The following is a 72,089-nucleotide window of genomic DNA, read 5'->3' on the forward strand; positions in this document are numbered from 1 at the left end:
CAATGTGATGCCTCTTGTCACTTTCACAATCAATGGAAACTCTTATCCTCTTACTCCGGATGCTTATACTCTCATAGTAAGTGCTATCCTTCATTTCCTTCTGTGCAGCATGGCAAAACATATGTCATTCTTAGGAAGCATGGAGTATTATCTGTAATTTTGCTTTGGATAATGGGACATGGGGAAAGAACACTGATGTATTAGTAAGAGTTTTTCCATTCAGATGCTCAATTGTGTTTTTTTTTGCTGAGATTCAGAAAAGACAAGCTAAAAAAGGCCAAAGCAGACTTTTTAATTATGTACTATATAGTAAGGTTGCTTAATGAGAATTAGCCAGCTATTAATATCTTTTAATCATCATTACAATAAACAGAAAATAAAAACAACAATAAAAATGAAACAGTTTGGAGTAGTGGTTAAGGTACCACGCTAGAAACTGGGAGACAATAAGTTCTAGTCTTGCCTTAGGCATGAAAACTGGCTGGGTTACTTTGGACCACTGATTCTCTTTCTCAGCCCAATTCACTTATAAGGTTGTCATTGTGGAGAAAATAGGCTATATTTGCCCCCTTGAGATGTTTATAAAAATCATAAAACTGGGATATAAATAAAAATAGTAAAACTAAAGAATGAGGAAATGACAGATTTCCTTCATTCCCTTCATTTACTGGGAAGGAAGGGAGGGAGGGAGCAAGAAAGGAAGGAAGGAGAAGGGAGGGAGGCAGGCAGGCAGGCAGGCATATGTGTTTGACAAGCTCTGTTGCTGTTGAAAAAAATACTGTGAGGAAAAGAATATTTACCACAATGATGGTCTTGTTTGTCCATAAAGGTGGGGGGACACTAGCATTCATACTAGACCAAAATCTTTATTAATTTTGTGTCTAACTTAAAAGCTAAAGTGTAATAAAAAGTAGGGGGAAGCTTACTTGATCTTTATAAGTCAATTTATGGAGCAAGGAAACATTTAAGAAGGAGTTACCCAAGCTTCCACCTCCCTACAAGTCTCATTAGAATAAACAACAATGATATAAAAAGGTGCCCAGTCTCTGAATTCTCCAGTTATCTCAATAAATTGAGGCTAATCAGAAAGATTAGGTCAAGTGATTCAGCTGTGAAGTCTAACATTTTCATTTAAACAATTATTTCTAAATTTTCATTTATACATTTAGCATTCACAAATTTGGGGCCTTTTTTCTTTTCTTTTTTGCAACCTATTTTCTCCTTGGGAGAGGAGATGATGCTTTCCACCACAATAAAGCATGCTACAACCTCTTGCGTGGATCTTAGAAGACATATATACAAAGATAAAGAATATACACATACACAAATGCAATATAACACTGACTTGGAGGCATCTATATAAATCTTACATCAGGGGTCTTCAAACTTGGCCTTTTTATGACTTGTGGACTTCAACTCCCAGAATTCCTCAGCCAGGCTGAGGAATTCTGGGAGTTGAAGTCCACAAGTCATAAAAGGGCCAAGTCTGAAGACCCCTGTCTTACATGTACCTTTCAGGTTTTACTTCTTTTTTAGAGTAGGGAATTATTTTAAATTATAATGCTATTTTTGTTCTACTAAATATATTTTAGTGAAAGTAATGTCATAAACTAAGGCTCAGTGTCGTCATTGCCTTCTTCCTTCTATCTCAGTCCTTAGTTGAGCCATGAAGGTTCTTCAACAATCTTTTTTTTTTAATCCCATTTATATCCCGCCCTTCTCCGAACACTCAGGGCGGCTTACAATCTAAGCACAAATCAAATGTGCTTAGCAATAGCCTTCATTCTATGTATATGCCTGCCTATTAGGGCTTTCGCTGCCCCCCAAGCGGCATTATTACAAAGTCAGCTTATTGCCCCCAACAATCTGGGTCCTCATTTTACCTACCTCGGAAGGATGGAAGGCTGAGTCAACCTTGAGCCTGGTGGGACTCGAACCTGCACTAATTGCAGGCAGCTGGTGTTACTTAAGGAGGCATTAGCCCACTGCTCAACCAAGACTCTCTCTCTCTTTCCCAACAAGGTCATCCTTCAGATATAAGGATGTTAACTTCTAGCATTTAAAGTTTCTGTGGTTAAAACTGCTTTTGTGTGTGGGTAAATGCTGGCAAAGAAATCTGAACATGATTGTCATAATTCAATATTAATTGATTTCATGCCTACATATCCTCTTTCCCATATAGGCCATTAGTGATGGGATGAGCATGTGCACCAGTGGCTTCCAAGGTTTAGATATAGACACAACACCTGGTCCACTCTGGATTTTGGGAGATGTTTTTATTGGCCAATACTACTCTGTCTTTGATCGGGGGAATAACCAAGTGGGATTGGCTCCAGCTGCCCTTTAAGAAGCTTACAGAGTAAAGGAATCTAAGCCTATTCCCTTTCTTATCTTCTTTTGAGCAGCAAAATCAAGTTTTCTGTCTCTTTTTTTGTTTCCCATGTGAAATGCAATCAAGATTATGAGTTTTATCTATAAACACAAATTCCTTGAGGTCCCCTGGAGAAGAGCTGTTTAAATGTGTCAGTTCTCAGCATCAAGAGCTATGTTGATTTTGTCTTTTCTCATCAAGTAAATTAGATGAAATAAATCCTGAGTACTTCAAACTCAAAATGCTGTGTCATAGGTCACAGGTTGGGGCTATGTTTAAACAATGGGTTCAGCATGATTTATTGAATAAAGTGCACTGAGCTGGGTTGATCCATCATGTTGACTTATATATCGAAATTTACAAACTACACTGGTTGGTTTACATAACATCTTATCCACATTAATCAAAATACATTTTAACTGAATATCTTTTGCGAATCTAGTCTGACGTGAGGTTTTTTCTTTGCAAAAGAAAACAGGACTGCATCTTGCAAATGTATATGAAATTAATGTCTTAAGTAAATTCATGAATAAGAATCTTTTTAAATCAGCAGAAACCTTTAATAAAAATGTTTTTGTATTCCTAAAGTAATACATTGTGTGATAAATAATACTTGTGTAATTTTCTGAAATGAAAGAATCATGAAGGACTGAATAATGCATCAACATTCTGAATACATCAAATTTCTCATAAAACAGATGTGGGCACATTAATATCCAGTGCCAGATGTTTCTCTCAATCTTTTTTGAAAATCAGGGCTTCCCAGGGCCACAACTGGGAAAACTGAGTGACATTTCCTGCCATCTTTAGCAAAAAATATCCTGCTCTTGATTATGTACCCCTAACTCTTTATACCAATTCATACTGCAACTATCTACTACAGCTCTTCTCCTAGAGAATATTAAGTGCAGTCCCCAAAAATGTATCTCAGTCTATCCTAAAGGATAATATTGTACCCCCCCTTCCCTCTGTGTGTATATGTGTGCAGTGGAATTTGCCTTTAAGGAAGCAGTAACGATTAATATATTATCTATGGACCTTTTGATATGCATTCAGATTCTATGCTGATCTTGATAAGCTTATTAAATCACATGCTGGCTGGGAATTCTCAGATATAATTGCAACACTAGAGAGAACGATAAGATTGGGGAAGACTGTCCTCATCCATGAAAGGGGAAAAACAGAGCTATCATTGTACTCAGATCAATATACTGTATAAATATGGTAGCAAAGTGCAGAATTTAAGAAGGCCAGACATAATGTTCCTTGATGTGAAGGACACTATAAAATACAACTGGGCCAGCAGCTGTATTTTACTCTAGCAATAATAGGAGAGCATGTTCCACCATACCAAACGGGTTACTGGATGGGGCAGGGCAGGGTGGGGCGGGAGAGAAAAAAGGAGGGTGGGAGGAGAAAAAAATGGGTCAAATAATGTAGTTTTTACACCAACCCCCAGCATTTACTTCCTGATAGTTTCTGATATGGTGATCCTTTACAGCAGACATGTCAAACACAAGGCCCACATGTGGTTCCAGCCGGCCCGGGGACCTGCTTGAAAAGAGCGAAGGACTGGCCTGCTGCACCTCAGCCTGGCCCAGGCTGACCAAGTGCTGATCTACAACCTGATTGCATCCATCAAAGCCAGAACGCGCTCAGCGTTAAATCCACGGGGCAGCGGCACCCCGCCCCCTGCGTGCATGCGCAAGCAGAGTCCAGTGTCCCTGCTGTCTTGTCACGCATGCTGACTTCATCCAGGATGCTGGCGCTGGCCATCTGCTGTGCGCACACTCGGGTGGGGCAGAGGTGGCAAGGCAGCTCCTTGCTGATTCCAGTGGATCTTAGGCGGAGTGCGTTCTGGCTTTGATGGATGCAACCAGGTTGTAGATCAGTGCCAAACCCCAGCCCCACCAGCACTTCCAGCCTTGCAGCCATGAGGCTTTCCTTTCACTGGGACAGACCCCCCCCCATGCAGGATAACAAGCCCGGCAGCAACATGGCAGCGCTGGCAATCTCTCCCCTTCCCATCACCTCTTCCTGAGCATGGAGGAAGGAAAGAGATGAAAAGGAGAGAAGGAAGGAAGTGTAGCAGAGAGGGGAATTGGGGGGGGATTGGCGCTGGCTGGGAGGCTTTTCCAGAGCTGATGTTTCGCAGTTGGGAGCTCCAGAGGCCTCTGTGGGGGTGGGGCGGGGCTCTTGGGGAGGGATTTTTAAAGGGGAAGAGGAGATTGACTGGGGGAAGAATATTTTAGTTTCTCTTTTCCGGAGAGACCAGCCAGAAGGAGGGAGAACGAGGTAGGAAGGCAAAACAGTTTTTTATTCTCTCTCCAGAGAATAAACTTCCTACCTCACTCTCCCTCCTGGCTTGTCTCTCCAAAAAAGAGAAACTAAAATCTTCTTCCCCCAGTCAATTTCCTCTTCCCCTTTAAAAATCCCTCCCCAAGAGCCCCACCCCACCACCAGCCTCTGCGGAGCCCTCTGGAGCTCCTGACCACTCTGCCGAAACATCAGAGCTCTGGCAAAGCCTCCCAGGCAGCGCTGATTCCCCCCCCCCCCAATTCCCCTCTCTGCTACACTTTCTTCCTTCCTTCTCTCCTTCTCATCTTTCCTTCCTTCCAGGAAAGGGTGATGGGAGGGGGAGAGATTGCCAGCGCTGCCATGTTGCTTCCGGTCTTGTTATCCCGCATGGGGGGGTCTGTCCCAGTGAAAGTGATGCCTTGTGACTGTGAGGGTGGAGGTGCTGGTGGAGGGGGGGGGTGTTGGCGCTGATCTACAACTTGATTGCATCCATCAAAGCCAGAACACACTCAGCCTTAAATCCACGGGGCAGCCCCACCCCACCCCCTGGGTATGCACACAAGTAGAGTCTGGCATCCCTGCTGGCTGTCTTGCCCTGCAGGCCGTCTCCTGTGCGCACACCCGGGGGCCAGGACAGAGGTGGCGGGGCAGCCTCTTGCTGGTTCCAGTTGATCTTAGGCTGAGTGTGTTCTGGCTTTGATGGACACAACCAGGTTGTAGATCAGCACCCCCCCCAGCATCTCCAGCCTTGCAGCCACGAGGCATCCCTTTCAAAGGGACCGCCCCCACCCACCCACATAGTATAGGAATGGCCAGCAGCAGCATATTAGTGCTGGCAATCGCTCCCCCTCCCATCACCCCTTCCTGAGTGTGGGGGAAGGAAAGAGATGAGAAGGTGAAGGGAGGGAGCGAGGGAAAAAGGGAGGGAGGAAGGAAGTAACAGGTAGGAAGGAATGGCGAGTGGGAGGGAAGAAGGAAGGAACAAAGGAAGGAAGGGAAGAAGGAAGGAACAGAGGGAGGAAGGAATAGAGGGTGGGAGGGAGGAAGGAAAGAACAGAGGATGGAAGAGAGGGAGGGTGGGAGGGACCATGTCCTGGCACTCGCCCCGGTCCCACCCTCCTCTGCCAGAGACTCTCAGATCTGCCCCAGTCCTATCCAGGAACCCCTGAAGCAAGTAATGTCGAGCTGGCCATGTCCACCCAGTAGGCCATGCCCATCCTAGCCACACCCACCCAGTAGGCCACACCCATCCTAGCCACACCCACCTGCCCCCCCCCGAGGGCAACCACAATGTTGATGTGGCCCTCAATGAAATTGAGTTTGACACCCCTGCTTTACAGAATCTTTTTAGATGGGCAAAAGTGAATAAAGACATCACAGGTGATTATAAATAGCATTTGTTCAAACTTCTAAACAATTCTTTTTCTATAAAGGAGTCACTTTGAAAGGCAGGCATTCTATCTCAGCAAAACTCATTCAGAAGTGATTAAAAAACAAGAATTGTAGATTTACCAACTTTTTCTCTCTCATGTTGGTCTTCATTGTAAAAAGATACTGCTAGTACCTTTCCTTGAACTTAAAGGAGGGCTCCAATTTGTTATATGTAGCACTTCCTTTAATTCAGAGTTTTAATATAATTCTAGTAAATTGAGCTTGGGGCTATATTGAAAAGAAAACAAAGCAACATAGATCTGTAAAGTCAAAAACAGAAGTGCCTTAATGATCAATTTGATGATATACAGTAGGTGATAGTATGCCAGTAGGATTTTAAAAAATGTATGCTACAGTCTTACAATGCACATATGAATATTATTTGGATAACCTAGGATTTGTCTATGGATCTCATGATACGTGGACTGGTGGACTGCCTGGAAACATTGTCTCTCTTATCTATCCCCAATTTGATCAGCTTCCATGTAATGGTCACTCTGACTAACATGACTGAAAAGATCATTCTAGGCCTGGTGGCTTGGAAAGATACCAGTCTTTTTTCTCCATCCAATACAAGTTCATAAACAAAAGTGCCAGCCAAGAAGAACCACGGCTTATTTTGCTCTAGTATCTTTCCATTTTCCTCGAGTAACTATGTATTTTGTATGCTGACTTGATACATAGTCATTGTTTTTTGTTGCCTATTTTAGCTTTGTCAGTTATGAAACCATATATTTTAATTTTATTAATGTAAACATGAGAAGTCTGCTGAGCAATGCAGTATTGGAAGAAGACAATTTAAAGGTGAAGAAAGGTAACAGAATTAAATTTTTAAACAAATTTTCCCCTAATGGTACGTTGCTTTTAGAAGTGGATCACTCGCATGAACAATGAAATATTTAGGAGAGGTACGTAGATGCAGAGTCCTTGACTACATCTCAGAGGATTTTTTAGTGTACTTTTTCCATGTGCTGTGTCAACATTTGAAAAGATAAAATGTTTTGGTTCATCAGGTTTTTATTAGGAGTTGGAGCTGCATTCCACTATGTTGAGCTGTTTCATAAAGCCTTTAAGCAGGGGTCTTCAAACTTGGCCCTTTTATGACTCATGGACCTCAACTCCCAGAATTCCTCAGCCAGTGTGCCTGGCTAAGGAATTCTGGGAGTTGAAGTCCATGAGTCATAAAAGGAACAAGTTTGAAGACCCCTGCCTTTAAGTATTTGTATTTCATTACATACCATGTAGTATGAAGAATCATCAGTGCCTTTTATCTTAAGCAATCTTTTCTCAAGTTTGTGCCTTCAAAGAGTTTGGTTGGGGATTCTAGAAATTGTACTCTGCCACATATAGAGACCACCAGACTGGGGAAGAATGGCCTGGATGGGAATCACAGAATCTTTTCATGAAAAGATATGACAACAATGCCACCAAACATTGGATGCTTGGCAAATGAAAAGAAAATTTAGTACATTTCATTTGCATTTCTATCCTATCTATAGTGTAGGTTGATATTATAAACATGTTCTAAAACAATCTGCTATGCATTCTTTCATATTTCGTTGAGAGTTTTGAGCATTTTCAAAATGGAAGCGAATGTATTTCTTCAGGAAGAACGCAATTGTGCCACAGAATGAAATATTTCTCCAACTATCCTCTCCAAGTAGCCATTCATAAATCAATACAATTTATTCAAATTAACGTATTAGATAAATGATCTGAAGGGGAAAATAAAAGAAACACAACTTCTATTTTTATGGCTGTTCAATAACCAGCATAAACTCTGTTGCTGCAGTGAGTTATTCGTAACAGCTGACCTTAGGTAACAGCTGCAGATCAGCAAATTACAGTGAAACATGTGATATCACAGTCTCAAAACTGATTCATATTGTTTTAAAAGTCTGACATGAAATTCTTGAGGTTTTTAAAAATAACTATTTTAAGGATTTTTTGCATGTTTAAATTTCATGTAATGTCAAAAAGTCTGTTAGTTTCTGCACATAACAGTCTCCTTCCTCAGGCTCAATTGGCCTCTTGTTCCAACAGGTTCACAAGTAGGATTAGTAAACTAATTGCATTTAATTCCTCATTTTGTCTTACTACGTTGACACAGGCCAGTCATTTTATACACTGCCCTGAGTTGTACAAATAATGAATCTAATAAATCTAAACAAATCTAATAACCAAATAATTAAATAATATCACATTGTTATGTATTGGGCTCAATTCTAACACCACGTGGTAAGCTGGAGCAGCTAATGGCTCTCCAGCAACCCAGACTCCAGGTCTCCAGTGCTGCTATTGGCTGCCCCTAGGTGGCAATGGTGCTGCTATTGGCTGCCGCTTAGGGGCGAGGCTATAAATTCCTGCAAGCTGCAGCCCAATTCTCAGTTCAGATCCTGCAAGCAATAAACCATGAGCTTTGCTGAACTCACTTGCCTCTTCTCCTGTGCGAAGAACTCATTACACAACACACATTACTTTAAGATTCTGGACAAAGTCATGAAGTCATCAGAAATGAAACTCAGTTCAAAGAATAATAATTCTGCAGTCCACATTAAGATCCCAGATGCAACAATCCAAATTAAGCTTCCAAAATTATAAGTAAAGGGTCAGATAAAAATATTTTTTTCATAAATCTTGAAAATATTACATCAGTTTTATGGTTTTTGAAAGGCTGACTGCTTTACTCACTGAACTGCTGTAATTTTCATCACAGGATTCATATGTAAAAATAGTGCTTACTTTCTTAGTTCCCTTTTTTTATTGCCTAATACATTAATTTAACCTCTGTTGTGGAACTAGGAGATTGTGAGCTAGTAATCAGCAATGATTTGAGGGAAATGATGTTATTAGATTTTTATCCCACCTTTCTTTATAAGTAGCTCAACATGGTGAACATACATAACACTCTTTCCTCCCCTTTTCCCACAACAACCCTATTATATTAATCATACTTCCCAAACAATGAATTCTATGAGGTGGGCTGGGATGGTAGAAATTGACTAGTCCAAGGTCACTCAGCCATCTTTCATGTTTTTCTATGTAATAAACAAGGAATACTACTTTTGTATGTCTCCAGGAAATGTCAATATTGTACCTGGAAATCTGAAAAATTTTGCTGGCAAAAGGCCATAATACAAATAATTGAAAATAATTTTGAAGTCCAGTTGTACAAGCCAGATGGATTCATATTTCATGTTTAGCATCAGGTGTATAAAAAGCAACTATTGCTATCATACTAGATTCAGCATGCTCCCCAAGAAAAGTAATTAAAGGTGTGCTCTATGTTACTTGTCCCAGCTTCTGCCAACGTAGCAGTTTGAAAGCACGTAAAAATGCAAGTAGAAAAATAGAGACCACTACGGTGGGAAGGTAACAGCGTTCCGTGCGCCTTTGGCATCTAGTCATGTTGGCCACATGACCACGGAGACGTCCTCAGACAAGCGCTGGCTCTTCGGCTTTGAAACGGAGATGAGCACCGGCCCCTAGAGTCGGAAACGACTAGCACGCATGTGCGGGGGAACCTTTACCTTTACTATGTGTGTGGGGTGGAGGGAAGGAGGGAGAGAAAATGTTGAGAAAGGTTTTAATTTTTATTTATTTTATTTTATTAGATTTATATACCGCCCCTCTCCAAGGACTCGGGGCGGTGTACAGGGCAATTAAAATGCTAACAACACGCAAGGTATAAAAATTAAATTTTGATAAGAAGGCTATCATATCTTAACTGCAAATGTCTTGACAACTACTTGATGGCATCAAAAAGAGGGGTTTCTTAATTGCTTTTCTATTATCTAGTTATCCCAGTTAATGCAACTCAGATGTTGTAGGATTGGCACAGGCGCCCCAACTTTTAAAATTATGAATGAAACCAAAGAATTAGCACACTGTACCAGGCTCATATTTGCATCCTTTTTCCTTCTTCAATCTCTTGCCATTACAATGGCTATGTGAGATGAGAACATCACCATCCTTCTCTACTAGGATATTTCCGTATTGGAAATATTGTATCAACTGGATTCCTTCCAATCACTAAGTAATTCAGAGCCTACAATGCCATGGCAAGTAGTTAGTTTTTTTCTGCAGAGAACTCTGGGTTTTCATAAGCTATTTTCATACAATACACAATGTAGCTTGTATGTAGCCTACCATGTTATATCACCACAACCAGAACCATCTGTATAACAAGATTTAGAGATAAGCATGTCCGAGAAAAATAAGACAACTCAACTCATTCATTTGTTTGTTAGAAGTATATTTCATCTTTCCTTAGGGCAGGGGTGTCAAACTTAATTTCATTGAGGGCCACATCAGCATTGTGGTTGCCCTCAGGGGGCTGGGTGGGTTTGGCCAGGGTGGGCATGGCCTACTGGGTGGGCGTGGCTAGAGTGCATATGGCCTACTGGGTGGGTGTGGCCAACTCTACATCGTTCGCATCAAGGGTGCCTATGGGGGCCTGGGCAGGAGTGGGACAGATCTGAGGGTCTTTGGCAGAAGATATATTTTCTATATATTTTAGTATGTGGGCATTTATTTAATCTATTTTTAACTTTTGTAGTTTGTATTTTTATTCTTGCCCTGTTCACCGCCCTGAGTCCTTCGGGAGAAGGGCGGTATAGAAATATTATTAAATAAATAAATAAATAAATAAGGAGGGTCTCTGGGCCAGGGCCAAGGCAGTGGGGGCCGTTCCCTCACTGTTTCCAGGATGGCTTCGTGGGCCACATGAAACCACTTCACGGGCCGGATTTGGCCCCCGGGCCTTGTGTTTGACATGTCTGCTTTAGGGGTTGTAACACTTCTTTCTCCAGATACCTTGATTAGCCTCCTTCACCAGGAATAGATGTAGCACTGCTTTCCTGGAGACAGATTTTTGACAAAGAAAGCTGTGGAAGCAAAGAAAGGATATCAGTGAGGTTGCACTTTTATCATTCTAATGTGATCATGCATAAAGTCATCCCCTTCCTTCCTTATTAAACAGTAACCCAAAAGCCTGACAGCACCTCTATTATCTTTTCTTCAAATACAGTATTCAGTTTATGATCCCAGCAGCAATGCAATGCTAAATGCACAGCCAAGTGGCTAGATTCACACAACACAACTAATTTTGTTTTAATCAATTAAGCAAATATGAGACCATATAATGTGCAAGTAAATAAGATCAGGCATATACAGCATAATACTTGATGTGTTAGGGCTGATTGCAGTCCTGCTCAGTGTTATCTCAACAAACTGGTGCACACATTTAATCACATCAGTTGGCAAGTGTATCACACTAAGCTTTAAAATATCTCTTTAGCACAGCAAGAAAAAAATTGCTATCTTCATTTTTAAAAATTAGAAATACAAACAATCCTGCAAATAAACACTATTAAACTACCAAAACAGGAAAAGAAAATGTGTGGCCTTCCAGATAGTGCTGAATTATAACTCTGTGTTTATATATAATAGGTTTAACAAGTATTTATTTAATAAATCACAATTAGCTGGTTTTTGCAACGTTAAAACTATTAAGCACAGTTTTACAAATCACAATGGCCGAGTTCATACAACAAAAATCTTAGTCTCCTGCAATACTGCTGTGCTGGCTGGAAATGTAGGGAAGTCAGTTCAGCTGAAACACACCAGGTTTGGGAAAGATGATTATTCTAATAATTTGTCTAAAACAATATTTTTATTGCTGTTTATGAAATTAGGGAAGTCAAAACTGCAACTAATAGGTAAAACTGTATGCTAGGTAAGGATTTCCTCATTACATTTTGGTAGCTCCAAACGAAACTAAAGAACAGTGGAGTAAAATTCTGCCTTCAATCTGCTCTATGGAATACATATACCGTATTTTCCGTTGTATAAGATGAATTTTTAACCCATGAAAATCATCTCAAAATTTGGGGGGTCGTCTTATACGCCCAGTCGTCTTATACGCCGGAAAATACGGTAATTCTCTTCCTCTCTTGCCCCTTCAGTTAAAACAGCCAAACACCTGGGACTTTAGAAACTCAACCAAACTGATCAACCATCAAGGTTTGTAGATGACTGGGCATCTGAACTAGAGTCCTTCTTTCATTGCAGCACATGACCTCTCTATGCTTGGGTTTGTATGACACAAGCAGAAAGCAGGAACTATATTGCATTCAAAGTATTCATTAAATTAACTCTGGAAAGCCAGCCACGAGTAAGCAAGTCCTACAAGCACATTAGAGCTCCTAAAAATAGAAAAACAGAAGGCTAAGGGTAAGGTTGCCTTCTGGAGGGGGTCGACTCCCAGCATTTGTTTGGAAATTAAATCGGGCACCTCCAGCAGCAAATGGTGAGCAAAGGCACGGGGACTTCTTCAAGAATTTGGACCAGACTGCCAACTCTTTTCCGCTCGTCTCCGCGGGTTTAAGGAAAACCTCAAATGCAGCTGGCGAAAGCGTGACCGTCTGCGGCTGAAAGTCCCAAAGCGCCCAGCAGCAAAGTCGCAGAGATCGGGCTTGGCTTTGGGTTCCGTGCCTGCGAGTTGTAGCCAAAACTCCACTTCCTCTTCGCTCTGCCAGCTACGTAAAAAACAAAAATAATAATCTGCAGGCTCAGCTCTCTCCCTTCAGTCTCGCTTGCGCAACGTCATGGGGGGGCGGTCTTTTGAGTCACCCTCCCACGCTACTCTTGAGGCTGGGAGCGGAGCGGGGGGGGGGGGAAGAGAAGAGATCCCAACAAAGACAGCGCGTGTTTGGAGGAGGCTGCTGGGAGTTGGGATCCTGCCCCAAACTTTCGACTGATCTTCGTTCCTTGTTGAGATTCGGGGTTTCCCCGATCGTTTTCGGGAGCGGAGGACTCAAGAGGCTCTGTTCCGAACTTTCTCGGAGAGTCAGCACAACCTGGCAACAAAACTTCAAATCCGGCAGAAGCAACAACGCCAGTAAGAAATTTGGGGCTGGCTCTCTCCTCGAGCCAGGTGTAGCCTGCGAGGGTGGGTTAGGTGTGATGGAAAACGTCGCTGCACAGGAGGTGGCAGCCGAGGCAGATCGGCGTTGAGCTTTAGCATCCAAACCAGACCTGGACATCTGGCGAATCGCGAGGTGTCCCGACCTGGCAAGAGTCGTAGCAAAAAATAATAATAATAATAATTAGTTTTTCAATTCTTCGAGCGCTACTGCCGAGGCGTGTATTTAGTAGCCTTTCCCATCTGGGGAGGCCTTTCAGCTACAATATCTTGGGCCCAATTGGCGTGTTATTCCGGAACATTTGAAGGACGGCGAAGCTGGGGAAGGCTGGAATAGGGTTGTGTCCAAGAAATGTAAAGATGAGGGTGGAAAAGAGTAGTTTGTTTTTATTCCTTCAGCTTCTTCACCGGATTTGGGCAGAAAAATAACAAGATGCAGTGTTAGGCCGTGAGAAAAAAAAAGGAGTTTCTGAATCCATAGGCATAATATAAACATTCATTTTGAAACCAAGCATCTAAAAGAAAGGGAAATCTGTTACGATTCACTCAGTTATGACTTGAATTAGGCGTGGTTGGGGTGTTCCTCTTTGGAGCCAAGTCTTAACATGGACAGCTAGGGAGAAATACACTAGAAAAAAAAAGAAATTTGAATGATCTCATCTGATTCCTTGCATAAAGAGTAGGCTGGCTTCTTTGTATTTTACCAGTGGCTCAGTAGGCTTAGAATAGATACGGTATTCCACTTAGTAAATAGAGACAAACAGTGGGAAGAAGTTTAATTTGTTTATAAGAAATTTGTTATAACACAATTTTGTGTTATGCAATTTTATTTGTTTATAACACAATTCTGAACAGCTTTTAGAAAAGGAAAGTCCTGTTTGAGTTTTTAAAAAAAATCCTTACATTTTATTGAACCTGCTTCCAGATAAGCAGATTCACTTGATTTCAGGGACTTTCTGAGCACGTAGACATGCATACACTTGTACTATAAGCAGGTTAAACTTTTGAAGTGGCTTACTCCCAGATACAGTCATCATGATATGGCTGCAGCTTCAGTTTGGGATGGATGTGAAAAATTTGGAAGCAGGATTGGCAAAACCAAAACTGGTCACCATGCCAGCCTGACTCCTTATGAAACTGAAGAATAAATATTCTGCCCTGGATAGCAGGTAAGAAACTAGACATGAGTTGCATAGGATACCAAACCTGTTTAGAGAAATGCAAGCAATACAGCAAGGTTGAACATGAATAAAAATATAGGGGATGAAAAATTTGTATTGTAAAGCAGGGTGTGTTTCAGCTGTAACAAAAGAATTGCCCAAGTATAACTTGAGGTTTCCTGCTGCAGTGTGTGGGGGGGTTTCATTTGACTTGTATTTTATTTTTCAGTGTGGCCTTCTTGAGCCAGTGCACAACCTGAAATATAGTTTATGCACTTGCCAGCCATATCAACATTTTTCTGAATTTTAAATGCACACAATTTGCACAAATTAGGGGAAAATGAACAAAAAATTAAAATGCAATAGGGAAACCTATATATACATTGGTATAAAATGTATATATTTGAGCTCAACTAGAAGGAGTTTGGGCAATTCTTCATAGACATGATTATTTGGATCACACTGCACTTAGTGTCTCTTTGGGCACTATTGCTGTGCTGCACCATTTAATAATAACCGTCTGAAGTAGTTTTGTTTTTACCTCCTGAAGAAGTACATGTAAGATGGCCATTGTATAAGGATACATTTGCCCCACTTGAAAGTCTTCATGTGGCATAGCAAGTATTCATTAACCAGAAGGCCGGGAGACTAAAAAATATGAAGAACTGCTGCAGACTTGGGTTTGGCTAGTCTAAAGAAAAGAAGAAATAGGAGAGACATAATAGCAGTGTTCCAGTACTTGAGGGGCTGCCACAGAGAAGAGGGGGTTGCGTTATTTACCAAAGCATCAGAGGGAAAGACGAGAAACAGTGGTTGGAAATTGATCAAAGAGAGAAGCCACCTGGAATTAAGGAGAAACTTCCTGACAGTGAGGATAATTAACCAGTGAAACAGCCTGCCTCCAGAAATCGTGGACGCTCCATCACTGGAGATTTTTAAGAAGCCACTTGTCTAAGATGGTTTAGGTTCTCCTGCTTGAGCAGGGGGCTGGACTAGAGTAGAGTATGAAGGGACTACAAGGTCCCTTCATACTCTACTCTACTTTACTCTAGTCTAGTCTACCCTATCCTACCCTATCCTACCCTATCCTATCCTACCCTATCCTATCCTATCCTATCCTATCCTATCCTATCCTATCCTATCCTATCCTATCCTATCCTATCCTATCCTATCCTATTCTAAATCACAAAGTATAAAAGTTATTTGTATCTCTTTTGTGCCATGGGTAATCAACTGTTGTATATGGTATCATTTGAGTATACAATAAAGATTCTAATCTTGCTAAGCTATGTCTTTGATCCATGTCTGTGAATTTTTTTGTCAAGTAAGTCAGGGAAAAACCATGAAGTATTAGATTTATGATTTAATCACTGAGTCTAATCCAGGGAAGCCAGTTATTAGGAGCTCTTAGGTAGCTTAGAAATTGTTTATCTTGCTCCTTTGCACAGATCATCACGGGGGTGGGGGGAGTTGGGAGTAAAACCCTACTAGCATTCATGGATCTCATGGCAAGATCTTGTTGCAGCATTCAGGGAATTTGTTTTTATGGAGGTTTCGAGCTATTTCTCTGGGTGCTATCAGACCACCTTGGAAAATTCCCTTGGGGATCCTACGAGGCCTCTCATATTATTTAATATAACAATATTATATGTCATCAACATGGCAATACTTAGCTATATTCCTTTCATGTGCTTTCATGGTTTGATGTTTCCAGAATCTCAATGTGTCCAGGCTGTAAAGGACTGGGAAAATAGTTAGCCAAAGCTGAATTCTAACAGGATCAATAATAATTAAACATTCTGATGAGGTTGCATTTCCTTTTATGGGGCATACAATATTCACAGTCTGGTGCCCCCAAAATGACACTGAGCAATCACTTAACATTAGTGGCAAAGATACACATGTAACATCAGTGCTGGATAACTACAAATCTGTGACAAGATTGAGCTGAAAAAATCAAGACGTGTCCTTTCACGAAAGAGATGGACTAAATTTGGTGGTTCATAAAATGGTAACCTGAGGGTTGTACAGTAATACCTGATATGTGAGGTAACCCTTGAAAATGCCTAAAATTGGAACTGGCTCAAGAAATTAGAAGCAGAGTCCTCCTATTTCTGGCCAGATTGCTGTGTTTCTGTTAGTTAACTAACAAAACACAAAACAAAAACACTGTTCATATAGTTAAAATATGAAAACATTACCCATGTTTTATTTCTTCCTTCTTCTTTTTTACTTCATTTTTTACCACTTTGGGTGTCGAGGAAGATACAAATTCTGGTTCTTGCATTTCTAATGGCCTCCACCATTATTATTTGATATTGTAGCATGTCTTTGATATTGTCTCTCCAAATTCTTTTGACTCTGCCTCATGTTCTTTGGCATTCTCCTCTTTTTGTTTATGACACATATAGAATCCCAAGAATCCCAAGTCATTCACTCCAGGGAAGCAAACCGTGTAGTTTAAGGTTGGTTCTATTCCTGTGTTTCTTTATTGGTTATTATTATTTGAAATAATTTACTAGATGGTATTTGAGATTCATTCATAATATTTGGCTTTGATCAATACAATACTGTATTTATTATTTAGTTTTATATGTTAGGTCTATGCTAAGCTTTATAAGTTATTCAGTTTGAAGAAAATGAAGTCAAATTACTGTATTGGACCAGATCGATAAACTTATGTTTTTACTTACCAAAATAGTTTTTGCATAAATTCTCTTCAGCTGCTTCTCTACTACTTTAGACAGATGTTGTATATATATAAGACAGGCACAGAAGAAATTTGCCTTGATGCAAAGCAAGCCAGGGAGAATTAAATCCATCTTGATGTTTATAAAGTAGATTATCTTTCTTCTACACTTCACTGTACATCCTGGGATGGATTAGATCATTTTATACATGTATATTAGGTGTAGTTTGTTCTGCAAATTGCCTTGAGATGATTTATGACATTAAGGATGGATTGAAATTGCTGCTGTTGATCAAGTGTCACTATCAGATCAGGATCTGTGTATGGTTCCCATATAACAAGTGTGGTCTTCTTTGTGGTTCCATCTCTGATAATTAGATTCTTAAAGCTAGAGGTAGCACAGAGTTGAGTAGCCCCATCTCTAGGTCCCCCCAGATTTTGGAGATCGTTTATTATTTGCTCATTTCTTTGATATTTCTGCACAAGGCCCTTTAATAACAACACACTGCTTTTTTAGCTTGGTTAAAAAAATTAATGAGGCTGAGTTTGAAATATGACTACACTTAAAAGAACTGCATAGACCATGATGAATGTACTGTATCCACTGTCTTCTAAGAGCTCTGTAGAGCTCTATGCTAGTCCTTAATACTGAAGGTGGAGTGGCTAGTGGGGAAAAAAACCAATGCTCTTATGGTTGGATGGTCAGCTGCCAGCGAGAGCTGCTTTGAGTTTTCTCTTTATTATTGTTGTTATTGGTATCATTATTTAAGTAGTATTAAACTATTTTCATATAAAATAGTGTGGCGGTGTTGATGAACAATTTGAAACTTCATGAAGGGACTGATGAACTGAAGCGTTTGGAGATTGTTGCTTAAAGTATACACTGTGGAAATCTTGCAAATCTCCAAGCAGGTTAATGAAATACCTAGCTGGTCATTGCTTCAGTTTTAAGCCTGACTTATACAGTCATATTCAAGGAGATAATAAAATGAATAAACATAAACACATGCAACCAATTTAATTATATCTGCTGCATAACTAATTCATTTTCTCATTGTGCTGCATATTTAAAAGCCCTGACTCTTTAATTTTATTTTGCTTACACCATTTGAACCATTGGGAATATTAATCTAAGCTAAATATGTTTTCCATTGTTTGCAGTGCTATTTTTTTCTGGACCTGTTTTTTTGGTCTAAAATAAAGCTTCAGGAGCTATGAATGGTATCCTAAAGAAGGAAAGAATGTTGATTCATTTCAGTTGTGTCTAGTTGTTTGTTGCAGCTTAAATTATAGTAGATTATGTGGGAGGAGGGAAAGGAAAATCTTGTGCTTATCACAAGCATAATAACTTGAGAAGCGTAATAACTTTGCTTTAAAAAGAGATGGTAATTTTATGAACCAGGCCCTTCAACAAAGCTGATTGATGCTTTTTGGATTTAAACAGGTAGTGCTATGAAAATCTAAAAGATAAGTTAGTGCTGTATCTTACAAGAACATTGTAGAAACTCCCACCCGCCTAATAAATGACCAGGATATCATTACCAGATGTACTGTATAAGAAAGATGATAGTTGAAATCTGAGTAGCACTGCCAATTACTTACTAGCTGGACTTTCACCTTTGCTGGGCAGCGATGGGAATGGAAAATGTTTATGTAATTAAATAGTAGCAAAACTGTTTTCCTGCATACTCATCATTCACGAGTCTACTTCTTTCAAAATCATACATGAATGAGTCATATGTTTGTTTGGAAGGCAAGTTTCACCATGAGATCTGGAAGTATGGTGCTTTTGGTCTTCTGGGCCTCTGGGATCATTCATTTTACAGTACATGGTGTTTGTTCTAGCATAAAATGATGGATAAGAAAGCTTTATTTAAAATCAGAGTGATACTCACTGTGTATCCTCTGCAGAAATGTTATCCATTAGTGCATTCCTATTTAGTCCCACAGAGTTCTTCTGTGGAAATCTGGCTGTGAGTTTTGGAAGAACCTGGTCCATGGTTATCTCTCTCTGGGTTAAGAGGATGGGGCTCCATCTCTGGTTACAGCTGGTGATGATCTGTGATCAAGCTTTATATATATATATATATATTTGTTAATTTACTTTGTTCCTTGGTACAGTAGATCTATGAGCTGTACAGGTAGCCCTTGACCTACAGCCACAGTTGAGCCCAAAATTTCTATTGCAAAGCAAGGCAATTGTTAAGTGAGTCTCTCTCATGCATTTTACGATCTTTTTGACCACAGATGTTAAGCGAATCACTTCAGTTAAGTGAATCAGGTGGTTGTTAAGCAAATCTGGCTTCCCCCATTGATTCTGCTCATCAGAAGCTCCCTAGGAAAGTTGTAAATGACAACCCCAGGACGCTGCAGCCATCTTAAATATATGGTGGTTGCCAAGCACCTGTATTTTGATCATGTGACTGGGGATACTGCAATGGTTGTAAGTGTGAGAACCAGTTATAAATCACTTTTTTCAGTGCCGTTCTAACTTCAAATGGTCACTAAACAAATGGTTCTAGATGGAGGACTACCTATATAGCAGGAAGGTAGGTAGAGAGAGAGAGACAGATAGATAGAGGCATACAAATAACACAAGGTAAGAATGCTATTCTTACCTGTCAGTACTCTTAGAGCTGATGACATATTCCATAGGATACAAGATTACTGCTATCCGATGTCTCCCCTCTAAATTCCTATATAAACACGAACTGATGGCACAGCAGCATATTCAGCACTTCTCTAGCTCTGATAAGCCACCACACAGAAAGGAAGTATGGAGAGTTTTTCATTTTTAAAAAGCAAACCAAAAGGCACATTTTACATTGGAGATACCATATTTTCCGGTGTATAAGATGACTGGGCGTATAAGACGACCCCCCAACTTTTGAGACGATTTTCAAGATATTTCGTCTTATACGCCGGAAAATCAGCGAGCCCGGGAAGGCACGCCCTCCCCTCTCACTTTGGAGGAAGCAGGGCAGGCTGGCATCTGGCAGGAACCGGCAGGGCAGTCCTGCGCACACGCACGCTCCCGGGCTGTTATGGAGCACTCCTTAGCAGCCAGGGAGTGCGCGCGTGTGCAGGACTGCCCTGCCGGCTCCCGCCCGACGCTCTTTCCTCTTCAGGCAGCATCCCCGAGGACTCCTTAGGACCCGTGGAGCGATGCTGCCTCAACATCATAGTAAGCCAATCTGATTCCACACAGTTCATTATTTTCTGAATTATTATTTGATCGGGTGGGCTAAAATCCCTCTTCCAATATTGGGCCCACACCACTCTTGCAGCAGTGGTTATATGTAACAGCAGGTACCATGCAGTTCTATTTATATTTTGTGGTCTTATCCCCAATAAAAAATACCTCAGGACACAATTGTATATGGTATCCCAACATCTCAATTAGCCATTTCTGAATTTTCTTCCAGAATTTCATAGCCTCTCGACAGGTCCACCATTGGTGGAAATATGTGCCTTCTTTGACCCCACATTTCCAACAAGTTGGGGATGTTCCCGGAAACATTTTGGCGAGCCTGGCTGGCGGTAAATGCCAACGATATACCATGTTATATATATTTTCTTTATATGCTATTGACCGTGTTAACTTAATATTCTTAGTCCAAATTTCGCTCCACCTCTCAGTATCTATTGAGCAACCTAGATCTCTCACCCAGGCATGAATCGAGGTCTTTGCGCCTTCCTCAGCTATTTCCATAGCCATAAAAAATTTATAACACTTGGATAAGATCTTTTCATTCGCTCCCAACAAAATCCTATCCAGGGTATGGAGCTCTCAGCAAATTCCAGACCTCTGCCTATCCTTCGTGTATTTACTACTGATTTGTAGATAAGTCCACCAATCTAAATTTAGCCCCTGTTCCTGAAGTGATAACTTTGTTTTTAAATTCCCATTTGAATCTAATATCTCTTTATAAGTCAACTTTTTCTCAAAATTATATAGAGCCGGATAAATCACAGCTTCCAGTGGTGAAATCCAAAGTGGCACTTTATTATAATATATTTTCCTAATTCTGGTCCAGGTCTCAATCAAGACTCCACGTAAATAATGCTTAGTGAAATATTCTGGGAGTCTACCTCGTTCCCACCATAGGTGGGCGTGCCACCCCTGCTGGAGATCATGGCCTTCAATTACCAACAATCGTTTATGTGCCAATATTACCCATTCACGAATCCATACCAGGATCGCCAAATTATAGTAGTATTGCCAGTTTGGAACCCCGAATCCACCTTGTTCCTTCAGTTTCTGCATCATTTTTAATCTAATTCGGGGTTTCTTGCCCTGCCAAATGAATCTACTGGTACTCCTATCTAAATTCCTAAAAAAATTTTTTATCTAGTCTAGCCAGGGCCATCTGAAAAAGGAATACCAATCTAGGCAAGACCTGGGTTTTAATCAAAGCTATCTGACCCATTAGCGATAGTTGTAGCTTACGCCATTTCTGTAAATCTTTCTCCATTTGTCTGACCAATTTTAAATGATTATCCTCCTTTATTGAGGAACATCTATCAGATAGCCATATACCCAAATATTTAATTTTATGAACTATCTGGAAGCCCAAAGTATTTTGAAGTTCTAATCTCTGTGTTCCCGTCATGTTTTTAACTATAATATTCATTTTTTCTTTATTTATTCGTAGTCCAGCTACTTCACCAAATTTCTGTATCCTATCAATAAGTCGGCAGCCAGAAGTTAGTGGCTCTTCCAAGACAAAGGCCAGATCGTCTGCAAACACCTGGACTTTGTATTCTTGTTCTCTAACCTTCAGCCCTCTTATTCCCAAATCCTGTCTAATTGACCTAATATAAACAACAATGGAGAAAGTGGGCAGCCTTGTCTCGTGCCTTTTGCTGTCGTCACTTCATCTGACTCTTCTCCATTGACCAAAATCTTGGCCTTCTGTTGACTGTAAATGGCCTGAATTATATTCAAGAAATAATTGCCAAACTCCATATATTTCAATTGTGATATGAGGTAATTCCAATTAACTCTGTCAAAGGCTTTCTGGGCATCTAAAAAGATGCTTTTTAGGATGGGCCTCATAATATTCCCAAACATCTATTATAATTTGCACATTGTCTTTTAATTGTCTAGCAGGTAAAAAACCACTTTGATCAATATGAATAAATTCATTGATATATCGCTTAAATCTAGCCACCATTACCGCTGTGAAGATTTTGTAGTCAGAGTTAAGAAGTGAAATGGGCCTATAGTTATGTATAAGAGTGTGGTCTGCCCCTTCTTTCGGTATCAAAAAAATATAGGCTTCTAACCATGACTTAGGAACTTTAGACTCCTTCAACACCATATTGAAGATGTCCTTCATATATTTTATAAGTAGATCTGTAAAAATTTTATAGATCTCTGCTGGTAGACCATCCGTACCAGGGGTTTTCCCTGTCCTGTCCCTTGATCGCAATCTCTATCTCTCCTTCCGTAACATCCTTATTTAACAAATCCCTAGCTGATTTTGGAAATTTGGGGAGGTTCGAACAGCCTAAGTATTCCTTAATTTTCTCCTCAGATATCTGCTTATTTGCATAGAGTTGTGAGAAAAATTCCTGAGCAATTTCTTTTTTTCGTTCATTATCCACCTGTATAACTCCTCTTATCTTGCAATTGATCTATCCGTCTACTTTCCCTTTCCTTCTTTAATTTATAGGTAAGCCACCAGCCTGCCCTATTGGCATGCTCAAAGTGATGTTGTCTGGCCATTCTCAGTTTATGAGCTAATTCCTCTTGGTCTAATAAAAGAAGTTGATGTTTACTAGCATCTACCGCTTCCTTGGCTTTAGCATCTAACGGATTAGTCTGCAGATTCCTCTCAGCGGTCCGCAACCTTGTTACCCACAATTCCCTCTCCTTGAATTTCTGTCTTTGCTTTCCACCTGTATATTTGATCGCTAACCCTCTCATATAAGCTTTAGCCCTATCCCACAGGGTCTGTATCGAGGTTTCACCATTATCGTTAACCATAAAAAAGGTTTCCATTTCTTTCTTTACCATCTGTTGGAATTCTATCTTTGTCAAGATACTTGTTCTCAACATCCACCTCTTATTACTTCTAATTATATCACCTTTCCATCTAACCAACAGTGGGTTATGGTCTGCCCAAATGCTAGGCTCTATCTCAATCTCTACCATATGTGCTTTAAATCCGTAGTGACCCACACCATATCAAGCCTCGACCATGATCCATGCCTGGGAGAAAAGAAGGTGTATTGATTTGTCTGAGGGTGGAACGCTCGCCAAATATCTGTAAGACCCAGCTCGTCCCTCATATCCGCACACACTTTCTGAAGAGTTCTCCTGTTTTCTCTCTTTTGACTGTTCCCCAGTTTGTAGTCCAAGTCCCTCTCAACTACTGCATTAAAATCGCCTAATATAGATACATGGTCATATTGTAGATCAATTGAGCTTTTGATACACCATTTTATAGAAATCAGATTGCCCATTATTTGGGGCATATATTCCCACCAAAAGGACCTGTAATCGGCCTATGCGTACCTCCAACATTAAAATTCTTCCCTCATCATCCTTATAGATTAGTTTTGGTTCCAAGTGATTTCTAACACAAAAGATCACGCCTCTCTGCTTCTCATCTGCCAGCGCCACAAATAGCTCACCGAGTTCTGGACATTGCAGAACAGATTCATGTTGTTTTTTAATGTGAACTTCCTGAAGACATATAACATCCATATGCAATTTCAATAAATTCGTAAAAACCTGCTTCACCTGTGCATTCAGACCGTTTATATTTAACGAAAGCATATTTCTTCCCCCATCCTTACTTATCTACGTTCTTTGCTCTAGTAGTCTGTCTAGTTACCCGTTGGTTCCTCTCCTCGTCTCCCTTTCCTTCTCCTCCTCCTACTGCTCCCTTCTTCTCCAACTCTCTATTTTGACCCTTACTATCTACCTCATCTAACTCTTCTCTTCCTCCATCCTTCTCCCAGATTATAAATTCACTCTCAAGGAATTCATCAGCCTCCTGGGGGGTTTCGAGATGTTTTCTTTTCCCCTGCCATGTCACCAAAAGCCCATCTGGGAGAACCCATTTGTATCTTATCCCATATTTGCGTAATTTTTTGTCAGGGCTTGGTAGTTCCGTCTTCGATCACGCACTTTCTTCAGAACCTGTCTCAAAATAGTAACCTGCCTGTCCGCATATTTTATCACCTGATTTCTCGATCTCTGATATACCTCCTCTCGTAGCGATCTCTTACTAAATTTTACGTGAACTTCCCTAGGGAGGTCCTGTCTCCTAGTATATGATGTAAACACCCGGAAGCACTCATCAATGCCATTGTGCACCATCTGCTTATCCTTCTGCAGCAACCCTGCCACCATCTCCACCATCTTTATTTCTAAATCTTCTTCCGGCTCTTCTCTAACATTTTGGAATCTCAGAATGCGAGCAGATTTCTCCATCTCTAGCAGAACTATATCATCTTCAAGCTGCTTATTAACTAGTAACTGTTGCAGCTCACACTTCTCCATCACTGCTTCAACCTTCTCAACCTTCGTAACTACTTGTTGTATCTGACCCTCATGTCTTTCCATTGTCACACAGACATCATTCAATCTTGTGGAGATTTGTTTCAATTTGTGCGCAAATTGTGGACTTCCGGTGTGATGTCAGAGGCAAGCAGAGCGGTAGAGAAAGTTATCCTGAACTGCCGAGCTTTGTTTTCTCTTTACCGTGCGGTTAAACGAGCCGTTGCCGATCGTGGAGTGATCGGCAAAGAAGGACAGAGGTCCAGGCTTGCCGGGAGTAGTGCGAACTTCCGGTGAAGTGAAGGACGGTCCTGATCTCCGGTAAGAGAAGAGGGCCCTGCTGAGAGGACATCGGGCCCACCGCCATGACAGAGCGCTTTTGGGGGAATGGAGCGGAAGCGGCGTTGGTATGGTATTAATTGAACTGTGAAAGAGGAACAGATCGCCCCCTTAAAATTGAGCTCGAAGGGATTCGGGAGGTGTAAGACTTGATTGCGGCTGGAAGCGGCAGAATAGTTTGACAATCAGCTGACAAGCGGCAGGAAGCTACCCCCTTCTGGCTTGGATGTGGATTGTATGGTGACTAAGCTATAGCTATAAATTAGCCACAGGGAACTGCAGGAGAGCGGCAAGGAACGTCTGCAAGAAGGGAGACTTGTAACATAGTTATATATATTTCTGTTCCTTTTTTCTGGTTCTTTATCTGTCAGCCCATTAGAATATTAATTAACTATTAGGGTGCTGCAGAGACTAGTTGATACTTCCGGGTGGTTTTTTTCCTCTTCATAATTATATGCTCGTTTGGAGGAGGCTCTTCTTCTGCGTAACAGAAATGTCCAGCTCCTCATCAAAAATTGGGAAGAAGCTTTTGACATCTACGTCATCTGCTCCAATTACGACCCCACCTACCCTGCATAGATCCTTAGAGACTGTGGCAGCAGCTGAGAAGACACCTACGCTTCAAGGAATTCAGAATTTGTTATACTCCATACAGGAAGCTATGACAAAAAACCAGGAATCCACAGCAAAAGATTTGGCGGAACTGAAACAAGAGATGGGAGATATGCGTGGGGATATGAAGCACACATGTTCTTATGTTGGCATTTTAGTTTGTTTTTTTCAAATTTGATATTGAATAGAAGGGAGCAGGATCACTACATTTGAGCAATTCGAGAAATTGTAGCTTGAGATTTATCAGTAATAATAAAAATATGCTACATATGTATCAAGGATGGTTCCCCAAATGAATCCACATAGGTTTGGTTGAGGTGTGACCACAAACCATGGTCTGCCATGATGAGAATGAGAATGAACAATCGTAGCTTTGAGCTCATTTTTTTTTCTGTTCCCCTTCCTTTGTAATAAGATCAAAATCTTTTAGTGAACAGTAAGCTATAGATTGACGCTGTGCCTGAATGCCCTAAGAATGCAATCTTAAAATCCTATTGTATGAATAAAGGTAAAAAGGTAAAGGTTCCCCCGCACATGCGTGCTAGTAGTTTCCGACTCCGTTTCAAAGCCGAAGAGCCAGCACTTGTCCGAGGACATCTCTGTGGTCATGTGGCCGGCATGACTAGATGCCAAAGGCATACGGAATGCTGTTACCTTCCCACCGGAGTGGTCCCTATTTTTCTACTTGCATTTTTACATGCTTTTGAACTGCTAGGTTGGCAGAAGCTGGGACGAGTAACAGGCGCTCACTCTGTTACGCGGCACTCGGGTTTCGACCCGCCAAACTGCCGACCTTCTGATCAACAAGCTCAGTGTCCTAACCCACTGAGCCACCGCGTCCCTAACATAATTGTATGAGAGAGAGAGATAATTTGATATATCATTATATTTGGTCACAATCAGCCAGGTATTTAGGCATTGATCTACCTATCAAATTATTCTCTAATAATGTGACTAAAGATAGATTTTTAAATTATTATTGTAATAATAATATTCCTGATTAGTCACAGTTGGAGCAACCATGGGAATTTAAAAACTATAACTCCAGGTGTTTGCACATCCTATATTTTGATGCATTAGAGATTGCAACTATCATATACATAAAATAAGCTATATTCTCCAATTTATTTTATTAGATAAAAACACTTAAGGACTCCCAGGGATTTCTAAAGAAGGCTGTCCTTTATTAGGGCTACATAATATTGAACCTTGGATGAGGGCAAATCAATGACAGTCAAGCCCAAGAAGACAAAGATATTTTTTTTCATTTACACAAGAAGTAATATATCCATGGAGAAAGCCTTTGTTAAATGACAATGTATGGTGCTATCTCCCACATGTAGCAGCATCACTGGTAGGTTTGTTTAGAGCCCTTTGAGTGACAATCACCTCGTTGTCAGCTCTGTATAAAAGGTGTCCCAAGTTCTTTCTCCTTTCATTGCTGCAGAAACTACAGCATAAATGTGGGAATTATTGCAGGAAAGGCAGATGGAATCAAAGTTATACAAGCGTCTTTTTATTTGTGTTTTATTTAATACTTGGTTTTTTTAGTGCATCTTAAATCTTATGATAAAAATGAACCCAAACAACATAAGCCACTATAAGCAGAGCAGCACAATCACAAATTCTCTGGTTCAAGCCATAATTAGCTGCTGATATTATTACGCACACAGCAAACTAAAATCATTATTAATATTATTATTTGCTGTTTGCATATTATGGAGAGAATGTAGATTACCTGGGAAGCAGTTCACCAAGGTGGACAGCATAATAGAGTTGGAAGAGACTTTGGAGGTCTTCTAGTCCAGTGGTGGCAAACATATGGCACGGGTGCCAGAGGCAGCACTCAGAGCTCTCTCTGTGGGCACCCGTTCCATGCCCTGGAGGTGGCAACTGTCCCTCTTCAACCACGTGGCTGAATGCATCCTGGCACGGCTGGTTTCCCTCCCCCCCATCCCGTCCCTCCTGGCCTCGCATGCTCTCCTTTTCCCAGGCACAACCCACTGCATCACTTCCTCAGCTGTTGGCTGACCATCCATCTCAGAGGCGGCTTCTTTGAACTGCTGGTGACGGGCTGCGGAGCCCCAGAGTGCGTCTGTTGAGGGGCCGGCAGGCTGTGACTACTGACGGACACCGTTGGCCCCATGCGCTTGCTGGCCTCTGTGTGCAGGGGCCGATGGTGTCAGGCAGTAGCTGCCCTTGCCTTGCCCCATGGCAATAGCACCCCCATCCTGCCTCACCTCATCCCACAGGATGAATCTCATACCTACCGCCCCACCTGCTAGAGACCTCCTGGAGCTCCCCCAACCCTGCCCACCCCCACAGTTGTCCCTCCCCATGAGCAACATTGAGGTGACCACACCCACCTTGGCCACACCCACCCAATCTTCCATGACCACCACAGCCACACCCACCCAGTGGGCCATGCCCACCTGGCACCCAGCAATAAATTAGTGGGTTTTGGGTTGCAGTTTGGGCACTCGGTCTCTAAAAGTTTTGCCACCACTGTTCTAGTCCAACCCCCTGCTCACAGCAGGAGACTTTATTCCATTCCAGGAGCTGGTTTGTGAGGGGATCCTGTTCCAGATCACGGGCTTAGTCTCCTGCTTGTTTGTTCCTCCTCATTCAATAACTGCATCACCAGCTACAAGCTGTTTTATTTATTAGCAAAAAATAACCCAAGACATTCAATTTAACATCATCTTCACTGTAATTATAAAAAAAGTTTTTGCATGATATATAAATGGGGAAACACGCTATACAGGCATTGGTAAATGCCCTATATATAATAGCTTGAGATAAGGAGCAAATTGATGGCTATTTAACAATAGTGGGGAACTAACCTTAGCCAGGAAGAAGAAAACAATCAGTTGAATGAGGTTAGAAAGAACATTTTGCATGTTTTCTTTTTAAATCGACAGGTCATCCATCCTGACCCCACTTCTTGTTTGAAGCATGGAAATAGCAATTGTCTAATTATATTATAATGAGGACATTATCTAGGATTAGATAACGTCCTCATTATCTTTCTGGGGGTACTTCAAAGCAGAGAAGTCCTTGACATGAAATCTCAGTTGCTCTCCACGCATAAGTATAAACAAGAAATTCCTTCCTTACCTCTTTTTCTTTTTTATCACTTTCTAGATGGCAGGATTTAAGCCCCACAATGCCCCTGACACTGCTTAAAAATGTGAGCTCGCCTGCTAAATCTGTCCACCTATTCTTTGTGACAAACAGACATTAATCCTTGAGAGAAGGTTTATTAAGGAGTCTTATCCAAAACCAAACATGCTTTTTCTGCAGTAAAACAAAATAAAACAGTAAGATACTTGGGATTTAATGCTTACTGCTGCTATGCTATGCTATATATGTGTTTCTGAATGACTTTCTGTTATTTTGATGATTTGAGATACAAAATAATTGTTTCTTTTCTCCTTTTCACATTGTAGGTCCCACATTCATGGGTCCAAGTAAAAAAGTGGATTTGAAAATCATTATCATTGGAGCCTTGGGGTAAGCATATTTTTAAAATCTTTTCTAAGATGCATTTCTCTGTCATCGTGAACTCCCATTTTATTCTTGTAATAAGTTTGTGAGACAGGTTAAGGAGACATAAAACGATGAAATGGCAACTGGCTGAAAGTCACAGGGCTGCATGGAGAATGATTTGAACTGGGATGTCCTCTTCTGACTTTGGCTTTCTAGTGACTATCCCAGAAGTGTTTGTTTATTTATGTAATTATGTAATCATCTTATAACAGTGAATGTGGTGACATACAAAATCAGCAGTTACAAACAATAATCCATGATAACCAACTGGAGTATATATGCCAGCCATAAAACCATGCCAACAGCATAACTCACCTAACCTTCTACCCCAAATGTCAGCCAAGACAGCCAAGTCTTCAGAGTCTTACAACAAATAAGATAGTCTGGATCTTCACAGGGATGTTGTTCCACAGAGAAAGCAGGACTCCAATAAGATGACATTATTGAATAGAGGGGACCTGGAGCATGTGCCTTGGTTGGGAGTGATGTAGAGACTACTAGGTGGAGTAGTATAGAGAGTAAGGAAGATGACTTTGACAAAGATATGCAAAATCCATTGCTAGGGCAACAAGGGATTAAATATATTTTAAGTCCACAGAAGGCAGATAGTATTCTTTTATGACAATATGCTTCTGCAGCTCAGATGCTGTCTTATTCCTATTGCAAATAGGAGAAGGACGTACAACATAATCAGAGTGTATCTATCCACTAGATAGACCAGACCCAGTAATCAACTCCACAGGAAACTTAAAACTACTTTTACTGGTTGTAATAGAATCTTGCAAGTTTAAAATAAGTTGAAAATAATGGTGTATTTTTTTTCTGACATTGGAAAGAGGAAAGAATTTTTTCCATTAAAAATCAAAGTAGGTTCACATAATTATGTAGAGTTTAGAGTGGGAGAAGAGGAACTTTTGTAGTTTTAAATTTCAGGCATTTGTGAGCAGAATAGAAAAATATGGAATTCCAGCTTGAATTTGCTGCATAATGTTCACTAGCAAATCCTTATTCATTACTTCTTTTATAGTCCTGGCTATTTTTTTTCCCCACTCAGATGGAATTTTTTTCTCTAAGTGAAGCAGAAGGGATACATTTTAAAGAATAGGCAGGTGGAGTTTAAGGACTCCTTAGACTAATTTGCTGGATAATCCTCATTCGTAAGTTCTCTGTTCCTCATTATTGATGAATCATAAATATATATTTTGGGAAAATGTGTATTTTTTTAAAAAAATGTTATTTATTTTTCACATTTCTGAACTGCCCGTCTCCCTCAAAGAGGGACTGGGAGGTGTACAATGAAATATTAAAATATAATTAATTTTAATTAAATGGTGCATATACTCTTAGAAAATGGAGTTTCATGTCCATAAATACTTAAAATACTATTTCAGTTCTTGGAATTCCTCTTTCTAAGATGATGTGGAAAAACTGCTGCAATAATGTTTTAAAGGATTGGTGATAGATATGTGAAATGCAACTGACAGTACATCATAAAATGTTCAATTTCTTTTTTTTTTAACCCACCATAAAGTAAGTCAAGGAAAATTATGGATGTGACAGATGACTTTTGTGATTCAATAAAGGTGTTCCTTAAGCAACCCTCACTATCCAGATATATTAGTTTAGAAAAAAGTCCTTTGACATATGACCATTGTAGTTAACCTATTTTTAAAAAGATCAAAGTACTTAGATGAATGTGCCATGGATTTATGACCAGTCACTCCAGAAAAAAATGGAATTTCTACTTTCTGACTTTAATAGGACTAGAGCTATCTACTTTGTGCTACTAGTATGACCAGATTGAGTTAGCAATTTGTTAGTGATACGCTACAGATCAGATAAATAACAAGCAGGCAAAGAGAATATTTCTTTCCTTTTTAAGTTGTCTCTAGTTGAATGTTTATGGAGATTCTCAGTCATCCAGGTCATAGTTATCCCAAAGATGCTTTTTTCACAAGGTAACTGGACTACTTATTTTTCTTGGAAGACATTTCACTTCTCATCAGCTGAAGAAGCTTTTTGGATGCGAAACGAAACATCTTCCAAGAAAAACAAGAAAGTCCAGTTGCCTCGTGAAAAAGCATCTTTGGAATTGTCTCTAGTTTCTACTGTACAGTAGTTGCTATTTGCTTCCAAATAAACAATCCATGGGATTATTTTTGTCAATTACATTTGTATATTGTATATTGATCAATATTTGCAAACATATGCTATGCAAGATTAACTTGGAAGTTATTATCTATAACTAATTTGATGAAATAACTTCTTTGAAATAAATATTTGAATCACCCAGTTCATTGTTGAAACTGGATGGCTACAATTTTGAAATGGATTTTGAGATATTCTCACAACCACCACCCCATAAACTGTTATGGGTATTTTTTATGTTTTCTAAACTGCTGTGAGTGTTCATTAATGTAGTGGTATATATGTAAGCAAAAAATAATAATATTTGTTAGTAAGTACTGTATATTATTTCTTTCTGAAGAAATTTATATGGTTACTAAGAGTCCACAAAAACCTGTCAGATCATCATCACATTATAGTCTTAGTATGTTGCTTTCTTCCTATTCCCCCCGACACACAACAACAACCTTGTTGTGAGGGGTGAGAGATTGGCCCACAGTCACTGAACAAGCCTCTGGGAGAGATGGACTAGAACAGGGGTGTCAAACTCAATTTCATTGAGGGCCGCATCAGCATTGCGGTTGCCCTCAGGGGGCTAGGTGGGTTTGGCCAGGGTGGGCACCTACTGGGTGGGCGTGGCCAACTCTACATCATTCGCATCAAGGGTGCCTATGGGGGCCTGGGCAGGAGTGGGACAGATCTGAGGGTCTTTGGCAGAAGGAAGGTCTCTGGGCCAGGGCCAAGGCAGTGGGGGCCGTTCCCTCACTGTTTCCAGGATGGCTTCGTGGGCCACATGAAACCTCTTCACGGGCCAGATCTGGCCCCTGGGCCTTGTGTTTGACATGTCTGGACTAGAACCTGGCTCTCCAGCACTTTCACCATTATGCCTCACCAATTCCCATTGTATGAATTGTGACATAATATTTTGAGCATCCATATTTTTCTTCTGAAGCTGGGAGAGTTACAAGGAAAGAAAAAGAGTTTGCTGTCCCTGTATTCATTTAAGTTTACATTTCTTTTATAATGTTTGTATATTGATTAGAGAATTTCCACTGTCCACTTGCAGATAAAGCAATTAGAATATGCCAGGGTAAATATATTAAACAGGTGTTGTATAAGAAAATTCATACAGCCCAACAAGTAGAAATCAGAAGACAAAGCAAAGAATAGAAATGGTGTTCTGGAAATTAAAAAAGTGACTACTTACAAAAATTACACCAAAGAGAGCCTGCTAAGTTTAAGAACAGATCGCAGTCCAAATATATGATTAAATGGCAACTCTAGGTGTTTTGTTGGCTAATACTGGGTCAGATAGATTATACTGAACACTTTCACTTACTCAACTAATACTTGCTATGCAGATATTAAAACCTGGATCATCATCAAAGAAACAAACCTGAATGATAGCACCATCAGTACATGGAGTGAAATGTCCAGACCATTCTCTTTTAGACACCAAGAAAGACACATCTTCTATAAATTACATAAGAACCTAGTGGGGAGATGAGCTCATATTTGTTGCTTGCAAACAAATATAAAAGCAATGGATACAGTGTCTGAGACAAGGCCATGCTGATCCCCTAAATTGCACAAAGAGTATAATTAAATAATTCTAACATTTCTACAGACTTATTTTAGTACAGGCAATAACTGATTAGGATTAGAATTCATCTTTGATTAGGATTCTCTGATTTCATCAGTTCAAGTGAAACAGAACATTAATGGACAATCTTTTAAAACATTCCAATCCAAACTTGTTGAAATGAAATTTGTATATGTGCTTCTTCTTTCACCACAGTGTAGGAAAAACTTCTCTCCTACATCAGTATATTCACAAGAGATTTTATGAAGACTATCGCACCACCCTGGGAGCTAGTATTTTGTCCAAAGTTATGGAAGTAGATCACACACCACTGAAATTGCAGGTGACAGATGTTTTAATGTCTCAGATCTCTTATTCCATGCTTAGCCAAATATTTATAGCTCAGTCAAATGTACTGCAAAGAAAAGACAGATATTGTGAAATACTTTCATATTTGTTGGCAGCAAATTTCCAAGGGAGATCAGAGCTTGACATTGTAAGAAGAAAATAATGTTAGTCTATGGTGGCAAAAAAATCAAGAGGAGTCTGGTAGCTGGCATTATTGAAGTGAGCTGCAGCTTACAAAGTTATGTGCTTTTTAATAAAATTTGTTAGGAAAGGATCTATCAGACTCCTTCAGAGCTTAAGAATATCACTTTGTAATTGCATCTCTTACTAAAATGCTGACTTTGTTAATATTTTTTTTGTTTTTCACATAGTCACCTTTAAAGTGTTGGGTGTTCCAATGGTATTTTGGTTTTCCTTTGAGAAGATGAATCACCTACCTATATGTCAGTGACCTATAGGGAGGCGAGGTGGGAGTTCAGCAGCAAGCATAGTTAATCAGTTTGTGTAACAGCCTCTGCAAATTTGTCCCAAATTAGTCTTCTGCTAGCCAATTGCCTCAGTGAGCACCATTTTCTTGCTATTTCTTAACTGATAACACATCAATGTCAATATTCATATTTCATATAAACATAACCTTAATTATTGTCACCTGTGGAACTGAACCTGCTGCTCATTCATTCATACTCTGTTTTCCTTTCCTGAAGTATGCGGCATGACTCCTTGTTCAGATGTTTCCCTCAATATAAAGCAAGGGAGGCTTTCCTTGTGTTATTCAGTGTGCCTCGGAGATAGCTGCCTGTCTGACTGTATTTTTTGCTTAATATTAGGAAGGAAGGAGATATTACAAACCAAAGCATCCACTTCCGGTACCCTTGATGTTATATGAATGCTTTTGAGGCCCACAGTAGCCCCACTAGAATGGTAAAGAGCATTCCAAGCGTCCCATCCCAATATTCTGATATGTAGGGATTTTGAAAATATCGCTCCCCGTTATAAGATCCATTTTGTGAACAGGTTAATATATTCTCATAGTCATGTAGTGAGTGCGCTTATCACATACTTCAGACTTCCAAATGTGCGTCCCACATCCAAGAGTTACCTATCTCTGCTGTAATGGTTGCGGGACTGATGTTAATGCAGAAAGACTTTGTCAATTGTAGATAGAGAGATAAAATATAATTACGACTGAACTGTAGAATAGTAATGTTTTTGACATTGCAAATACTAACACTTGTATGTTCCTCCTCCTTTAGATTTGGGACACTGGAGGCCAGGAACGATTCCGGTCCATTGTGTCCACCTTCTACAAAGGTTCAGATGGTTGCATGCTGGCTTTTGATGTCACAGATATGGATTCTTTTGAGTCCTTGGATGTTTGGAGGAATGATTTTCTTCAGAAAGTCAACTCTACAGGGCAAGGCTTCCCAATGGTTGTGCTGGGGAATAAAATTGATCTGAAAGATCGACAAGTAAGAGATGGAAGTAGAAATAAGAAGGGAAGTTGAATATAGAGCTGTCCAATCAGGGTCTGAGAACAAATTTTCAGTTTGTTCTCAGATAATAAACTTAAAGAAAAACTAACATTTTAGTAACACAAAGAATTATTTGCATCTTTACCATGCTACTTATTATAGGACTTTCCCATCTCCAGATATTGAATATTGGAACTAAGCTGTGTTTGTGCAGAAGGTCTGCATTCCTCTGGATTCCTTTTGTTAGCTATCAAAATGGATAGGATCTCGTCTAGCCTCTGAATAATGCAAGAAATCTTGCTGCTGAGCTTCTACAGCAGATGGTTGTCCAGCCCTTGCATAAGTCCTTCAGTGAAAAATATCTTCTGCATTATACGAAAGTATAACTGTTTTTAAGAAATTGTTCCTTGTATTTGAATGAAAATTACCCTCTACTAGAATTAGACCTGTATTAAAACAAAACTGTGTAGCATGTATTCCCTGTCAATTAGCTTGTCTTCTCCAAGGATCTCTGATGCTTCAAGAATATATTCATTTAACCACTATATAAAACTTTCCTAGTACAACTCAAGATAAGATTATTATTGTTTATGTATTATATTATAATTTATTGCACACAACAATGTATAATTTTTTTGGCCATTTAACTATTGCTTTAGCTCAGACATGTCAAACACAAGGCCCGGGGGCCGGATCCGGCCCGCGAAGTGGTTTCATGTGGCCCGCGAAGCGATCCTGGAAACAGTGAGGGAACGGCCCCCACTGCCTTGGCCCTGGCCCAGAGACCCTCCTTCTGCCAGAGACCCTCAGATCTGTCCCATTCCTGCCCAGGCCCCCATAGGCACCCTTGATGCGAACGATAGAGCTGGCCACGCCCACCCAGTAGGCCATATGCACTCTAGCCACGCCCACCCAGTAGGCCACGCCTACCCAGACCACAGCCACCCAGCCCCCTGAGGGCAACCGCAATGCTGATGTGGCCCTCAATGAAATTGAGTTTGACACCCCTGCTTTAGCTGGTGTTGCCTTCATATGTATCGATTTCTTTCAAAGAACCTAGGATGTCGTAATGTATCGGCATAGATACATCAGCATACACAGTTGAGGTAGTCCTCAAATTATGACCACAATTGAGCCCAACATTTCCATTGCTAAGCAAGTGAAGTTTGCCCCATTTTACAAACTTTCTTGCCACAGTTGTTAAGTGAATCATTGCATTTGTTAAGTTAGTAATCCGGTTGAAAAGTAAATCTGGCTTCCCCATTGAATTTGCTTGTCAGAAGGTGGCTAAAGGTGATCACATGACCCTGGGACACTGGAACAGTCTTAAGTATGAACCAGTTGCCAAGTGTCTGAATTTTGATCATGTGACCACAGGGATTCTGCAATGGTTGTGTAAAAAAAAGGCATAAGTCACTTTTTTCAGTGCCATTGTAGCTTTGAATAGTCATTAAATGAACTGTTGGGAGTTGAGAACTACTTGTATATATGCGGATCCAAGCAGTGTGACTTTTGCATTTGACAGATGGAAATTCTGTCAATGTGCAGATTTTCTATGTGCCATCCAAGATTCATGATATGATACGATACGATATGATACATGATATGATGTATTATTATGTTATACTACATTATATATTTGATATTATTTATTATTAATATTCCATTATTTGGGGAGGACAACTATAAACAGCACTTTCATTGCATTCATTTCAATCATTCTTGAAAGAAACAACTTTCCATGTAATATTAGCAGCTAATCATTTTGTTTTTATTATTATTATTATTTTAGGTGTCCAAAGAGGTGGCTTCATCCTGGTGCAAGGAGAAGGATATAGCATATTTTGAAGTTAGTGCCAAAAATGATATTAATGTGGTGCAGGCTTTTGAGACCCTGACAAGGCAAGCCCTATCCAGAGTAAGTAGCAAATTGCTTATAAGAAATAGAAAATCTGTTCTCTTTTGTACAGCAGAGACATGCCTGCAATTCAGAATAACAGTTCATCAGTGGTAGACTAAAATCCTCAAAAGTATAAGCCATATAAATATTTAATGATCTAATTTGCTTTCTTCCAACAAACCTGTGAAGATCAGAAAAGGGAGAAAACATTTTTTTAAAATAGCAAGGGACTGTATGCTGTAGTACGGTAAGACCAGATTAGGGACAGATCATTGTGGCAAATTCTAACTATGAACACTAAGAGTCAACAACAATTTGATAGCAATCAATCAGTCAATCAATAATCAGTAAACTGTAGAATCTAAAAGATATTTCTCTGTGATCAATTTCTGGAAAACTGGATTTTTAGTGCAAACTCCTTTTCTTCCCTGGCCACATAAATACATTGGCAACTGGCCAGTCCTCACCTGGTTAAAAAAAGTTGAACAGCCTCAAGGTTTTTCTTCGTTAATTCCAAATTGAGAGGATAGGAAATAAAACAAAGAACCCCTGATGTTTTAAAAGTGGGAAAATAATATTTTTCATCCATTGTGTGTATATATTCCCATGTATACATTCTGATGATGATGGAACATGTGAAGCAAATAGCACTATTCTGATGATTTAAGTGACCTCAAAAAGAAGCAATATATTGGCACTGAATAGTCTTTTAAAATCTGAAGTTCTCTGGATATATTGGATTACAACTACCAATTGCCTCAGAACCACACCATTTAAAAATTGGAGAGAGCTATTTTTATTAGATGTTTTTCAGTAGAGCTTCTGCATGTTTGTACCTGCAAGATCCAAGTCAAATTCTCTGTGGCTTAATCTCCTTCTACAGCGCCTGATTCTAATAGAAATCAAGGTAGCTGGAATGAAAGCTCTTTAATATAAAAATTGTTACACTTGTTTCAATCTACAAGTTACAAGAGAGACTCCATATCTGCCAGGATTATTGTAATGAAGATAAGATTAGTGAGACTGTCATTTAAGTCATTAGCTAAAGGAAGATGTAATAGCTAAAATTAATTATAAGCTGGCCTAAAGGTTGTACATTGGTTCCCTTAACTCAGCAGTCCCCAATATTTCTGGCTCTGTGGACCAGTGGTGGCGTTGGGGGGGAGGAGAGTAGATGGTTATGCATGTGCACACACACTGCTTGCACAAATGCAGCTTCATGCGCTTGCATGCTCATCTGCCGCTTGCACAACCCAGTTCCTAAAGGGCCGCGACCTGACAATGGACCATGGGCCCGGGAATGGGAACCCCTGTCTTATCTCATACTTTTTGTACTATCTCTACTGTCAAAACATGAAACTTGAATTTCTTTAGGGCATTTTAATGAAGATATTGTCTGGCTGTGGATTTTAGCTTCCTTTTTTTCCCTTATGACCAAGTAAAAGCCATGTGTTTTGCCTAATGAACCATGATTGATGAAGACACTCTGGTTCACCACAAGGTGTTGCTATTTGCTCACATTGTCATATGCAGAAATGTAAAGATTTTCCTTCCACAGTCTGGTTCTTGGCTTTTTCTTTGATGAATCACATGATTAGTGGATTACATAAAAGCAGAAATCTGTGACCAAAAGACAGCAGTGGGTAGGAAGGCTTTGATGCTCTCTGAACCGTTGCCAGAAAAACATGACAGCTTTGATTTTCCTGCAACTAATGATTTTGTATTATATTAAACAATACACGTCTTTTTGTCTTATGCTTACACTGCGCAGGAATGTTCTTGGACTCTTCTAAAATACAGATGATGGCCCTGAAAATTTTATCCGTTTTTAAAAAAATATAAGTTTTGGTTGTATTGTTTTTTCTTCCTCCAAGCAGTACAAAGTGGCTGGCTTTCAAACTTTCTTAAGAAGTTTAAGAAAGAGCTTTGAATTGGGAAGGAAATCTGCATTTGTGAGATTCTATATTTGAGGGGAAAAATATGGAAAATCGAAATGACATAATGAATAAGGAATAAAGTTTTCTCCAATTGGAGGGCTCTTAACAAAAGCAGTTAAAACACATTGGACAGCCAGCTTTCCCTTAGAATAACCTCATTCACTGTAATAAGAAGAAGAAAATAAAGCACCCCTACAGCCAAAGTGGAGGTGTTTTTTTAAAATGACATTTTATAAATTCCATGAATGTACCAGGCAGTTCCATAATAAAACCTTCATCTGTCTATCCCCATATATCTATTTCTTAGGGGAGTTTGCTGTCTATACAATTTTCAAATGATTGGCCAAGTAATTACATGGTCATATCCTACAAAATGATTTTTTATATTTAAATTGTAGATTTATATTTTTAATTATTTATATTTTTCTCTTAGCATCAAGGGGTGATTGAGAGCTACCTAACTGAATCTATAAAGCTAAGTCCGGAAGATCAGCCCACAACCAGATGTTGCTGACATCTCGTTTGGAATGATTGACATTTGGATACAGTTTGAAAGCTGGCACATGAAACAGATGCTGCTACTGGGGAATGCTGCCCATCAGGGTGAAAGATGAACTAATAACAATATTGCCCTCTGGCATCCCAGCAAATATGGAACAGACTGCTCGTGAACACACAGACATTTAGAAATCAACATCAAGTATTGGGAAAATATTTACCAAGATGAAAGACTTATGCCCTTACTGTATCAGTCAGACCCTTCTCAGATGCCATTTTGAAGTTCAGATTTATGTTCCAGAACACTCCATGTAATGATCTGATCTCGTATTGAAACTGACTCCTAGTTTTTGTCATGTTCTTTTGGTAAAACTATAGTAGATACTATCTGGATCATCTTGGAAAGGCTTGGTGTTTTCTAGATATGCCTTAATTCCCAGATGGTACTTAATTCCCAGGTGTTAGAGTGGGTTGGGGAAAGTGGATCTACATAGTTCAGGAACTGCTACTTAATATACATATGTAGTACCATAGGTATATGTCTCATTTTATTCCCACAACAACTGTCATGTGAGGTATGTTGAGTTGAGAAAGAGTAACTTGCTCAAAACCATTCATTGTACTTCCATGGTAAAGAGTTGACTACAATGAGTTGCATAGTCTGGGTCCAACATTCAACCCCTAGATCACCCTAGTTACAGCTCGGTTTCCCCTCTCAGTTCCTGCCCTTGAAAATACAATGTTAATCTAAGAATATTGATTTTACAGCAGAAATGCAAAACTTTTAATATTTGTTTATTAATATTGTACAGAATTGGAAACTAATATCACATAGGTATATGTTTCTTTTTGTATAGAAACAGAGGGTCTTGAGCAAAAAAAATACTGTAAAACTATACATGTAGATTCCATTTTCAGGGTGCTTATATTTTGTAGAAGGTTAGTGCTTAAGCAGGTTTATAGAGAATTTTTAAAAAATACTAAAGAAAAAAGAAATATTGGAAAAGGGAATATAATAGAATCAATTTGTACATGGAAATATATAGCAGACATTTGAAAAAGGGATTTCTTTTTTAAAAAATTGGATATGTAGTTCTTTCTTACCATTGTTCAAAGATCCTGTTTTTTACTGAAAAGAGTTTCAGATGTGAATTGTATTTATATGCCATAGATCAGGGCTTTTCAACCAGTGGTACCATCTGTGGTACCATCTGTGGTACATTGGCACCTGGCAGGTGGTACGTGACCATCCTAGAAAAGTGGTAGCCGGGGAGGGGAATGAGCTGAACTGGTGGCAGCACCGCACAAGCCTGAGCGAGAGACGGCTGGAGCTGCAGGGCTGTCAGGGCTCAGCGGAAGCGCCAGGATCAGCGCCAGACTCCAGCTGGAGCTCAGCACTGATCCTGGCACATCTGCTGAGCCCAGAAGAAGCGCTGATCAGCTGGAATGTTGCAGCATCTCCAGGGTCTTGTGATTTACATTCAGATGCTTGGCAACTGATTCATGTTTATGACGGTCACAGTGTCCCAGAGTCATGTGAAGTGACCAAAACCTGCTACAAGCACCCAGCAGAGGGGGGGGGGGGAAATAAAAGCCAAACACTCCCCACCCCCGCTGCCAATCCTCAACAGAAATGCTCACAACAATGAAAACCTCGGACAGGAGGAAGAGCGCCACCGGGTGGGCAGGCAGGTGTCTTGCTTGGCTGTGGCTTGGGGGGCACTTTTTTCAGTGCCATTGAAAGTTTGAACAGTCACTAAGCGAACTGTTGTAAGTCAAGGACTACCTGTACTTCACTTTTTCCCTTTTTTTTGGGTGACACCTTGCTAGGCGACTGGTGGTACTTGGATGTTGCCATATCCTAAAAGTGGTACAATGGGTGAAAAGGTTGCAAAGCCCTGCCATAGATTGAAGCCATTTTCAGAAAAGATGTTCTCACATTGTATGGAAATTGGAAGCATAATCAGGCCAATTATAGTTGTGCCAGCCTGCTGTCTGCTTCTTTGTTGGATATACTTACAAGAAGGAAGAACGTAGGTACTGGAGAAAAATACTTTCTTCCTGTAATAGTTAATGATGCATAAGTATGGATCAAGGAACAGATAAATTAGAACACAAGAGATATAGATCAGGTCAAGACTAGCTGGTGCAAGCATCTGTTCTTTGCTCATATATTGATTGAATGTGTCACCTTCTTTTAAACTAAAAAAAAAGGCTGGACTAATATTGAAAATATATAGCTCAGCCAGCACAGACAACAACTGTAATAAAATTATTGTTAAGTTAATAAGGATTTTTATTGATTTCCATTTTATAAAAGGACCACATGGAGCCTGAACTGATATCTCATTGCAAGCCAGAATGAATTGGGCAGGGAAATACGATCTCGTGAATCTCTTCTGTAAATATTTTGTTGACTGTACTACTTGAGCACCTTGGAATTCAGGTTTGGCTGTTGAGGACCCAGCCAAATTCATTTTTGGATATTGAGCTGCCAACTCAATTAAAATTGAATTTAATAATTAGAGATGTGAAATTACTCAACTGGAAGAAAGACCTCAAATGCACAGTCGTAGGATCAGTGTGCCTAGTAGTATTGTTCCTGAATGGATCTTAGAATTTTAACTGAGTGTACAAATTGTATATAAATTAGTAGTGTGATTGTCCATATACATGAGCAGTATTGATGCAGTCTTGAAATGTGTATTTGGGGACTGCATTAATAACTCATAAGAAATGGCAGTTATTGTATTGAGAACTGTATTACAGATCTGAATGATCAATAGGGGGCAAAAAAACTAACACATATCAGGAGAGGGATGAGTCCACAGCTGGGCTGGATTATGGATTTTTTGATTGGATTCCTGCATTGAGCAGAGTAAGTTCTCCATAAATATCTACAAGTTAGTGGGCTGTTACAAGTGAGTGAGCCAGAATATAGAGGATATAATACATGTGGCCAAAGATACGAACACGTAAAAACAGTTTTCCTTAAAAAGATTTTCCTAAACATTTTTTTAAAAGTCAGTTTTGAGACTCTAGCTCAGACATGTCAAACACAAGGCCCGGGGGCCGGATCCGGCCCGTGAAGTGGTTTCATGTGGCCCACGAAGCCATCCTGGAAACAGTGAGGGAATGGCCCCACTGCCTTGGCCCTGGCCCAGAGACCCTCCTTCTGCCAGAGACCCTCAGATCTGTCCCACTCCTGCCCGGGCCCCCATAGGCACCCTTGATGCGAACGATGTAGAGCTGGCCACGCCCACCCAGTAGGCCATATGCACTCTAGCCACGCCCACCCAGTAGGCCACGCCCACCCTGGCCATACCCACCCGGCCCCCTGAGGGCAACCGCAATGCTGATGCGGCCCTCAATGAAATTGAGTTTGACACCCCTGCTCTAGCTCGTAAAAGGGATTATTCAAGCATATTTCTTTGTCCCACTAAAATTATTGAATGCTGCATATTCAGTTTAATCAATCAATTCACTTGGGTATTCAATATTTATTACAAAAGGAAAGCTAATCAAGGATGACACCTGAGTCGGTGTTAATTCTATATAAGATTTAAATTCACATAATAATATGGCTTGTTTAATTGTGAGTTATCTTATGTGAATCCAGTCACTGGTATTTATAATCTATGATTTGTGGACCAAATGGCCACCTTTCTGAGATTCTGAATTTAGGTAGGTCACGGTCACAGTGGCATGATCGTATCATGTAAAGTGACAGAATTGCAATTTTTCATTATTTTGCTTGGGTCAGGGGTAGGCAACCTTGGCTCTTTTATGACTTGTGGACTTCAACTCCCAGAATTCTTGAGCCAGCTATATTCTGGGAGTTGAAGTCCATGCGTCATAAAAGAGCCAAGGTTGCCTACCCCTGCCCTGGGTACTTGTTAGTTTTTTAAAAAAACACCTGTTTCAGACTTAGATTTTTGTGTGTGTTGTGTGTTCTGCCTTGGAATATCAGAATGCTGTTGTGACCTTTTCACTTTAATGTGAATGTGGTCAGAGGAGATTCAGGTTTCCATTTCAGTTTCAAGGTGCCCATACAAATATAAATAATATAAATAATACAAATTCAATAAATAATAGCTCAGCAAAAGTAAATCCAGTAATGAAAACCACAAAGCTGGTGGCTACTGCAGGGGTAGGCAACCCTGGCTCTTTTATGACTCGTGGACTTCAACTCCCAGAATTCCTGAGCCGGCTGGCTCAGGAATTCTGGGAGTTGAGGTCTACAAGTCATAAAAGAGCCAAGGCTGCCTACCCCTGGGCTAGTGGATAGAATGACTATTTTCAACTCTCATTTGCTTGGTTTCTCAACTGCTTTTCTAGTCAGGGTCAGTTTAGACAACTGAGTTTAAAACAGTATACATGCTGGATGGATATTTCTAGAATACATATACAATATAACACCAACCCTTACTTATCCCCAACCACTAAATATCTACTTAAATGCAAACACCTTGCATCACTTCTGGAAGGTCTCCAGGTCTGATCTTAGGTTTTATGGCAGGGAGAAGAACTTGTTTTCTCTCAAGGCCCACAGTGAGTAAGAGAAAGCATCCCTCTCCTGTTTCTCTCCTTTCCCAACTAATGGACTACCAGGACATGTCATCATTGTCCAAAAACTGAACTAACATACAGGTCTTTTAATACATTTTAATTTCAGGGCTGTGGGAAAAGGAAGGTAGGATTATACTTGAATGACTTTATCAGAATTTGGCACTGGGGGTGCAATCATAGCTTGAGACAGAAGGCCCAAGTTGGATTAGACCTGTCAAGTGAGATTATAGAGATTTTATCAGCACCTAGGCCTCCTCTGTGCATTATTTGTCTGCAATATAATATTGGTAATAAAGTGAATAATGGCTCACATCTTCATGGCTTAGAGACCGAGTGCCCGAAAACCGCTCCAGCCCGCCCCCGTTCCACACCCACAGCCTGCCCACCCGGTCCTCAACACCGCCCCGCACACACGCAGGGCCACCCACTGCCTCCCCAGCCCACCACAGCAGATTGCCCAGGCGGCCCTGCAGCGGGATGGCTGTGCCCTCCGCCTGTACCCCGCAGCATCTGCATGTGACGGAGCGCGAGGGTGGAGTCTTGTCCCTGCTGCCCAGCTGCCATCTGATTGGCTGCACTGCTCTGTGTGGGCTGCATCCGGGGGCGACTCTCTGGGGGACGGCTGGTGAGGAGGGGGCTGTGGGGGGGCAGAGATGGGGCAATGGCGCGCATGCCCACAGAGAGGGCTCTGAGTGCCGCCTTTGGCACACGTGCCAGATGTTCACCACCACTGCTCTAAGAGCTAAGATACTTCAAGACTTAATGGGCCATCAGTGGATCAAGTGCAACTTTTTTTTAAAAAGGAACTCAGCAACCCAGGACAGGACCAGCCAATGGAGGCAAGTCCAGCGCTGTAGCCAATTGGTGCTGGAGCTACTATCAAACCATCTGCTTTGAAAGGCTTAAGATGTTCTGGTTGAGAAGCAACCATTTTAAATCTAAGCTGGAAAATGTGGGTGTGGAACATATTTTCAATCATCTGTGCGAAGGAGGATGGAGAAAGCGCTGGATTTCCCATGCTGGCAATGGGCCAAGCAGATCTGCCCTAAGATAGATAGAAAGCTGTTCTCCCTAAAGCAGGCTCCATGCCCACCCTAAAATAGCAGCCTGATCTTAGATTCTGCAGCCTAAATCACATGGAAAAATGAGGTAATAGATTTATTTTTTTTGGTCCCTCTTTTCTTTTTTTTTAAAAAGAAAAAAAAATGGATTTGCTTTGATCTCATGACACAGGTTAGTGTGAGAGTGACTTATGATCTTGTCTAATCTGGAAATGGTAACAGAATAAATTCCATGGCTGGATTACTGAAAACATTTAATCCTTCCACCTTTTTCTATTTTGGTTTCCCATGATCTAGCAACAAGAAAAAGATGCAAGTTTTAAAGCGGGTTGCTGAGCTTTGAATGTTCAGCCAAGCATCAATTTCCGAAGTGCCTTGCCATCTTCTTTCTTGAATGGGAAACTCCAGAAAATGTTAATAACGAGGAGGAATACAAGCCCACTTTCTAAGAAAGCAAAAGGAAATGCAAATTAGGTCATTTTTATCAGCTACTGGACAATCCATTGGATCATCTTTTGAGAGAAAGATCTGATGTGTCCAGAATGAACACAATAAATGGTATTGCTATCATTTTGCTTTGAAAGTTAAAGGAAAAAACATCAGTTTATTTAAAAATAAATATTTGCAGCAAGAGAAATATAGCTCCCTGCAGTCACATAAATGTGATTTCCAAGAGTATCTGCAGGTTTCCCATTGGCTTTCCTGCTGGGGACCTGACAAGAAGCATTGGAAATCATGGCTACAGGTAAACTACAACAGGCACAACTTTACAAATAAACTGTTCTGAACATTCTAGAAATTTCAACTCAGTTGGAGTAGTAGGTCCCAAATTGTTCATATTTTTAAGTTAGTAGATTTTAAGTAAAGGTAAAGGTAAAGGTTCCCCCGCACAAGTGTGCTAGTCGTTTCCAACTCTAGGGGCCGGTGCTCATCTCCATTTCAAAGCTGAAGAGCCAGCGCTTGTCCGAGGACGTCTCCGTGGTCACGTGGCCAGCATGACTAGACGCCAAAGGCGCACAGAACGCTGTTACCTTCCCACCGTAGTGGTCCCTATTTTTCTACTTGCATTTTTACGTGCTTTCGAACTGCTAGGTTGGCAGAAGCTGGGACAAGTAACAGGTGCTCACTCTGTTACGCGGCACTCAGGATTCGACCCGCCAAACTGCCGACCTTCTGATTGACAAGCTCAGCGTCCTAACCCACTGAGCCACCGCGTCCCTTTTAGATTTTAAGTACCTTGATTCAAAAAATTGTTGCAATATAATGCATCATTTGAGCTAACTTCAGGGTAGAAACAGACAAAGCAAACACTGATAATTTTAGTAATATATAAATCTGACTTGGAAATCCCAGGTTAACAGTTGCCTTTCTTCAGGAGATAATTAGTCATGTAGTAGATACAAAAAGTGGTGCTAACTTGCTTAATACATGGAATGAAACAATCTCTAAAATGCTAATGTTACAATTAACTTAAATTTCAAATATGACACTGCCACAATAGTTTATCACAAAATAAGATATTATATGGTACTACCTCATTCCTGAAATCCAGTCAAGAGTTGACATTAGTTGTATATGAGCAGTTCTAATCATGGTATTGAAATGCCCCCTGATCATTTTTGGAAATTGTCCCCCACTGAGTCTCCATGCCTTAGTATGGATAGAGTACATCCATGCATGGTAATACATCCTATGTCAGCAAGCTGCTCTGGACCATGCAAAGTAAGAATAACAACATTCATCTGATTATATGCTGACTGCAAGTGATTAATATCAAACAGGTCCCACCAGGCTCAAGGTTGACTCAGCCTTCCATCCTTCCGAGGTAGGTAAAATGAGGACCCAGATTGTTGGGGGCAATTAAGCTGACTTTGTAATAATGCCGCTTGGAGTGTGTGTGAAAGCCCTAATAAGCAGGCATATACATGGAATGAAGGCTACTGCTAAGTTTGTAAGCCGCCCTGAGTCTTCGGAGAAGGGCGGGATATAAATGGAATTAAAATAAAAAATAAAAAAAAATAAAATAAATATATCTAGCCTTAAAGGGTTTTGGATGGAAGGTTCTCATTCAACTGGCACTTCATTGTGTTTTCCAGCCACCCCAGAGCTGTGAAAATTTACATCATCTTATATCACACTGCCTACACAGCATCTTAATGAGCATCTGGGATGGGGCTTCGCTGGATGGCTCCTCCACATGACACTGTAATTACAATTATTGGCAGTTTTCCTTGGCCGAAATTCAAATACTACCAAGGAATAGCTGCCATGAAATTCTGTAGAAAATGCCTGTTGGAATAGTGCTTGTAATGTCTTGGCAGCCAATTTCTTTGTTCTTTTTTTAAAATAGTCTCATGGCTATTCCTGATTCTAAAGTGATTAGCTTACTTAATAACACCAGTCACCTGCATTTGTGTAGTCCAGGTGTAACTGCTACAGAAGAATTGGATCCAGAGTTCAAGAAAAGAGTAAATCCAAGAAGACATATATATTGTATCTACCTAATTTGTCCAAAATGATCATTGACCTATTGACTGGACATCTGAACAACCCAGTTACTACTCAGTGGCATCAATGACTTAGATGTTTCTGTTTCTCTGCCCAGATTTGTGCTGTGGAGCTGCAGTTCTGGTTAAGAGTTGAGGAAGAGCTGGAGTTTGAGAAATTACTTTACTGATTCTTATATCAAATCAAATCAAATCAAATCAAATCACAAATCTCTATCATCCAAAAGAGTTTAACTTGAAGTTGCACATTGAAATTGCATCTGTATCAAGTTATATTCTGTGATAGAGGAAATATTCTTAAAATAACATTTTGTTATTAGCCGCTTGAGATTAGCCACTCTTCCGAAAGGAATTTCCCACTGCTACAGAAGCCACCAAATCCTCTCAAGCTTTCAATCTCTCCTTAGATTGATCAACCAACCTGTTTAAAAAAGAAATGGGGAGAGAAGTGACAGGGGAAGGCAGAGTTCTGGGCCGTTCCTCATAGACCAAATGGGCATTACAGACAAGGCCCTAAGCCCAGGGACAGGGCAGAAGGGAGTTCGCTCACAGCAGCTAATTGAAGCTGAACTATTCCTAACCACAATATCTCATACTTATTCATAGATGCATCATGGATTGTCCAGACAGAGAGACTTTTGCTGTTTTCGCAGAGCAAATAATATTTTCATGGTATACTTTGGTCCAGCTTCATATGAGGCAGAGGATATGTTCTCAGCAAATGGAAAGCAGGGTACCTTTACTCCAAGCTCTGTAGTTGAGCTGACAGCATAGATATTAAAAGGTGTGGCACTTTCTCTACAACCTCCTGAATGCATTCTGTATCAAGTTTAGAAAACATTTTTAAAGGCAGTTCATGAAAAGTGCTTTAAAATAGATTAGCCCAATCTAAACTTACAAGACAACTAAGAATAAACAGCCTATTAGTGTGAAGTCATCTTGTATGCTTGCTAGTAATGGAGTTATATGTTGGTATAATGGATTGATTTTAGAGGATACTAGAACTTAACGCCAGTCCTGATAATCTGTAGTTTTATTTTCAATTTAGGAGAAGTAATTGCAAAGTAATAGCCTGTGCATTGTCATTATTTCTTTAGACCTTGCAGAATTGGAAATTAATCATAGCCTGCCCCTTTGAGCTTCTGCCAATGGTAAATGACAGAATGCGGCCGCGAGAGTTGTCTTGGGAGTTTCCCGGTACTCCCATGTTACACCTTTGCTCCGCGAGCTGCATTGGTTACCAGTTGTCTTCCGGGTGAGGTTCAAGGTCTTGGTCATGATCTTTAAGTCCTTACATGGCATGGGTCCGGGTTACCTCAGGGACCACCTGCTGCCGGCGTCAACTTCCCTCCGCCCAGTACGTGCCCACAGGGAGGGCCTCCTCAGGGTGCTTCCGGTCAGGGAATGCTGACTGGTGGCCCCCAGGGGGAGGGCCTTCTCTGTGGGCGCTCCGGCATTATGGAACCAACTGCCGGTTGAGCTCCGGATGGCATCAGACCTCCGAACCTTCCGCCGCGGGCTGAAGACCCACTTATTTGAATTAGCTGGTCTGGCCTGATGGGGAATATGGGTTTTTAAATTGGTGTTTTTTAGTACTTTATTATTGTTTTTTAACTGGGCACTGGTTTAATTTCTTTTTAACTTTTGTATCGTTATTTATATATGCCCTGTGAACCGCCCTGAGTCCCTAGGGAGAAGGGCGGTATAGAAATCAAATAAAACTAAACTAAACTAAAACTAAACTTCTAATATACCGTACTTACATATACACATTTTGAGTTCTTTGGTCACTGTACTTGATGGAAGAGAACATCACCAAATGTCTATTATAACTATATCTTGATCAATCATTGTTCAACACCGAGGTTGAAGGTTTTTAAGAAGAGATTGGACAACCATTTGTCTGAAACGATATAGGGTTTTCTGCTTGAGCAGGGGGTTGGACTAGAAGACCTCCAAGGTCCCTCCCAACTCTGTTATCCTGTTATTCTGCATAACTTGGGGCTACTGTATCTGAATGGCACAAATCCAGACAAGTTGCATTACCGGTTGAGCTCCGGATGGCCCCCGACCTTCGCTCCTTCTGGCACGATCTCAAAACCTTCTTTTTTGAACAAGCTGGCCTGGTCTGATGGGATGGGGTTGGGTTTTTATAATTAGTTTTAATTTTTAATATGTATTAATCACTATGGGCATAGTTGTTTAATCATTTTTTTAATTCTTGTATCCTGTTTTTTATTATGTATTGCCCTGTTCACCGCCCTGAGTCCTTTGGGAGAAGGGCGGTATACAAATTAAATTATTATTATTATTAAATTATTATTAATCTCTTTGCTGCCATCCAATAATTTGATAGATTTTTGCAGACCAGACTTATTATTCTTATATAACTACTTTGCCAACAACTCATTTTTTAACCACAAACCTGCGAGGAAATATCTTTCTACCACAAAGCTAGGAACCAGTATTAATATGAGATACACTTTCTAAAAGGAGATGCATACTGTATATACTGACACATTTAAGGATAACTTATCTTTATGGCACCCTACTTTGTCTCTTTATGCATATTGACACCAATCAAAATTTCCATTATCTCACATAGCAGGATAGAATTGTTCCATGTGACCTGGAAAGAATACACCTGGAACTATATAATGCATTCCAAACAGCATTATTACTTGCTTTCTATTCTGAATACTAGTTGCTCAGTTCCTTGACCAGAAGTGTCTAAATCAGAAGCAGTCAATCTAAAATTTCAGGTCTGCATACAGCCTCCAGGTCCATGGAACACTACTGCTAAAAAGTATACTACGATTTTGCACAGAAATTGGCCTATCCCACCTGTGCTGGCAGACGTCATGCTGTGGGCCACATTGGCCCAATTATTCTAACTGGCAAGGTCTAGAAGAAAGACCTTTTCTGCAATTGTACCTGCCCTGTGGAATATCTCGACCCCAGATGAGAAGTTGTTCCCAATCCTCCAGACTTTTCATAATGGCCTAAAGTTCTGGTAATGCCTGTTAGCTTGGGGTCCCAATGGGGAACCATCACAATGGAAATGGTTGATTGAGTAACAACAGATCCCACCTCCCCGCTTCAGTATTTAATTATAATCATTTGAATCAGTTAAGAAAAGCTGTGAGATATGCCCCACTCTGTTGATTCCACCCCAAAGACTGAAAATGCTAATTTTGAAGGTGTACTTCATTCAAGACTGATTCATCCCAACTAAACATTACAACACAAGGACAAGAAGATTCTTAGTTGGTTAGGTTTCCCATTTCCATTCTTATCTTGTAGTTGCTTATATATCCTATTTGGTTTCCAATAGGACAGTGCTTGCATAAACAAATAGATGCTCATTTTTAAAAGGTTGCCTTTAGGCCTTTTTTATTAGCAATAGCAATAGCACTTAGACTTATATACCATTTCATAGTGCTTTACAACCCTCTCTAAGTGGTTTACAGAGTCAGTATAATGCCCTCAACAATGTGGGTCCTCATTTTACCGAACTCGGAAGGATGGAAGGCTGAGTCAACCTTGAGCCGGTCAGGATCGAAATGGTAGCAGTGAGCAGCAAGTTAATTTACAATGGTGCATTCTAACCACTGTGCCAACACAGTTCAGTTTATTTATTAGATCTTCACTAGACTATTAATGGCCCTTCTTGTTGTTGTTAGCTGCGAAGTCGTGTCCGACCCATCGCGACCCTATGGACAACGTTCCTCCAGGCCTTCCTGTCCTCTACCATCTTCTGGAGTCCATTTAAGCTCACGCCTACTGCTTCAGTGACTCCATCCAGCCACCTCATTCTCTGTCGTCCCCTTCTTCTATTGCCCTCAATCTTTCCCAGCATTAGGCTCTTCTCCAGTGAGTCCTTCCTTCTCATTAGGTGGCCAAAATATTTGAGTTTTAGCTTCAGGATCTGGCCTTCTAAAGAGCAGTCAGGGTCAGTGGCGTAGCGTGGGGGGTGCAGGGGGGGCCGGCCGCACCGGGCGCAACATCTGGGGGGGGCGCGCTAGCACTCGCAGCTCTCTGCCCCTGCCTGGCTCACTCACTCTCTCTCACTGCAGTGCTGGCTGTGCGAATCCGATCCGAGCCGCCGGGTCGCCGCCCACTGTGGAGGGGGGGTGCCAGGCGTGCGGTGCGGTGCGGAGAGAGAGCGAGGGACTATCTGGGGGAGGGACAGTGCAGACTCGAGTGCTAAAATCCACGGGTTGGGGGGCGCAAATTACTTGCCCTGCCCCGGGTGCTGACAACCCACGCTACGCCACTGGTCAGGGTTGATCTCCTCTAGGACTGACCGGTTTGATTGCCTTGCAGTCCAAGGGACTCGCAGGAGTCTTCTCCAGCACCATAGTTCAAAGGCCTCAATTCTTTGGTGCTCAGCCTTTTTTATGGTCCAGCTTTCACTGCCATACATTGCAACTGGGAAGACCATAGCCTTGACTATACGCACTTTTGTTGACAGGGTAATATTGTAATATAACACAATGCATTTATTTCATAAGTGTTGAAAAAAATGAACCATTTTTATTCCATTCTATTCAGATTCCATTTGTTGCAAAATGAATGGCAAGCATAAAAAATTGGTACAGAATAAATACAGCAGTAGTATCATGATAGGCTCAAATCTACACTTAGCTTTGGAAACTCAATGTCTTTCGGCCAGTCACTCTTCCACAGTCTGCTCTATTACATAACATTGTTAGTATCACACACACACACACACACACACATACCCCCCCAAAAAAATAGAGGTGAGAGAAGTCCATGAATTACATTTTGCTCCTGGAGCAAAAGATGATAAATCTAATGACTAATTTTTTTTGATTATTTAATTTCTACACATTTGTTCTTCACTGATGACAGAGAATCTTATCTTCTACAATCAGTAGTTATTTTCTCAGAATTGTCTAAACCTTCTAGAAAGTCTCTTTTAAGACTAATGTAACCCTAACCATATCCTAATATAATATAAAATGCAATATAAAAGTGTAAAGTTCAAGGAGAACTGCAGGTTGTATATGTCAATCAATTGTTCAGTTTCAGGCATTCAAATGTTAAATGACAATAATAAAAGCATATAAATATGCATATTATTTCTTATGTATACATAAATATTTTATGTTGTACATACATACATATCACACTATTCTTTTTAGAGAAGTAATATAATGCAGTTTAGAAACAGAGGAAGAAATAGTAAACACTTCTATTTTTTCAAAATTGTTCTGAATTTTCTTTTTCTTTATTGTTCACAGTAGTCTTTGATATATTTTTTTGTTCCACTATGCAACAGAGATAACAATATCTTTTCCTTATCCTCATTTTTTTGTGGCAATCACAATCTTATATGCCTGTGTTTCCCATCCACAGCTTCTTTCACTTCAACCAAATATTTTCTTTTTTGTATTTCCCATTAGCCTCCATAGACTTCTGTGTCATTCAGTAACTAAAGCCTAATTATTATTTTCCAGGAGGTTTACATCCTCTCTACTCATATTCACATGTATTCATTATCTTGGATCTTGTAATACTTTTTCATTTTTACTTCCATTTTATAGAATGAAAAGCATAAATTTACAGGATGGATTTAAACATTTTTTTAATTATGGCTTTTCCTTAGGTCCAATAAGTAAAGGTAAAGGTTCCCCCGCACATGCGTGCTAGTCGTTTCCAACTCTAGGGGCCAGTGCTCATCTCCGTTTCAAAGCCGAAGAGCCAGTGCTTGTCTGAGGACGTCTCCGTGGTCATGTGGCCGGCATGACTAGACCCCAAAGGCGCACAGAACGCTGTTACCTTCCCACCGTAGTGGTCCCTATTTTTCTACTTGCATTTTTACGTGCTTTCGAACTGCTAGGTTGGCAGAAGCTGGGACAAGTAACAGGCACTCACTCTGTTACGCGGCACTCGGGATTCGACCCGCCAAACTGCCGACCTTCTGATCGACAAGCTCAGCGTCCTAACCCACTGAGCCACCGCGTCCCTCTTAGGTCTAATACTGATACGATTTTCACATCAACAGAGGAAGTTTCATTCTCTACAATGCCAGTATGCACTTTGTCTGGGATTATAATCCACATTAGGCCAAAAAAATTTGTTAAATCAGTTTCTAAGATCCCCCCCCCCTCCAAAAGCACTTCTGCAATCTCTGTCCTGAATTTTTTCAGGAAAAGCAAAAAAAAAAAAGATTTTAGGGGGAAAAAAAGGAATGCTACATGTATGGAATAGATTTCATTAAAGCCATGAATAGTGCCAGTCTTAAACTCAGGAGTCCCTTCGGAAAGGACAGGTTGGCAGCCATGATGATATGTTGCGCATGCAATGCCATTAAAAATAAGTATACACCTACACACACACACACACACACACACACACACAATGGATATTCTGCTTAAAATGAAAAATGGAGAAAATAAATGATACTGCAAGTAAATTCAACCCTGAAGCCAAAAAATTTAGGATGATGCAAAACAGGATTATGATAAAAAATACTTTCAAAATCCTATCCAAATAATCTGTTAATTGAATTTTTACAAAGAAATACCATTCTGATTTTAAAGCTCCTTAGCCTCTTTTACCAATCTTCAGACTCAGGATAAGGTAGGGGAAGGGCACACAGAAGGAAGGCAAGAGTGAACAAGTAACAAAACATGTCACAAATTGTGCCCCTTGTGTGTGGAGTTGTGATACAAGTACAAAAGAATATAGCCTGTTTATACAAATCAAACTTGGGCATTATCCTGACTAGCCAGATATGCCTATACCTCTACAGAACCAGCATTTCAGCTTCCATAACTTTATTGTATTGTGACACTTATTCTGATCTCATAATATAGAAAACCCCATAGGCTAACCTGGGCTCATCCTCTTTCCTCCAGCTGACCAATAAGAAAGTTCAAAGAATATGGACCAATCAGTGTCCCACCCCCACCCCCACCCCTCAGCTATGATAGGTCATTTAGTAACAAAATTCTACTCAGAAAAGAAGTTGCTAGACTATCTTCCCCCTGCCCTTCGTTGTTTTCACCACACATATTTGCATGCATTTACTTCTTAGTTTGCCAAAATATCAGTGAAGGTGCTATGATGGAAAACTCTGCACGATATCATCAATTCTGAAAAAATGAACACTGAAATCCCCCAGAGATTTTGCAGCTTATTCACTATCTTTCCTCTGTTTCGTTTAAAAGCTCCTCTGCTTTAGTATCAGGTTTATTTCTGTTATACTTGAAACTACAGCAATGTAGTTTCTTTGAATCATCACAGATCTTGTAATTTTTGCATTGGCGGGAACTCTTGCACTGCCTTCTGCATCTAAGACTCAAATCAACGGTCACTTTCTCAATCACTCTTCTCCTGTCCATAAAAAGTAAACATCTTTCTTCCTAAAACTTGTCATTCTGAGTGAGGAAAGTGAAATGAGAGCATCTCAGCCATTTTTCCTGTGACCATGGTTACATATTGCCACAGTGGCTGGATTTGGGAAGGAAAGGAAATAAACAATGCACAAAGGACAAGTTCTAGTTGCTGGTATAACAGAAACGACCCTGATACTAAAGCAAATGATATAATGAGATTAATCACATCCAGAGCTGATCCGAAGTGAGGCAATAATTGATGTGAAAGTGCTCTCAGAGACAGCAAACAGGATGAAATATGCAATTCAATAATAATAAGGAAAGTTAACTCTCCACATAGGTAAGGAGCACAATAAAGAGTGCTTGATTTCACTCTCTTATGTGTAAAGAGTTCTGAAGAGGATATTCCACTTCTGTGTACTGGGACCAGGTGCTTAATTCATCAGCATCTATTATCAGGATCCTCACTTGTTTACTTGTCTCTTCAAGGTTATCCAATCTCAGGAACCAATGAAAGCTGCTTAAATGTGTATGATATATGAATATTAGTATCCTGGGGACATGCATCGTTCTTTACTAAGATAAAATAGAAAGTGTGGCATACACAATCCTCATCCCATTGAAATATTCTCAGGCTGCCAACCTGTATTTGTATTGCCACTTAAATCCCATATCAACTCAGTACACAATGACTCTAAATTGACTAATCTAGTCAATCATCCAGTTGGGACAACAACAACAATGACAACAACGACAACGACAACGACAATGACAACGACAATGACAACGACAATAACAACAACAACAACAACAACAACAACAATAATAATAACAATAATAATAATAATAATAATAATAATAATAATAATAATAATAATAATAATAATAATAATAATAATAATAATGTTGGAAGGTACCTTGGAGGTCTTCTAGTCCAACGCCCTGCTCAGGCAGGAAACCCTATACCATTTCAGACAAACTTCTTAAAAACTTCCAGTGTTGGAGTATTTACAGCTTCTGGAGGCAGGTTGTTCTACTGAATAATTGTTCTAACTGTCAGGAAATTTCTCCTTAATTCTAGGTTGCTTCTCTCTTTGATCCGTTTCCATCCATTGTTTCTTGTCCTGCCTTCAGGTGCTTTGGAGAATAGCTTGACTCCCTCTTCTTTGTGGCAACCCTTGAGATATTGGAAGACTGCTATCATGTCACCCCTAGTAACTTCTCTTCATTAAACTAGACATATCCAATTCCAGCAACTGTTCCTTATATGTTTTAGCCTCCAGTCCCCTGATCACCTTTGTTGCTCTTCTCTGCCCTCCTTCTAGAGTCTCAACATCTTTTTTACATCATGGTGACCAAAACTGGATGGAGTATTCCAAGTGTGGCCTTACCAAGGCACTGTAAAGTGGTATTAACACTTCATGTGACCTTGATTCTATCCCTCTGTTAATGCACCCTAGCACTGTGTTGGCTATTTTGGCAGCTGCAGCACACTGCAGGCTCATATTTCATTCTTCTGTCATTGTTCATTCTCTGTCATTGTTCCTAACCTGAGCATCAAAAGATTAGTAGGTTTCATCTCAAATGCTTAGTGTTTATAATTCTGTTTTCTCACTTTGTTTGTTTTAAAGCTATCTACAGATCTCTCTAGGTCAACACTTTGTAATCATTTATAACCACTTTATTTTATTTATTTTATTTATTTAATTAGTTTTCTATACCGCCCTATTCCCGAAGGACTCAGGGCAGTTTACAGGGCAATATTTAAAAGACAATATAAAATTAAGATAAAAATAGAATTAAAAAGAATTAAATTAATAATAGCCCAACAATAAAACAATGTTAAAAACTTAAAACTAAAAACCCCCTCAGTCCAGGCCAGATAGATCGAAAAGCCAGGTTTTCAGGTCCCGGCGAAATGAGTGCAGGTCGGGGGCAGTCCGGAGTTCCACAGGCAAATCATTCCAAAGGGCAGGCGCGCCCACAGAGAATGCCCTCCCTCTGGGGATCACCCACCGGCATTCCCTGACCGGCGGCACCCTAAGGAGGCCCTCCCTATGGGAGCGCATAGGATGATGGGAAGTTGATGGCAGCAGCAGGTGTTCCCTTAGATAGTCTGGACCCAAGCCATTTAGGGCTTTATAGGTCATCACCAGCACCTTGAATCTTACCTGGAGGGCAACTGGAAGCCAATGCAGCTCGCGGAGAAGAGGTGTTACACGGGAGTATTGGGAGACTCCCATCACAACTCGCGCGGCCGCATTCTGCACCAGCTGAAGCCTCCGAGTGGTCCTCAAGGGCAGCCCCATGTAGAGAGCATTGCAGTAGTTTAACCGGGAGGTCACGAGAGCATGAGTGACTGTGTGTAGGGCATCTCGGTCCAGATAGGGTTGCAACTGGCGCACCAGGCGAACCCCTAAAATCTTTTTTGTTAATCTCACATTGAGTGGGTGTAAGAGAACCACTGGTAAGAAGTACTCCATTTTATCTGAACCTGATCAGAAGGAGAAAGACTAGTTCAAAATCATTATTAAAAGTTATTCAAAAGCTTTTATGTTAAAACTTGTGTATTGCAAAAAAACAACTCTTTTTTCTGCTATGCATAATCACATATTGCAAAAAATGACAGGTCATGATCTCTGTATAGCTGTGGAGTGGCAAAAATCAAGGCTATACTAACACTACAATTTTACACACCATTTCTGCAAATCAGCATGTAATAAGGATTATAAGGATGTGGTGATTTCCCTGGCCAAGTTTGGGATTTGCTGAAATCAGCAGCCAGTTCTGGCCTCAAGTGCACCATTGACCTTGGCATAAATATTCTCTGTGGGATGCAATAAAGCCCCTATGGAATTTTGCTTTGGTCTCCCAAGGCTAAGGGCAAATAGCTTTTTTGAATTTTAAAGCAGCAATATTTGGACATATGGTGTGCAACCATATTTCTGCAGCAAGATGCTTTCTTAGTGTTTTTTTCTATTTTCACAAAAAGTACATGAACTATTCTCTCTGTCTCCTCCCAATTTGTTGTAAGGCAAAAAAGAAAGTAAAGTTATAGAAAACCAAACTGCAACAGTTAAAGTAAACCAAGCCAGGTAAATCAAAGTAAAACTAGGATGCATCCCATCTCTCTTGAAAGCAAATCAGAGAAATGAAAGAACTCCTAATCTCAGGAAAATACAAGATGGGACACATTTACTAGACATGGTTACTCTGCTGCTCTTGGAACATTAAGCACAACTTGTAGAGTATTAAATAGAGACAAAATAGTTCCTACTAATCATGGTCAAGATACAATATTCTTTAACTTTTAACTTCACAGGATTAAGAATCTGTACCATAATTGGTGAATAATTGGTGCTGGATTTCCTGGAAGGATTTTCCACTTTGATAAATTTACCTTACATTTCATGCTTCCTGTATTTCTAAGTGTCTTCTGGCAATGTTTGTTTCTCTTTCCTCCCCCTTCCTATCCCTACTGTTATGTACTCTACTGTTATGTACTGGGCTTTTGGAATATTACCACGTGCTTTGCTGGAGTTCTCCAGCAACTCAGAGAGGACATCTCCAGTCCTGCTATTGGTCAACTTGGGCGGCAAGTATAGCTTCAACCCGATTGGTTAATACCATAGGGCCTGGCTATATATTGAGGCAGGGTGACTCCAATCTCTCAGTACAGTTTCTGCTTAAATAAAGTATGTGTTTGTCTGTACTCCTCGGCGTGTTCTCGTTCCTGCTCATCAGAGCCCACGACATAATACCGACCATGCAAAAAATGTGCATGAGTGAATATCTCAGTATAGTATGAGAGATCTGAAAGTTGTGTTAGAGACAAAACAGAAAAGCACATATCGGAATCTAGAGGCCCTTAAACTTTATCTTTCCTCTGGATTCCATAATATACAAAGCCAACATAAATTACTTTTATGGTGTCAAATCCTTCTGCAATGAACAGATCTTATCTTATCATGAGTACATTTTAATCTGCAGACTGCACAGGAGCTGGCTAATCATATGTGTATAAAAATGACATCATAAACCATCTCTTTGTGCCATATAATTATGCATTGCCTGAAATATTCTAGAAATAGCATAGTTCAGTTTATTTCCACAAACTCTACATTTTCGAATCATCCTGAAGTTAATTACACCAGCATTTGGCACTCTTACTAGTTTCAACTAAAATTGTTTTCAACTATAGGTCCTTAGGAAGATTATGTGTTTATCCTAGTCTATTCCAAACTTCCACTGAACAGAATACAGGATATTTCCCTTTCAAATTAAATTAAATTAAATTAAATTAAAATTGTAGGAAAGCCCAGAAGTCTGAAAATATTTATGCCATTGTTTAAAACCAGAAACTAACCTTGAAACAACCCTCAATTTATTTTATTTATTAAATAAAATCTCCCCTGTAAGGTGAATCTTATATTAATAATGGGGCAGACATCCTCTTTGCAACCTCTAGTTGATAACCTGAATATTATTAACTCCAAATATTAATGCCTAATATACTTGTATTCCCTTCAGCTAATCAGTTGGGGGTGTTTCTGACTAAAGGTTACTGTTCGTCTCTTTTTTATATCTTTGCTCTCTGGCTGCTTAAGAGAGGGATTCTGTGTGGAATTCTAAGGGCAATAGAGTAGTAAATAAATGCAATACTGTACAGCTGTTTATATGCAGAACCATTTTTCTCGTGACTTCAGTTAGGGAACAACTAGTTTACATTACACAGAAATTAATAGCCCCTCTCAATTATAAAATAACCATAACAGATCAATATGAATGCCTACTGTTGCATAACCAATTAATAAACTTTCCCTTCCTTCAAGCAGACTGTATAGAACAGAGGAACAGCTACCCATTCAGTACACCACAGTACAGTACTGTTCTGCACCACTAAGTGATTTTTCTCTCACAAACCTTCCACTATTTCTGCTGTCAACAGCTACATCCATACATTTTTCTAATTCAAGGACAAGGTCCCATTTGGAGCAGCTGGTAGGGCTACCAAATTTGTAGGGGATAATCCTGTAGATTATTAGATGGCAGCATAGAAATACTGTAATTGGTGGTCCCCTGGATTTTTGCACCCCAAATGTGATAGCTATATGTTGAATTTTTAAATTTATTTATTTATTTTTTACAATTTTCATTTAAATAACTTAGATCTGTTAGCCAAGGCTTATATGCTATTCACACATGAGTTTTGACTTGTCTGTCTCAAAACAGCCAGAGAGCAAAGATATATATATATATATATATATATATATATATATATATATATATATATATACACACACACACACACACACACACACACATATATATATATATATATATATATATATATATATATATATATATATATATATATATATATATATATATATATATATATATATATATATATATATATATATATATATATATATATATATATATATATATATATATATATATATATATATATATATATATATATATATATATATATATATATAAAATTCTTTAGTTTATTTGAACAGGTGAAGCCAGAATCCAATGCAGAAATATCAAGCTAAATATGATTTGTTAAATATACCTGCTTCAAGGAATATTCATCACTTACCCTAATGGCTCATTATTATGCATCTATGTATATGTTCCTGGTCTTGTGAACAACATGTACAAATGTCTTTATATACGCGATTCGTAACTTGCCTTTAAAGTCTAGAGAATTACATAATCAATAAACAATTCCTCTTATCCCTATAACGCATACATAAAACAAATATTTCATACTCCAGATATAATTTTATGTACCTATGTGTTTTATTACGCATATGCATTCTGGGTATGTGTGGGTTTCTAAAACAAAGGATTTAATGATTTGCTGGAAGTCCACCTACATATACAATGACCTCTGTAGGCAAAAATCTTAGTATAAAGCTTAATGTTCTTTCAAAACTTCAGTGAAAAGGAATGTTAAGAATCCACAGAGCTGGAACGTTTGGAAAGGGAAGTGTAATGCTTCTCATTTCTGTGCAAAAGGAAAAGCTTTGGATACAATTGAACTGTACCATAGCTGCTCTCTAAGATTAAATATACTCCTCTAAACTTACTGTAAATTATTAGCTTCTGGCTTTTACTAATTACAGGATATTGTATCATGCGATAACTTAGCTGATACCATACGGCCTTTCTATTCTTTGCCAATCTGTCTATGTACGGATATATAATGCGTGTGAAAGCTTTACTCTCCTATCATGAAATAGCATAGCATCATTTCTATCCTGTTCAGTGATGTTCCACTAATAAACCCATAACCCAAGGATTTATAACCCAATTGGGTCTAGTGGTTAAGGCACCAGGCTAGAACATGTTCAAGTTCTCCCTTAGCCATGAAAGCCAACTGGGTGACTTTGAGCCAGGCTGTCAGAATCCATTTATATCATATTCATAAATGTATGTTTAAAACATTATTCCATGGATCCTGCCATCTCCCGAGGAGGAGGGAACGGATGTGTATTGAGCCTGTATTAGGCATTTCAAAGGAAAAGAGAAGCCTTTTGAACTGGGGAAACAAAAGGGGGGGGTAGGGTAGGAGCATCTGGCTTGTGTCACGGAAGAGAGCAATAAACATAAAAGGTCCTAAGTTCCTTTTTCCCACAAGAGGGATGATACGAGGTAAATGATGGGGGACTGACCAAATGGGGTTAAGGGGGGGTTGAACCGGGAACTCTTTATAAGGGTTTAGTTTGTAGAACAATATTAAGTCCTGTCTTGTATTCCTACAACCAAGCATGTCATAGTAAAGATTTCTTTTGGACTAAGATTTGGCTCCAAGAGTTTTGTCTTCCTAAGACGTGGTTTGGGGTGGGTCCTGACACAGGCACTCTCAGTCCAACCTGCCTCCCAGGGTTGTTATTGTGAGGGAAAATAGGAGAAGTAAAGTGTGCTGGATATGTTTGCCACCTTGAGCTATTTGTAATAATAATAATAAATATGGGATACAAATAAATAAATGAATGCATAAATAAATTTATGCCATTTTTTTTGCTTCTAGGTAAAGGATGGACAGTAAACACAAAGAAATATAATACGCTACTGTAGTTTTGTTGTTTTTCCAAAGCTTCCAACATTTACCTTATCCTATATATGATAGGTCACATGTTATGGTTACATGTCACATGTTATGATTCTTATTAGATATTAACAAGATTGATAATCAATTACCTGGAAGTATTTAAATTGAATAGAATCTCAGATTTTTTTTAAAAGTCCTTAATAATTATATTTTATTGTTGGTCACACAGCCAAATGTTTTGATTAGATTTGCCATTTTTTTGTCTACCTATCAAGTCATTATTATTATGGTTCATTGCACAGTCAGCCAGATGTTTAGACTGGTTTTGGCATTTCTGTCCACCTATCAAGTCCTTCCCTAGTACCTGGGAAAGGCAGCTTTTATTTTATTTTTTGTGATTGTATTAAAGGTATCTTTGCAGGATATAAGCTTTATTATTAAATAAAGTGGTAATAAATACAAAAAGTGCACTATTGTTATGGGTTCTCGTATCTTCTATAGTTGCTTAAAATAACTTAAAGTAATAGTGAAGGATTTGCTGTATTTGTGCCAAGTACAAGAACTGAGCAAGGAACAAGATCTGGGGTAGTTCCTTCTACAGCAGAACTTAAATTTTTATCACTTCCTCCAATTTTAATCATCTTTGCTATATAATCAACCAGACACTCCAGGCCATTTCTATTTATTAAATTCTATTTGGTTTAAATAGGGCTTACTTCCAAATAGGAATGCCAACTTGCTGTTAGTTTTAAATAGCTGGGCCAAGTTTTGTACCTTGAAATAGAGAAATCACCAAGGAAATGGTCACTGCTATACACATTAGTAAGATTTGCAGATGAAGTGGCTGCTAAATCTGCCCATAGAATAGATGGTTGAAAACTTGTAAAACTATACTTTGAAATAAATAGACATCAGTCTGTCACCTAATATGCAAAGCCGTAAAGTTTCTTTTTTTGGTATCTGCTTAGCATGTTGGATAAATTCAGTCAGATATGGCTTATATATCAGTAGTGGTCATTCAACAAATTTTAGTTTACATAAAATTGCCCAGTATAATACATGAACCCCATCACTCAGAAAGGACTAAATCATGGTTCTACCCAACCATTCTCCCATGTTCATCTCATCAGTGATCTTAGAGCACACAGTGAATGATGACTCCATGTCAGTGAGAAACTGAGCAAAATTCTTTCAGAGCATATTCCATTTAATTGTCAGAGGAGCTTCAGGATTCATCAACAAATGGTATTCAAGTGAGGATGGACTGCTCAGTCCAGCCGTTATAAGAATCTGAGCAGTTGGCCAAAGATACCTTATGCTGATACCACCCCTGGTAAAATACACAGCTGTATTTTAGGTATACTATACAGGCCTGGACTTTGTGTTGGGACATAGCAACCCTCATTATAGCCTTAATGAGATTTCTCAAAGTTTATACAGCTAGTCCTCAACTTACCTTTTGTTTAGTGACTGTTCAAGGTTATAGTGGCATTGGAAAAAGTGACTTATACCATTTTTTACACTCATGACTATTGCAACATCCCCATGGCCACATGGCCAACATTTGGATGCTTGGCAACTGACATGTATGTATGATGGTTGCACTGTCCCAGCGTCAAATGACACTTTTTGCAAACCTCTGACAAGCAAGTCAATGGGGAAGCCAGATTCACTTAACAACTGCAGTGATTCACTTAACCACCGTGGGGAAAAAATCATAAAATGAGTCAAAACTCACTTAACAATTGTCCTACTTGACAACTGAAATTTTGGGCTCAGTTGTAGTTGTAAGTCAAGGACTATGTGTTAAGCAAGGCAATATCATAAATAAAAAACAGTACCAAGATATATTCTATGTAAGTAGAAGCCCAAGAGAGCTTTCAGGTCTTTTTTTCTGTGTGGGCAAAAACTGGTTGTTTCTTTCAATTTTTCTCCCAAGCCCTCCACTGTCCCCCACCACTTCCTCCTTTTTTCTCTAATTTCGGTTCCTCATTCCTGCATGGATAAAGTTCTGCTTCCCTGTGTTAGCTCAGACAAATATTCAAGTGAATACAAGGGGATTTAGTTGGTCTAAAAATATAACATAAGGCAACTTGGGAGCTAAAATTTCAGTACAGATTATTTCACCTAAAAAAAAAAAAGCAAAGGACCTGTTTCCCTCCTGAGTAACATTTCTGGCCAAGTCCTTCAAAACTGCTTTGCTCCATACAGTGAAAATCATTTGATTCAATAGAGACATTTACTCTAGGAGTCTGTTTAAAAAAATCAAAACTTCTATACAGAAACATATTTACAGAAGGAATATTATAAAGAATTTATATGCAGAACTTATTCTTTTTTGCCATTCTAAGTTGGGTTTGTGAAGGTTGTTATAATAAGTCCATCAGTCCTAAGATATTATCCAATGAAGAATCATAAATTCACTAATATTAATTGTCAAGAAATAAACCCTCTACTTTGATAATGTTATCATGGTATGTGAAAAACAATTAATTTTTATACACATGTACAATCTAGGGTACACTAAGGTCTAGAACAGGATAAATTTATTTCCTCTTTCTCAACTTCCTTGAACAAGTTATCAGCGGAGCAATAACTAAATATCTCTGGATACAGAGCTCGGCTCTCTTCAAAACTTTTTTTCCCATCTGGAAAAGAAGCAAACCAGTGCTAAATTTCCATCTTGAGGAAGATTGATTCAACTTAATTCTTTTCTTGGAAGCAAGAGTCAGAAGTAAGGACTGGGTTCATCAACATGTTAAGCCGAGATGTGGTTTGTGTCTTACCACATTACGTGAACTCAGCCAATTTTAATTTAGTCAATAACCTATGATTAATCAAATGAACCCAACCAGTGAAGTTCTCTCACCTTTGATGCCTCTCTGCTGGTTCTGTGCAGGACATTAAACAGAGTTATCTGTTGCAGGGACTGCTGATTGATAAAGACAAGCTTCCTGCATCTTTCATAATTTCAGTACAGTATAACATGTCAATAGGCTGTTGAAATAACCTACTGACAACTATTCAAGATGCAGGAGCTTTGTGCCATTTTGGTTTCAAATGTCTGTTATTGCTCCCCAGAAATGGTAATAATGCTTCAGGTTCAAATGATATGTTTAAGCATATATAAGCCACTTCTATGGAAAGCAAGCAGTGCAAGACAAGATACTCAAGAAATAAACAATAAATAAGAGTTGATTTACCATGCTGTACTAACATGGACAAAGCAGCAGAGATAGCAGACAAAATGCATTTCTTGCCACCATCATGTCACAATTTCCCCTTATACCCTTGCACTCCCTATCCTTCCAGATGGCAACCCATGGCTGAACAAAATATTCCTCCTTTGCATTTTGAGAAAACTGTGCTATGTTGATATGACACAATAACTGCAACATTTGGTTAACAAGCATATGCAAACCGTCACCCCATCACCCCTTGTATGCATACTGCTCTTTAATTGAGGTTTGTAGTTTACCATTTAGGAATGGACCCAAATCAGCTGCCGAATTGGATGTCCAGATACCAGGTTATGGTATAGTAGCAGTTACCATCTGCATGGCTTGGTAAATTGCACACTGACAGTGAACAAACTGTCAGTGACTTGGTGATAGTGATGCTCATGTGCTTGTTATACGAAGTTGTACATTTATCATATCATGTGCACACCGCCTTAAAGGAAAGGCATTAAAAATAACTTATACAGTGTAATATTTGAATTCATTCAGACCTCTTGAACCAATACGTAAGCAAAGTATTTGGGCCATAGTACTACTGCACAGTTTCCAGAATATATGCCTCGCTATCCTGCTGAAGTTTACTTCTGTGTAAATGTCCATAGATGGCTCGGGGAAAATATTCATAATATTACATTTTCATGCTCCCTTTTGTTTTATTAGGGACGCGGTGGCTCAGTGGGTTAGGACGCTGAGCTTGTTGATCAGAAGGTCGGCAGTTTGGCGGGTTGAATCCCGAGTGCCGCATAACAGAGTGAGTGCCTATTACTCGTCCCAGCTTCTGCCAACCTAGCAGTTCGAAAGCACGTAAAAATGCAAGTAGAAAAATAGGGACCACTACGGTGGGAAGGTAACAGTGTTCCGTGCGCCTTTGGCATCTAGTCATGCCGGCCACATGATCATGGAGATGTCCTCGGACAAGCGCTGGCTCTTCGGCTTTGAAACAGAGATGAGCACCGGCCCCTAGAGTTGGAAACGACTAGCACACATGTGTGGGGGAATCTTTACCTTTAAAGGTAAAGGTAAAGGTTCCCCCGCACATGCATGCTAGTCGTTTCCGACTCTAGGGGCCGGTGCTCATCTCCATTTCAAAGCCGAAGAGCCAGCACTTGTCCGAGGACGTCTCCGTGGTCATGTGGCCGGCATGACTAGACGCCAAAGGCGCACGGAACGCTGTTACCTTCCCACCGCAGTGGTCCCTATTTTCCTACTTGCATTTTTACGTGCTTTCGAACTGCTAGGTTGGCAGAAGCTGGGACGAGTAACAGGCGCTCACTCTGCTACGCGGCACTCGGGATTCGACCCGCCAAACTGCCAACCTTCCGATCGACAAGCTCAGCGTCCTAACCTTTGTTTTATTAATGTGATCAAAAAACAATTCTCTTCTTTTTAATTATAGCTATCTAACCTGACATAAATATGTTGGGAAATATACTACTTAAAGTATACAATTTTATTTATACAATATTTATACACTATTATTTACAATTGAAATGGTCTATGTGTCAGTTAAATAAATATATCAACACATGCATCCATATTTTAATAAGAATTAGATTCTTGTAAGGATCTGTTCATAGTTTAAATTTTTTCTATAAAACTACATAGTAATACGTAGAATACAAAAGTGATGGAAGAATCATCCAGCTTTTATGGAGTCCATCTGCAATTCAGAGATTTATACCATAGTTTGAGAGCATCTCCACTAAAAATTACTGGCCAAATATAATACAAAATGTTGAAGAAGATAAAAAAAATTGTGCATACACATTTACATATCAGATTCCATTTTCCAGGGATCATTAAGTATGCTGATATCTTAAAGGTAAAGTTTCCCCTGCACATGCGTGCCAGTTGTTTCCAACTCTAGGGGCTGGTGCTCATCTCCGTTTCAAAGCCGAAGAGCCAGCACTTGTCCGAGGACATCTCTGTGGTCATGTGACTGGCATGACTAGATGCCAAAGGCACACGGAACACTGTTACCTTCCCACCGTAGTGGTCCCTATTTTTCTACTTGCATTTTTATGTGCTTTCGAACTGCTAGGTTGGCAGAAGCTGGGACGAGTTACAGGCGCTCACTCTGTTACGCGGCACTCGGGATTCGACCCGCCAAACTGCCGACCATCTGGTTGACAAGCTCAGCGTCCTAACCCACTGAGCCACCGCATCCCATGCTGATATCTTATACATATCATAAAAATGTAACCCAATTTTTAAACTCAGTTTTAAAAGTATAACACCAAACCTGAACATCAGGCATGCACACCAATTGTCTATGTGTGTACACTGGCATGATATTTGATTAAGTAAAGAAATATGCAAGAAAGTGAAATAAATAATGTTTGTTTCTCTTCTACAATCCTGCATTGTAACACTTAACCTTAAATCCACTGAATCCCATGATATTAAACTCTATTCAAAAGTAAACTTTGAGAAAGCAAGTCTGGTGAAGTTCATTGATCATGACATACAGTCGAACATCTTATAGTGGTTAAATAGAAACCTCTAGGAAGCCCATAAAGTAGAGTTCAGAGATGATAAACTACTAACTCAGAAACATAGGATTACTCTATTTGGCAACTATATATAGCCATGAGCTGTAGACATGTATAGCAGGGTTTTTTTTAGTAAGCAGTCATCACTCCAACATCATACATTCGCTGTTCATTATGCATGTTTTGAGAAAAGAGAAAAGACTCATATATTTATGGGTCAAATAATTATGGCTTTGAAATCACTTTCGTCCATCTCATCTTCACAGTGATGCTGTGAAGACTCCATTAAGAGTTCTAATCTATGCTTGAATATAGTAGAAGGATGTGGAGCTGAGGATCTTACAAAGCAGTCACCTTAAATGTGGTACTCTTGAGACGTATAATGGAATACATGTTCCAGAAGCTGAACCAGACTGACTATGTTGGCAGAGAAGCCTGAACAATGGAGTTCCAACAACTCTCAAGGACATGAGGCCAGGAAAGACAACATTACAGGTATGATATTCCCTGCATTTCTCTTTTTCTGGGATTTCTGTAGTTTCATATCAAGCTGCCCTGTAATGTCAGGTGATACAGATAATTATGTTTACAGGAGAACAAGTGTGCACCTATTTCCTCTTATCTCTTTGGAAACAATTAATCAGACTTCTGCTTTCACTGATAAACCAAACAAGCATGATTTCTGGACACTGCGATAAGTTTGTAATATTAATTATATTTATGGATGAAAAATTACTGATGCTCTTGGACTCCTCATTTGAAAAAAAAATACCCATATATCAAAATTATTTTCCCAGGGCTAAATGTAAATTCTTGGGAACCTGTCAGTGACATCGCCATCCTTTTTTCTTCCTGCTTTACCTTTCTGTTTCTGCTTCCAATTCTTCTCTTTTCCTGGCTCTTTCACAGCAGCTGTATATCAAAACAACAAAGGAGAGTATTGCTGTGAACATCTCTGCCAGTATTTGTAGGATATTGCTGATTGGATTGTAGCTTATTTCCCGATATTGTAGCTTATCTCCCGATATTAGCATCGGAGTGCACAGAATCACCGTGAAGCCAATATGTTGATTGCTAATCATCACCACTCACCACTCACTAACCACTCAGAAGTGTGGTGCTCACTTCTATGCACCCACCAGGCAATTGTCACCAAAATCCAGCTTTATCCATGAAATCTTCCTTGTGTCACTGTCTGAAGAATTGCCACTGGGTGCAAAGTGAAGTGAACAGATCACTGCATTCTAGTTTTCTATTTCACTCAGGAAAATGCTAGTATAATTATTCTGCAGTAAAAAGCAGAGGAAAACAAAGGGCAGCCCTGCCCATGCTTTTTTTAAACTGCAGTTTCAATCATATCCTAACATTTGCTCCAGTGTCTATGACATTAGCTCTCCCAACAGGAGCTGCAATCTATTGGTAGTACATTTCTTTAAAATTATTTTTAAAGGACCATGACAGGCATACAAATGGAGGTAATATGTTTTAATTTTGGCACTCTACTCTAATGAGCTCATTTAAAACTATAGCCTTGTGTCTGCACATCTATGTATGCAAGTCTGTACCAATATGAGGGAGGAACAATTGAAACTGCTCAATTTCAGTCTCCTCACTCAATTCAGGGAGTTCAGAATCAATTGCTACTTTTGAGGAGGTCTTTCCTTTGCTTTTATTCTACCTCTTTTATCTCATTCTTTTCTAAAATAAAACATGGAAGCAAGAAAGGAAGTGTTTCCCCCTGGACATCCCATCTTCAAAGCCCAACTTTTGGGAGTTCAGTAGATGGCACAATGAGTCCCATTGTCTTTGATTGATGCAGATTGGCCATCAAGAAGGCAGATAGACTGGCAGGAGACACTGTCCAGTCCATCAGGAAACCATAGAAGAGGTCAACAACAACAAAAAAAATTACTCAATTAGCAACCTCCCAAAAGTCCCAACTTTGTAAACAGAGTTATGTGGTGGGAGGGGAGGAGAGCCCACGGGACTCTGAATGTAATGTATTGTCTAAGAGTGGCCACCTAGGTCAAAGGGATCAAACAATCTGATTCTAAAGGGAAGGAAGACATCTATAGAAATTGGGGGTGGAGGGGAGCCCTCCTTCTAGTGCCTTCTTATCTTCTTTTCCTATCCCTTGGGCTTTGCCTGGGTAGAGCTGTTAGCAACTGCCTGGCTAACAAGCCAATCAGACTCCAAGCTCTGCCCTCTGTCCTCTTGACTGAGGTGAGTTATAAATGACTCCCCGGGCTTTTGAAGCCCAAAGCTTCTCAGTTGCAACTCCTTGGAACAGGCAGCTCTCTGCCTCCTGTCACTTTGTGCAGCTCACTCACCTGCCAGGATCGGCCCCTTGCTGCTCTCCTCCTGAGCGAAGGTAAGCTCTGCTCCAACACAATTGGGTTCTTTGTTCAGGTTGGGCATGGGGAGGGAGGAGAGGGAGACTTGCTTGCCAAATCATTGGGTGTGAATTTCAATATTATAAGACCCAAGGTGCCTCTTTTTTAAAAAAATTCTTTTTTGTGTGTGTGTGTGTAAAGCAAATTTACCAAGGAATTAGTTGGTAATGATTTATGAAGGAAAATATGGCAGTATGTATGTGAATTTCATTATTATAAATACTATCAAAGCCTTAGCACTCCATGTTCAGACAAATTTGTACCAAGTTTATTAAAAAATTGCTGGACAATAGAGTAAATAGTCTAGAATTGTGCAGTATACCCTGCAGTCAGTGGGGATTCAAAACTTCAGCCCGTGAATCTTTTTAATTAGATTTTAGTACTCAGCAAATCAAGAAGCAGATCCAAAGAACTTACAGCCTAAATACTGAAGGAGGGAGATTGTCAGAAAATTATGCAAGAAAAAAGAAGTAATGGCATACAGGCAAAGATATATGAACAAAAGAAGGATGATGATCAGGTCAGACAGCCTTCCCGCTATTCTTCAAAGCATTGCACTACAGTTCCCATCTGGAGCAGCCAGCAAGCCCAGTATACTAAGTGATGATGAACGAGAATTATAATTCAACATACCTAGTAAGCACTAAATAAGGAAGATAAAAGGTAGCAATGTTTCATTATTCCTTGTGGGAAAAAAGAAAACAAATCTCTTCCTAGCTCAAAAAGGAGAGTAGAGTAGGAAAGTCATGAAAAACAGTGTTGTGATGGCAGTTTGTGCCAGACTGACATTTTAAATGTCAGGATGCTATTGTCTTATTTGCTTCTATCCAAGAGTCAAGAATTTTACATTTGAAAGAAAGAGAACAGTTTCTGGTCTGTAAACATGCAAAAGAAGTTACAAGAGAGGATTCAGGTGTGGCTATGTCCTCTTTCCCTGGGTTTCTAGGACAGTCTTCGCAAAAAGCACTCACATTGTTTCAGAGCAAGGAAAGGATGCATATCGCTAACATGAGACTGAAGACACAGAAAAAAGCCTCCCCCCCCCCGAATCCCATTTTTTGTGTTCACCTGAACCTAGAAACACAGGAAAAGAAACGGAATCCCATTTTTTTGTGTTCTCCTGAAACTTCCTTTGAACAACCACAGCAACTACAAGAACAGAGAGAGATGGAAGAGGCTAACGTGTGACTACTTCTCTGTCTATGGAAGCATTTGAAAATGGCATCTGTGCTCCAGGCTGGGATGCTGACACAGGAGAAAGGAAAGGATTTAACTCACCCCACATTCCATCTCTCTCTCTCTCTCTCTCTCTCTCTCTCTCTCTCTCTCTCTCTCTCTCTCTCTCTCTCTCTCTCTCTCTCTCTCTCTCTCTCTCTCTCTCTCTCTCTCTCTCTCTCACACACACACACACACACAGACAGACAGACAGACAGACAGACAGACAGACAGACAGACAGACAGACACAAACTTACCTGACTGTAGGAAAATAATAATATAACCTTTGCACAAACTGTGAGATGTACGCCACTAACACTATCCAAGGTATATATTTATTTTAATTTGATTCATCCTGAGCTAATATTCTCTGATGGATTTGGGTGATTGTTAATGAAACAGCTTTCCAGATCACAACTTTTCAACTTATAGTTCTGGGTCTGATAAGCAGATATCAGAGGTGTGCTGTGAGATCACCACTGGACCATTAATAATGTAAACAGAAGGATTTAAATAAACACAATCTTGAAACCATACTAAAGCAGTCACATTTTACAATTTAATCACTAATAATACATAATTTAAGTGTATTTTTTTCTTATTTGGAAAAACAGGCTCTACTAAACCAAATTGAGCTTTGAGAACAGCTTCTACTAAACTCATTGAGCCTTGAGAACAGCTTCTACTAAACTAATTGAAAAATTATGTTAAGCTAACTTAAAGGTTTACAGAAAGTGGAAAAAGGGTCATAATAACAGTTTAAGATTCACTCTCGTTGTTGTTAGCTGCGAAGTCGTGTCCGACCCATCGCTACCCTATGGACAATGTTCCTCCAGGCCTTCCTGTCCTCTACCATCTTCTGGAGTCCATTTAAGCTCACGCCTACTGCTTCAGTGACTCTATCCAGCCACCTCATTCTTTGTCATCCCCTTCTTCTCTTGCCCTCAATCTTTCCCAGCATTAGGCTCTTCTCCAGTGAGTCCTTCCTTCTCATTAGGTGGCCAAAGTATTTGAGTTTTAGCTTTAGGATCTGGCCTTCTAAAGAGCATAAATATTTTTCCTTTTCAGTGCATGGTTCTCTAACAGAACCTGGGGAGGTAAAGAGGGTGTGCCTTAGAGAGCTTTCTGCAGGCACCTTGCTGAAAGTGTTCTCATGTGCTAGTAGAATACTACAATCTGCAAACTTTCTAATATTATAATACTTATTGGTTGTTAAATATCGGGTTCTCTGATACAGGAATGAAGACGCGGAATGGAATACAAGGTAACTCAGTTTATTTCGTGCAGAAACTGTACTGGGGAAATGGCTGCAACTAGCTGCAATATATAGTCTAGCCCTTAGGCCTAGGTTGCTGGCATGTATAACATCCATGGACTTGAGCCTCAATGTTCTTATCAAGGCCAGGCCACCAGAGGTAGCTTCTA

At 39.9% G+C, this 72,089-nt stretch overlaps 2 protein-coding genes across 3 annotated transcripts in view; both read left to right on the plus strand.

Moving 5' to 3' along the window:
- The window catches only part of CTSE (cathepsin E), a gene marked incomplete at its 3' end in the record, with an annotated part of 15,258 nt that extends 12,911 nt beyond the window's left edge, over positions 1-2,347 (plus strand). The window contains exons 7-8 of the mRNA XM_081323522.1: positions 1-76; positions 2,183-2,347. The exon at positions 1-76 is cut by the window's left edge and continues 23 nt beyond it. Coding sequence (XP_081179648.1) covers positions 1-76; positions 2,183-2,347 — 241 coding nt within the window. The remainder of the gene's footprint in view (positions 77-2,182) is intronic.
- A 10,430-nt stretch (positions 2,348-12,777) lies between these two features.
- On the plus strand, positions 12,778-41,237 carry RAB7B (RAB7B, member RAS oncogene family). Of its 2 annotated transcripts, XM_081322452.1 has the most exons (7): positions 12,778-13,001; positions 16,597-16,650; positions 28,788-28,851; positions 32,813-32,939; positions 34,198-34,413; positions 36,209-36,334; positions 38,687-41,237. In XM_081322452.1, exons 3-7 carry the CDS (start codon positions 28,799-28,801, stop codon positions 38,765-38,767), a joined length of 603 nt encoding a protein of 200 aa, XP_081178578.1. In that variant the 5' UTR covers positions 12,778-13,001; positions 16,597-16,650; positions 28,788-28,798; the 3' UTR covers positions 38,768-41,237. The 2 variants fall into 2 exon arrangements, with proteins under 2 accessions (XP_081178578.1, XP_081178579.1); XM_081322453.1 differs by lacking the exon at positions 16,597-16,650 and having other exon boundaries at positions 12,789-13,001.
- The last annotated feature ends 30,852 nt before the right edge of the window (positions 41,238-72,089 follow it).

This window comes from Vipera berus (assembly GCF_964194415.1).
Source record: "Vipera berus genome assembly, chromosome: 3".
NCBI classification, from domain to species: domain Eukaryota; kingdom Metazoa; phylum Chordata; class Lepidosauria; order Squamata; family Viperidae; genus Vipera; species Vipera berus.

Coding starts and splice junctions, on each gene's coding strand:
- RAB7B (XM_081322452.1), top strand. CDS start 28,799: ATGGGTCCAAGTAAAAAAGTGGATTTGAAAATCATTATCATTGGAGCC. Junction 32,940..34,197: donor ACACACCACTGAAATTGCAG/GTGACAGATGTT, acceptor CTCCTCCTTTAG/ATTTGGGACACTGGAGGCCA. Junction 34,414..36,208: donor TTGATCTGAAAGATCGACAA/GTAAGAGATGGA, acceptor TTATTATTTTAG/GTGTCCAAAGAGGTGGCTTC.